General features: G+C 43.1%; 1 protein-coding gene and 1 long non-coding RNA gene across 2 annotated transcripts; both read right to left on the bottom strand.

Annotated features, from left to right (window-relative positions):
- Positions 1 to 13,435: 13,435 nt before the first annotated feature.
- LOC124096533 (uncharacterized) lies at positions 13,436 to 47,207 on the bottom strand. The gene is made up of 4 exons (XR_006852883.2): positions 27,573 to 47,207; positions 23,870 to 25,447; positions 18,572 to 18,693; positions 13,436 to 17,686 (listed from the first exon to the last, which is right to left on the bottom strand). It is a non-coding gene; the product is annotated as an uncharacterized LOC124096533 (long non-coding RNA).
- A 7,090-nt stretch (positions 47,208 to 54,297) lies between these two features.
- On the bottom strand, positions 54,298 to 56,135 carry Adrb1 (adrenoceptor beta 1). The gene has a single exon (XM_046450480.2). The coding sequence runs from the start codon at positions 55,855 to 55,857 to the stop codon at positions 54,442 to 54,444; it is 1,416 nt and encodes a 471-aa protein (XP_046306436.1). The 5' UTR covers positions 55,858 to 56,135; the 3' UTR covers positions 54,298 to 54,441.
- Positions 56,136 to 72,088: the final 15,953 nt, after the last annotated feature.

The following is a 72,088-nucleotide window of genomic DNA, read 5'->3' as shown; positions in this document are numbered from 1 at the left end:
TGCACTCAGAGGCTCATGTGGATCAGGATTTCAGTGGTATTGATCATGGCCCTGAAAAAAGGAAATTTTCTAAAAATCAGAAAGTATGAAAACCCTAGCAAACAATCACCCCCACAGCCCACCACTGACAGAGGACCATGAGCGATTCCATACTTACCTGTCTTCTTTAATGACTGACAAGGGCAGAGGTCATGCCCCTTGCTCAGCTGTGTTAACCCACAGCAATAAAAATGGCAGGTGCCGACTGTAAGTTGGGCACTATTTTAGATGACTCGTGTTAACTCACTTGATTCTTGCAAACAAAAATTCATTTTAGAGATGAACACTCTAAGCAAGTCACCCAGCAGTCACCCAGCTAATAAACAGCTAGTTTACTAGTTGAAGTTTTAGAATTTGAACCTAGGCCACCTGACTCTAGGGCTTAAACTCTGAGCCACATCACCAAATTCTTAGTCGCCAGGAACTTCAATCCCAACCCTGTGCCAGGCATAACTAAGAGAATGGACTGTCATCATTTATTAAGTTATAAACTATTCAGTGTTCTCTAAGCAGTTGTCTAAGTGTCTAAGCAGTTTCGAGACCAAATTACACAGTGCCAAAAAAAAATTTAATACATGCATATAGGCAGTGTCACAATAGATTGTATTGATCACATTTTCCCTGGGTAGTTCAGATTAATTTTGCAGCCCAAGATACAATGTACTCTACAGGTCACTGAAAAAAAATTCCATGTTTGGATTATTGTAATGTACAAAAATGTCGTGTGTTTCTTGCCAGTGTGTTCCTCTCTGGAAAAGCTTTCTGTTCTTCGCCAGCTTTTTAACAAGCAGAATAAGGGAGTAGACATTGGCCTCAGCTTCAGCAAAACAAAGACTCTCCTGGCAGTGGGCTGCCCTTTGATATTGGGCCACATTTTAACTGAAAGGAAGCAGAGCTTAAACATTGCACTGACTGCTTCGAATTATATATTTAAATGTATTTACAAACATATTTTTATATTTTTAGAAATTTTGTGGCCTGAACTAACAAGTTCCCTTGGCAGAAATTTTGTTTAAAATCCAATGACATGTAAGAGATTTTTGTAGTTAACAACTGATGAGCCGAGAGCCAGTGGAATAGCTCCCCCAGCCTCAGTGTCTACTGGGGGGAAAGGATTATAGTTTATCATTTTAAAATCCCATTACACATTATAAAATAAAGGAAATTTTCTAAAAATCAGAAAGTATGAAAGATATTGCCCATATAGATCCAAGATTTCAAGGCCAAGTACAATTGATTTATTGACATTTCTTATTCTAATCCGATTAATTGACCTGGATCAAATGCCTATGAAAGAGGCATATATACATAAGATACAAAGAGATATTCAAGTAGGGATCTGTAGAATTAATCATTATGAGTTTAACCAAAAACCGCCTTTTATGTAACCATTAAAAACAAATTGAGGGCTGGGGTTGTGGCTCAGTGGTACGGCACTTGCCTCTCAGTGCGAGGCACTGGTTCAATTCTCAGCACCACATATAAATAAATGAATAAAATAAGGCCCATCAACAACTAAAAAACAAAAACAAATTGAACGGCTGGGGTTGTAGGTTAGTGGCGGAGCTAGAACGTGTGAGGCCCTGGGTTCGGTTCTCAGCACCACAGATAAATAAATAAAAATAAAGGTCCATTGACAACCAAAAAATATTTTAAAAAACAAATTAAAAAAAAAACAACTTTAAACAACCTCAAGTGACATAAGATTTACTGGAGCATGATCCCCTTAGCGCTATTGATTTTGACCCTTTTCATGGTCCATTTCTTAGCAGAGTGTATTTTTTTTCTAAATGCAAACTAATGTCAAATGATTTAAGGAGCACCCTGGGATGACAGATGACAGAATATGTTAGCAACACCTACCATAAAAACCTCAAATATCTTAAAAAAAAAAAACCGAAGCCACAAAACTGCGTTCGTGTTAAGTCATTTAAAGACCATTCTTTGCTCCCTTGGAAATGTGTAAATAGGAGCATTCTTTCTGTGCTGTCACACTTTGCTTAAGATTTTTAAGTTTTCATGTCTAATTTCTATTTGGGAGGGGTTGTCAAAAAATATTTTTCAATTGTTTACTAATTGGTTTGATTGCCTACAAGGGGCTCAGCGCCGGACTCCGGACCTGGGCTCATTTCCACTTGTTACGCCATCTACCGCTGACAAGTTCTTTTTCTGGCACAGTTCTGGGAAATCTTAACCAGGATTTTGCTAGTTGAAATGTGCTGCAGGTCCCAGGTGGCACTCACTTCCAGGCCTCTGCTTTTTTGCTGAGAAGTCCTTGACACTGTGTAACAATGCAGCCTGCAAAGGACAGCCACCCCCACTTCCTGGAATAAGGCCAGGTGGGCTTTGTCTGTTCACTTATGAGTTCTATGCTGGGAGACCTGACGAATTTTTATGTGTGGTGAACAGCTTAAACTGTTAATCAAGCAATTTGATCACCTGAAAAATTAGAGAGGAGATGTTTCAGATCATCAAAAATTCCACTGGTGAGGGTACCATAGCAACCTGAAGGAAGCTGGGGCAAAATGGTTACGAGTGATATTCTGGAAGCAGAATGCCTGAATTTGAGCCCTGGCACCATAGTCACTTGATCAAATTGCTTGACCTCATTTTCCTCATATGCTAAATAGTAGGTGATAGTAGGTACCTTCCTCATAGTATTGTGAAGTTCAAGTGAGAGAATGAACATAAAGCACCATATACGCCCCCATCACATAGTGGGAGCCCTCAGTGTTAGGTACTGCAATAGCAGAGCAAGGCTTAAAAACAGCTCAAGGTCACAGGCACTAGACAGAGACCAGTGGTGCAAAATGCATGATGTAATTAAAGACCTGGCCTCTTCCTTATAAAAAAGAAATTTCAAAAACAGCATAATAGTAAACACACAGGCATAGCGTTATTGTGGAACTCTTTGTCTCCAGTACTGTAAATGGTAAGGATGTTTTCTACTTGTTTGTGTGTGTGTGTGTGTTTTGTGCTGTGGATCACATTTGTATGAAGGAGCAAATTGTCACCTGCCACAAACCATCAGGCAACGTGTCCTAGATAAAGCAGCTTCCTATCATTGCCCAACATGGCAGTGACTCGAAGTCAGTTCTCATTGAAATGCTTCTTTCTGATAAGACTCATGATGTATTTAAAAAAAAATGTTTGAATGAAAAAGATAATTTCTAAATCTTGGAGATTGATCCTCCCCTACAAAGGAGCTCCTAGAAATTTCTGTGGGATTTAAGTTCAGTTTCTAATTGCCACTAGATGGCAGAGGAATGTTATTAAACCAACTAGTCATCTCAGCCGAGCACTGGGAAATGGCCCTTTTCATTGTTACCATCCTGCCTACTGGCAGGCAGGATCCTGAGAGATTTTCCTGTGACTAGAGCTTGTGCCCTTATCTTTCCAGTGCCAGGTGAAAGGCACACACTCTGTTCCCAGAAGAGTCTGACCCTGGCTACAAGAACTAACAAAAAACAGCATGTCACAATGTGATTTCCCTGTCGCCCAAATCCTTAACCCAGAAAACATCAAGAGCTTCCCAGCCTTTGAAGTGCTTCAGAGTGAAACTGACCAAATTATATTGTTATATTGTGTATATGTGTGAATATATAACAACAAATCTCATCATTATGTACATCTACAATGCAATGATTTTAAAAAGTGGATTATTATTATTTTATTTTATTTTATTTTTGGTACCAGGGGTTGAACCCAGGGGTGCTTAACCACTGAGCAATACTCCCAACTCCTATTTTATATTTTATCTAGAGATAGTGTCTCACTATGTTGCTAAGTGCCTTGCTAAATTGCTGAGGCTGGCTTTGAACTTGTAATCCTCCTGCTTCCGAATCCCGAGTGGCTGAGATTACAGGTGTGCGCCACGGCACCCAGTGTGAAAAATTGTTTTAAAAAAACGAAATTTAATCAGTCATGGTAGAGGTAAGACTAGATCATCTTTCCATTCTGTCTATAGAATAAATTCCTCAAACATTATCATATGAAGAAGTAATTGAAGAGTTTGCTTCTAAAAGCAAATGTAGGGGAAAATTTATCAAAAAATCCTGAAAATAACTTATTAATGAAAATCTTAGGTTCCTTTAGGAGATGTTGTGATGTTTTGAGGTGTTTGTCATTAAATATTTGACATTTCTTTCGGAAAAAAATCATTTTTTGACATTTAGTATATTTGCTGGCACTCCAAAATTTGGGATGCTAGTTTGCATTGATCTTGAGTGATCTTCTCAAAGCTGCTTATTGTTCTTTTTTTTTTAAAGGCAAGGTTCTGAGTCTGAACTGGAAGCTGCTGTTTTCATTTCTGAGCTGTTTCCTATGTGGAGAGAATTCAGGATAGGATTGATCAAGCAGTATAGTAAACAGATAGGAAGTGTCTGTCCCCCTGGAAAAAGAGCTGCTTTGATGTCATGTTACCACCACATGAAGGTTTGCTTTAGGATTCGGAATTTTATCATATTTAACATGTGTCTAAGTATGACAAAACTCTTCCTCTCTTCCCCATAATTTATAACCATCCAATTAATAGTTCTGATTTCTCCAGAAAAAAACAAGGTAGACCCTTAGCGGAGGAACTAAATCCCCTCTATCCCCGTGAGTGACAGATGCTGACTGAAGATTGCAGCAGGGCCAACTGTGACCACAGGACTTGTGACCTTGAAAACAGTCCAGGAGCCAGGATAAGGACAGCACACCTATGGATAACCTAGGGAGGTATTGTCCTGTCTGGGATTCCCTCCTCCCATCTGGGCCCTAAGCCACTGTCAATTAACAGCCCTCCAGGTCAGGGAGCTGTTCAGGGTCTCCATCTGACAAGGGTGTGATTTTTTTCCATGATGAACCACCGGCCTTGGATGTCAGCAGCCAGCCCCTCTGCAAGTGATGGGCACGGGCCATCGGCCGCACCTGGAGGGAAGTTTCCCACTAAGGATGGTTCCTTGGCTTTGGGAACCAAGTGAGAGAGAGAATCCAGCTTTCTCCTGGTTCCACCGCTTCTGAATTAAGTCAAATTGACTTAATTAAGTTGACTTAAACCTTAATGAAGAAATCTGACTTTCTCGCAAGCCCGGCTGGGCCTTTAGTTCCTTCTGCTTCCTCGAAAGGGTCATCCATGAATGAACCGACCGCGGTCAGCGAGCGCGGTTGCCCGCGGTCGGGGGCGCGGCCGGGAGCCTCGGCTTCACGGACCTCAAAAGCGGGGGAGGAGCCGCACCCTGGTCGCGGGGCCTCTCATCCCTTTATCCCAGGGTCTAGGCATGGCTTTGAAAGGTGCCATCGAAGTGGAGAGCCAGCTGGGAGCAGGTCCCCTTGGGGCTTCCAGCCACATCTCTCTGCCCCCGCGGCACGCCCTCCCCTCCCCCGCCAACTCTTGATTCCCAGGGTGAGCCGCGGGGCTGCCCCCGTTTCCTTCCAGAGCCCACACTTCACCTGCTTCGAGGACTTTCCGAGGGACTCTCCGTGGGCGCTCCTGCCTCCCCGCGCCTCGCCCGGTGGGCCCGGGGCTTCCTGGCAGCCTGCACGGAGGATGGGCTAGGCTTGTCCCTTCTCCAAGCTTGTCCCTCCAGGAAGGAAAACCGCCCCCAGTTTTCGTCCTCTCCCCCTCCTGATGGGTTTCTGGCTTGATATTCAGGGAATTTTTCTCACGGAGCCATGTCATTTGTTGTAGCAGATATTTGGTTTGGTACGGGGTACATTTCTGGAGCTTTGATAAATAATAATACCAGGCTGGGGGACTGGGGGTGAGCCCAGTGGCGGGGAGCATGCTTAGCATGCCTGATGCTTTGGGTTCAGTCAGCAGCAGCAGCAGCAGCAGCAGCAGCAGCAGCAGCAGCATGGGCTCTGTATAGATATTTGCAGGCTTGCTTTTAGTGTTGAATAAAAAATCCAGTTTCTCCTATGAAGGGTTCTGTTATGGTACAGTGAGGACCAGAACTGAGTTGGCTTTGGGGGCTGTTAAGAAGAGGGGCAGTCACCCACCACCCCACCCCTGTGCCTCATTTTATGATGCTTGCCTCCGGATCAGCAGATTTAAATTTGCCTTACTCTGAAGGTCACTAGCAGAGAGTCACTGCAGCCTGACATATCTAAGATTCACACACCTCCTGAGCCACCATGCCACAGTCTGGGCCGGGTGCCAACCCCTCCACTTGGCACGAAGATCACAGATTGGAAGTTGGCCTTCATTGACACCATTGGATCTCTTGCCAATTGTGCGCAATTGTGCGGGTATTCGCAAGGACCTAATGATCATCCTGAAAACTACAAAGATGGCAATAATGAAGACACAAGGCTCACTTTGAATGAGTGCAATCCCTTATCTAAAGGAAGGAGCAGGACCCTGAATTCTCAGAACGTGTAGTTTGGGTCCAGGAGCAGGGCAGGGTGCAAAAATCGTCTTCCAGAGCCATCCTTAGGGGGAGCCTGGCTCCAGAACCGAGAATGTGATCACCCCGGTGGCTGCACGTTTGGATTGTGTCACTGTCACTTTCAGCAGTTACTATTTTAACCGGACAGTGCTGCGATGTCTGCCTGCTGGGAAAGTCAGCCACGACCTCCTGTCCCCGCCCCACTTCCAGCGGGAACAAATGTATTTCCAGCCCTATCAGCAGGGGGAGTGACCTGCCCAGAATAAAGGGTGGCTCCTTGGCCATTGTCGTGACTAAGAGGGACTTCTGTTCTCTTTGATTTGAGAACTTCCCCCAGAGGTCAAGCTCCGTTTGGACTGCCTGAGCCTTGCTTCCCGAGGCTAGCAGGGAAAGGGGAAATGGGTTCGAAATGGGTTCGCAATGCAAAACCTCGCTCACGCCCAAGTTTCAGTTCCGCATCCGAATGCGAAGCCAAACTGCCCCGCGCCAAACACCGAAGCTGGAGCGCCAGTGAGCAGCAGGGAAAGGAGAGCACAGGGCAAGGAGTGGCCTCCCCAGCGCTGGGCAGCTTCCGGCCGCAGTGCACTGCAGTTATCCCAAGGAAATCAGTCCCGGTCAGAGGACTGTTTTAATTGGAATTAAATCTACCTAACAAAGTCGAATTTTTCTCAGAATGGTTGTCATTCTCTACGTTGTTGCTCAAATAGGGAGCATAGATATTAGACAAATAAGGGCAGATAGAGGGAGGTTTTGGCTTTCCTGTGCAGGGAACGTGAAATAGGAACAAGGAACTCTGCATTATTTTCCAGTGCTGCTTAGGAACATTTTGCTATAAATACTAATCGAATCAGAGTCATCTGAAATCAAAGGAACATTATAATTGGTATTTGTGTATGTGTTACCCCTCCGGCAATTAAACAATGCAGAAGTAAGTCGATCAGAGACCAACTATGCATTAGCAGCTACAAGAAAACCTTGTTTTCCTCCTATGAAAATTGTTTTGTTTGACAAAAGATTTTCAAACTGGGGCATGTGCCTGTCACTGTAGCCCTCACTGGATGTGAGACCTCAGGTAAGTTGCGGATCTCTTTGAGCTTATGTTAGTTTGCTAGGGCCGCCATAACAAAATACCACACGGACTGGGTGGTGTAAACAACAATTAATTTTCAGAGTATTGGAGGCCAGAAGTCTGAGATCAAGTTGTCAGCAGGGTTGGTTTCTCTAGGGCCTCACTCCTGTCTTGCAGGTATTCAGAGGTTTTCCTTCTGTATTTGTGTCTGCATCCTAATCCTTTTGTCTAGGGACACTATCAGATTGGATTAGAATTCACCCTAATGACCCCATTTTAATTTAATTACTTCTTTAAAGTCCCTATCTTGACTACAGCCACGTTCTGAGGTACAGTGCAGGAAGTTATTGTCTTCCGTGTATGAATTTGGGGAGGACACAATTCAGCCCATAACTGAGCCCCAATTTCCTCATTTGTAAACTGGAATAAAACTTTCCTTCTAGCCAGGAGCAGGGGTCCACCCCTATAACCTCAGCCACTCAAGAGGATGAGGAAGGAGGACTGCAAGTTAGAGGCTGGCTTGGGCAACTTAGGGAGACCCTGTCTCAAAATAAAGAAAGCTAGAGATGGCTCAGTGGTAAAACACCCTGGGTTTAATCCCAGTACCACAAAACAAAACCCCACAACCTCCCCCCCCCCCCCCCCCCCCCCCCCCGCTTTTCTTGTTTTGAGACCCAAATGAGATAAAGTCAGAAAAAAAGACTTGGCAGGGGGTCAAGTGCTATGAAAAGCAAGTTGTTGCCCTATAGAGGTGGGATAGGGAATGCATCTTATTTGCTCTACACTCAAAATTTGGAGACCAAGTCCCCTGGGAAAAGAGAAACTTGCAAAGATGCTACCAAATGTCATGCCTTCATAGGTCTTTGAGCTTAGAGTGATACTGCAAATAATTTGTGCACTTTTCTATCACCATCAATTGTACACACACTCTGCTGGGCATTGCAGCAGCCATTACAGATGATGCAAATGACAAGCAGCTGCATAAATTCAGTAGGAAGTTGAACAGGGAGAGGAGCCCTGGTTTGTCTCCTCATGCAACTAACAGAGAACCTCACTGAAAATATCTCCTGCCTTCAGCAGCTTTCCCCTGACCCTTCGTCAGTCACAGAGGCTGCTCAGGACTTGGACGTTTAGAAGGACTTGGAGGTCACCCTGGATCTGGGACTGGGGCCACATGGGCCAAACTCAGACTGAAACAAAATTCAGGTTCTGTCACTTTCAGAGACTGGATACCAGAGACTGGATATCTGATACAGTGAGATCATCCTGGGTTCTATGAAAAACAAGGGCTAGCAACACACACACACACACACACACACACACACACGATCAGAGGCCATAGGAGTATGCACATGACCTCAGGAAGAGAAAGTAGCATTAGTAGTTTCTGCTGTTAGGATTTTGTTGTTGTTTGCTGAGAGCTGAACCCTGGGCCTTGTGCGTGCTAGGCAAGTGCTTCACCACTGAGCCACATGCCAAGCCCACGGATTTCTGACCCATGCTGAAGAGTTAATGCTCATAGAAGGCAAAATACAGTCATTCCTCAGGATTCTGTGGGGATTGGTACAGGGTCCTCTCAGATGCCCAAATCCAAGGATCCTTGAGCCCTTTATGTAACGGCATTGTATTTGCATATAACCTACACAAATTCTTCATATCCTTTAAATAATCTCTAGATTGATTTTAATACCTACTGCAATGAAATGCTATGTAAATAGATGTTGTACTGTATTGTTTGGGGAATAATGAGAAGGAAAAAAATGTAGGTGTTCAGATGATTATGTACAGATGATGGTTTTTTGTTGGTAATGGCCCTGGGGAGCAAACCCAGGGCCTCACTCATGCGGGGCAGGCACTCTAGCACTGAGCTACATCCCCAGACACCAGATGAATTTTTTTTTTAATTTTGTTATATGCAGTTGGTTGAATCTGCAGATGAAGAACCCACAGATATGGACGGACCACTGAAGTATCTTCAGGTTACTTTGACCTCTCTATTGCATTTTGAAATTTCAAAGTTGAATGAAAGTCATGATAACTAGCTTTCCTCCTCCCTTGGCTATGGAAACCCCTTCTCTGTTGGGCTCTGTTTCGTATGACAAGGTATGTCCTCCTCCTTGGACATCCAAAAGCAGAGGTAGCACCTTGATTTTTTTTTTTCCTGGTGCCAGGTCCTGAGTATTAAGTTTCAGTGTACAATGGGAGGGTCAAGAAGAAATAAGAAGTCTATAGCAAATATTGTGATAAATTGAGGCAGAAATTAGCCTATAGTAATAAATCAGGAAAGGAGAGAAAAAAAGAGTAGTGGAAGAGGACAGCTTGCTACATACATGAAAAATACAGAAAAGAGCAAAAGAAAAAAATGAGAAGAGGGACCTTGGAAATTGAGCATTTTACCTTGAACCACCAGGCTGTTTTGTAGCTTAGAAACTCTTTTTTTTCTTTGGATTTCAATCTTGCTTTATTTCCAAATCAGGACTGGAAATGGGAATTACGAAGCCAAAAATATCAAACAGCCTTAGATCGCTGGTTAAAAACATCAGCAGCAGCACACGACAGAGCTTACCTCCCCCATTCTTGACATTTCATCATGAGAGGAAAACCACAAGCCAAACCCAGCAAAAGCTTTTATAATTAACTCACAAGCCCTTGGGTGCTTACTAGTGGTTTCTAGGTCTCGGGGGTTCAGAATAATGTAAGATGGGGTTATTCAATATGTGCTGTGGAAGGAGGAAACAAAAACACATTTTTGTGCTCTTGTGCTAAACAGCAGCCTGGTCCCATTACATCCATTTAATTTAGTGCTTCCAGGGCTCAAGGGCATCATTTCCACATGGCATTTATCTACATAAATTTGGAATAAAAAGAGTTCATGTGTATTAATTGGGGTTCTTAATGACAAGTAACAGAGATGAAGTCTGATCTCCTGGAGCAGAAAAGAAAAGTACTGAAGTATGGAGGGTGACACTCCCGGGAGGTCTGGGGGGAGCCTAGAGGCAAAGCAATCAGTGACCGTCCCTCAAGTCAATTCCAGAGACGGTTTGGTGGATACCTCACTCTGGGCAAAGGAGCGGCAGCTTGCCTGGAAACCACACCTCCGACTGTACAAGCTGCCTGACCCTCAATAAACTGGCCATAGTGGCCACTCCCCCTCCTGCCAGTGTGTCTCAAAATCCTAACCAGGATCCCCTTGTCCTCTCAGATTAGAGCCTCCCTTTCTCATGTTCTTCCTTCTCCAAAGATCTTTATGCAAATCTCTCCCTACCTGCTTTGGCTATCATATACAATGGAAGGGGGCCCATGCTCTGGAAGTACACACACACACACACACACACACACTTGCCAATTGCTTTTGCCTAGGTTGAAGTTGTTCCGTCTTGAAGGTAGCTGAGACTTCAGCTTGATGATCAGGGATGTTCAGAGAGTTTGTGCAGACCCCCCAGGTACTAAGTCCTCCGGCTGTGACTCCTCATTCCCAGTTTCCACCAGGCCGTGGAAGGCACTCCTGATTCTTTAGCTGCTTGGCCTCTTAGAGCAAGCTCACACTTGTCTCCAAAGGAGGAACACGCCTTGAGCCTCAGGCACTCATCCTAGCAAAGAAGATTCTCCTGTGTACTGCAAGGCTCTCGTCCAGCAGGGTCTGTGAATCTTTTTTTTTTTTTAATGCCAAATATCCACCATGGACTCCTCCAGGATGGTAAACGACTACACTCTTCTCTGTTGGCTGCTTCTGTGGGCATGCCTGGTCAGGGCTCCTGACTGACCCTATATGAGAAGACTCTTTCATCCCTTCCTTCCTCCCTGTCTTCTTTTGGGCTGGTGATAATTTTTTCATGGTACCATGAACACGTGACTTTCCACAGGGCCATATAGTGGATGTTTAATGTGGTGGATGACTAGCTGAGAAGTCACCTTGTCTATTTTTTCTCATCAGGATAAAATGAGCAGTCAGGAGCCAGGTTCTATGTCCTAGGTTTCTGGACTTCTCTTAGAGGCCTTTGTTCTAGACAGTTCCTGTAAGAGACAGGACTCAGCCCACTGGAGGGGCTCTGCAGACTGGATGAGAGCAGGAAGAAGTAGAGCCCCAAGGCTGGCTAGTTGGAAGGAGGTAAGATTCTGGAATGGTGAAGACCTGGCCCAGCTTGCAGGCAGGCACCACCTCATGGAAGGTGATACCTTGGATGAGGAATGGTTACCTGGAAGTCAGTCAATGATAGGGTATGCAGTGGCCATCCTCCTCCAAGTGTGCCCCCAGATCCTAACCAAGATCCCCCAGTCCTCTCAGATTCCTCATGTTCCTCCTTCTCCTAAGATCCTTGTGAAAGTCTCCCCCACCTCCTGGTTATCTTATCCAATGCATAGGAGTATCTCTGAGACCCACACAAGGGGTGGCACCATCAGCATTACCTGCTGGCTGGCACCAGGACCAGGTTGGCCTGGGCTCAAGGAACAAATGAGGCTTGCTTCCAACAGAACCACAGTACTGGGAAAATGCGGAGGGTCCCACCCACAAAAACAAGTCACAGGAGGCATACCAGCTGGGCCACAACCCTAGACTTAGAGAATCGTTCAGGGTATCGCTAAGTTCCATCCCCAAGAGTGGAGGAGGCAGCTCCAGAGAGCAAAATGGATTTTGGACTTCTCCTTGACCCTTTAAAAAAATATTTGGGAATGATCTTAGACTTACAGAAACTCCCTTCTCAGCTTGCACTGTTGTTAATCTTGGTGCATTCCTATGTGCATCTGTCGAAACCCGCATGCCATCCTGGGTATAGTGCACCTAAACTCCAAACTTTCTTTGGATGTTAACAGTTTCTCCTTTAACTGTCACCTGTTCCAGGACCCAATCCAGAGTACCATATCACATCCGTTGTCACGTCTCCCTGGTTTCCTCTGATCTCTAACAGTTTCTCAGTCTTCCCTAGTTTTCCATGACCAGTACGGGCCAGACATCTCATAGAATGTTCCCAAAGCTGGGCTTGTCAATATTTTCTCACGGTTGGGTTTATGGGATTTGCAGAAGAGTAACACAGGGTGAAGGGCCCCTCTCATCAGAAGGCATGCAATTCCCACGAGACATCGCCTTGCATGGCACCCTCCTCTCTTGGTTGGGCGGGGGAGATCTGCCAGGTTTCTCCAGAGTAAAGGATTATTTTCAATTTCCCTATTCTACTTTTTATAAGCCACACTAATCCTTTTAAATTTGCATTAGAGAAAAAAGGAAATGTGATGCTCCCAGCAGCTCCGTGCCATGGAACCCTCCTGCCTGTCATAGTCATACTCAAACAGGGTTTTCGTGAAGCCCTCTTCCTCACCCAAATGTAGTAACTCTAATGGTAGGAATTTCAGGCTCTGTGACAGTTGGGCGTGGGTGTGTGGGCTTGGGTGACAAACGTAAGCAGCGCTCTCCATCCTGCCACTCAGGCAGTGCCCTGCTCTGCCTAAATATAGGGACAGATCATGGGGTGCCCTGTTTATAAAATCTTGGTACAGACTTGAAAACACTCCTACACACATGTGAGGGACCCTCCTACCCACTTGTTTTCTAATGCAGGATTTGAGCGCAGATTTAGAAGGGGCGTTGATTATTTTTTACCTAGGACAAATCAACCATCTTTGGTAGGCGGCACAATCAAAGACAAATACAGTCCCTTTCTATTCAGGTGCAATGGGATGGTCATTAGACTTCAAGAGCAAGACCTTTCCCATGCCTTTGACATTGGAGGCTACATAAGGGTAGTGGATGAGAAACCATACCTCAGTATTTATTGTCACTGCATAGAAAGGTGCTGCTTCCACGGTCCATCGCTGCTGGTTTCCACTTCCCCAACTGTTTCCAATGACCCTGAGAATCACAGATTTTCAGATTTAATGCTTTAGACGAATGGTACTTTTGTGATTGGAATCAGCAAAAAGACTCTATGAATCATTCAGAATATGTGAAATGACAGAGTAGTTATTGGAACATTATAGTTGTTTATTGGGCTTCTGACTCATGGAGAAGCAATGAATTTAGCAACAGATTTAGAGCAATAAAGCATGGTAATGTTTATTCACACTCTGCTGTCAAAATTAGAATTCAGTTCTGCAAATCTTCAACTTGGGTCCTTGACAGAAGTCAGCTCATAATGTCCCCTTAGCGTGAGTTGGGTTACAATGGTTCTGCAGAAGGTTGGGGGAGGCAGATTGGGCGGAAGCCTTTTTGAGGGACTGGAGATTCGGACAGGGCCTTGGGGAGCTCTGAGTTCTGGAGGTCCAGCCAAACTAAGCTCCCTGAGGCCAAGGCTGCCTGAAGGTGGAGGCTGCGGTTGGCCTGGCACACCTGCCCCCACCGGGCCCCTCTACCATCTTTCCTCTTCTTCAGCACCTTTGGTGTATGTCAGGCTGCTTGGCAGAGGATGAGGAAATGCTGCCTGTGCTCCTGAGAGGCCCATGGCTTAGAGGGAGTAAAGTCACGGGGAGGGTGACGTGGAATAGACAGTGAACAACTAGGCAATTATAACTGTGACTGGGGCTGGGCCTGGTGGCATTCACCTGTAATGTGACTTGGGAGATTGGGGCAGGAAGATTGCAAGTTCAAAGCCAGCCTCAGCAACTTAGAGACACCTCTACCTCAAAATACAAATAAAAAGGGCCAGGGAAGTGGCTCGGTGGTAGAGATCTTGCCTAGGATGTCTGAGGTCCTGGGTTCTACCCCCAGCACTACAAACAAAGCCAGACGTTGGAGTTACTCAGGTGACAAGGTAGGGGAGGGAGGACACTCAAGAGCCCCTGGAAGGCTTGTGGAACTGCAACGCAACCACCCTCCATCAATGGGATTTTTCTTCTCTTAAAAGCCATGGCACAATTTTAAATTTCATTTGGAACATTGAACAGGACAGCAGAGCTAAGGAAGGTTCAGAAAAGGGTAATGGGGGGAGGAGGGACTCTAAATATCCAAGGAGATTGGAAAGCTACTGAAAATATCATGCCATGGGCATAAGCATTGATAAATGGATAAGTAGAATAGTTAACCTAGAAGACACCCAAGAACGTTTAAGTACTTAATAGATCATAATGGAACCAATGGAGGAAGATTTGAATAATTCAAAAAGCTATGGAACAAAATTGGGTATTTGTAAAAGATAGAAATTACAGCTACATCTGAAAAATTAAAATATATCACAGATGGATTAGCATAAATGTAAAGCACATAGCTTTTGAAAAGCAGAGGAAAATCTCAAAATTAAACACTTTCTAAGTACCACATCAATTGCATAAGTTATTATGAGAAAGAACAAGATTTGTGTATCTAAAAAAACACTAAATGATAAAAATGCAAATGGTGAGCTGGCAGAAACATTTCAACACTATGACAAAGCATCATTATCCTTATTTTATCAGAAAATCCTACAAAATATTAAGAAAAAGGGCAACACAAAAATAGAAAAGGGTCGTGAACAGAAATGCAGACATCCAACAAGCTTGAAAGAATGTTCTGTTTAGAGATAAAGAATGCACAATGGGACATTAAGATGCCATATTTCTACCCGTAGGAGTGGCAAAGGTCTTAAAAGCAGGAACTTTGGCAAAATGTATCATAAGCCCTGCAAAAAGTTCATCACCTTTGGTTTCAAATATCACCTTTAGAATTCTCTCTGAAGGCTAAATTTTAGAAAATGAGGGTCATTTATAAAAGCACACTTCTTCCATAAATGTGTGCTAACAGTGACCAGAAACTACAAAAATTGTAGCAGATACTTCCCCTTTTATGTTATTTTGTAGTATTGAGAAGAGAAAAAGGTTTTGTGGTCAGATCATTGAGCCACTAACACTGGGACAATTGGCAAGTTACTTCTCTAAACCTCAGTTTCTTAGTCTTCAAAAATGGGATTATGTTAGATTGATTCCTTAAGGTATGGAAGGTAGGCAATAGTTGCTCAGTGAATGGCGGAATCATGATCTTCCTCTCCTCATCGTTCTATTCTTGCCTCTCAACATGGAGCTGCTGATTTGATTCTCATCTCTTTAAACCATGATGAGTTTAGGAGTCTGGTAGAGAATAGGACTCCAGCAGAAGAGAACAAGGCTGTGATTTTGGAACATTCTAAGATCTCTGTGCTTGCTGAAGAAAAAGTGGGTACTATGTGGACTGAACTACGCTTCGTATTCAAGTGGGAGAAGGGAGCAGAGGCGAGTGGGACACAAACTTGGATCCTTGGATGCCTAAGAGTTCAGCATTGACCGTCCTCAGCCAAAACACAGACAGAAGCAAATCCAGAAGCTGGCCCCAGACGTTTTCAGGATACATCTCTCTTGACAGAAGCCACCAAAACTCTTAGGCTTCCTGAACCTGGAATGAAATGTCCTGAGGTCGTACTCTGCACCTGCCTCCCTGCCTGAGATGCTCATCATGTGCCAACATCAATGGCTGCTGTGTCCCTGCCTCCAGGAGGACACTCCAAGGTGGTGTGGAGACATTGGTTCATGGAGCCTCCTGAGTGGGGAGCTAGAGCTCCCTCCCAGATTCCCACTTAAAAAAATAGGAACAGTCTGACTTAGAGCCGGACACGAGGGAAGACAGACAGCCAAGTGCCAGGAGCACAGAGGAATTCCTATTTTGCATAGCACAGACCTGGCCAGATTAAAGGAAAGGATGGGCTGATCCAGGTCTGGCTCTGTGATGTAGACCTCAGGCAAACTCCCTGCCCTGAGGGATCTCAGCCTGAGAGACTTCAAAGCCCTGCTCACCATTTCTGCAAATTCCCGGGGTTTATATTCTCACGATCCCTTCTGACTCCAGCCTCTTTGTCCCTCAGGCTGCCTCTGCTTGGCCCCACATCAGCCTGGCCAGAAATGCAAACCCTTCAACGCTTTTCACAAAGAATTCGTTCATCCCGGGCTCTTGATGGGTTTAGTTGTCTTAACTTGATGGTTCTCCACTGTGGTAATTTTACCCCTCTGGAGGACATTTGGCAATATCTGGAGATGTTTTTAGCTGTCAGAACTAGAGCAGGAATGCTATTGCATCAGGTGGGTGGAGAGAGGAGGGATGCTATAGTACAGAGGGAAACCTCCCCCCCACCCCCCCGCCTAAGAATTATCCAACCTCAATGTCAATAGAATTGACACTGAGAAGCTGAAGACATGAAGGTCACAAGCAGCTGGCCACACGGTGTAGTGCATGGCTTTCTGCCATCTCAATGACTTTTCTTTCTGCTTTTTCTCTCTCGGTCTTGCTCTTTTACCTCTCAGGATTAAAGCAAGCTCCTCTTCCTGTGTCTTGGCCTAAAGTTAAGCAGTCACCCTTAGTCATCAGATATGGCTTTGAAGGTTGATCCACTCTACCAAGTACCTTGTTAAAATGATCTCTTCCAAATATCTTGCATTCCCTGAGAGGAATTCTGGTAAATACAGTTATTAGACACACACATAAAGGAATCCCTTATCTTAAAAAAAAAATTGAAGTGACTTAAGTCCTATCTTAGTTTGTTTTCTGTTGCTATAATATAATAGCTGATGCTGGATAATATATAAATAGAAGAGGTTTAATTAGTTCACAGTTCTGCAGGTTCAAGAGGATGCACCAGTATCTGCTTGGCTCTGGTGAGGGCTTTCTAGCTGTATCACAACATGGCAAATGGCATCATGGTGGGAGTGCACGTAGGAAGGGGAGATTACACAGTGGGACATGAAGCTAGAGGCATTCTCGGAGGTCAGGCTTACTCTTTTATAACAACTTGGTCTTGTTGCACTGAAGTCTCAAGAGAACTACACTAATCTTGTCTGAGGGCAGCACCCCAGTGACCTAATTACCTTCCACTAGGCTCCGCCTCTTAAAGTGCTACCATTTCCAACATCACCACCTTGGAGGCCAAGCTCCACTCATGAACCTTTGGGGGAGACACTCAAACTATATCCAGACCATAGACCCTTACCAACATCCGCAAAATTACAGGATCAGAGCTAGACAGGTGAGTGCATGCAGAGTGGAGAGGGGCAGGTAAGGGAGGGCAAAGAGCCAGCACTCTGGCATCTGTGGGGAGCAATTATTTCTAGCTTCAGCACTCGAGGTGGACAGCTGTACCAGACAGAGTCAGGGGGACAGTTGCATCGGCAAAGTGTGCTTGCTGCCTTCTTCTTTTTTCTTCCTCCAACTCCCCGTCACCTTGCTCTCTGTGGAGGCCCTGACTTCTAACCCAACAGAGTTGGGGAGTGAATCTCTTTACTGCAAAAAAAAAAAAAAAAAAAAAAAATCAGACAGGTAGTCCTTCATTTTGATGGGACGACATCTTCTAACAGCAGAGGAAAAACACCCATCCATCTCTCTCTGGAAGGCTCAGCTCGGGCAGAATGCATCATCCGTGAGAGGCATCCCAGTTCTAAAGGGGGCCACATTGGTCAAAGGATTCGAAATTATGGTTAGAGAGGAGGAATCGTTTAAGAGCTCTGTTGCAGGGCACGGTGACGATGGTTAATGATGATATATATTGTATGCCGTGGGAGGCGAGGTACATGTTAACTAGCCAGATTGAACCACTCCTCTGAGCACGTGTACTTCAAAACACCACACTGTACACAATAGACATGGGCAACTTTATCAGTCAACCTAAAAAATGAATTTGAAAAAATCATACAAACCTAAAATTAAGAAAAAAAAAAAAACCTCTCCAAGGAATGAAGCAAATAGCTGCCCAGGAAGTAGACTCGGGGCAAAGTTCTAATTTGTGTTCTCAGTAAGATCCCAGAGGAAGCGGCAGCCAGGGAAGCAGACACATCCAAGAGCAGGAAAGACAGCGAGGAGAGGAAACTGAGATGGCCAAGCTGCAGACCCCAGTGGGGGCTCAAGACACTGCTGAAACGTCAATCAATCAGCAAAGCAGGAGGGAGTTCCAGAAATTCTCCCAGAACCCAGAGGAAAATATACAAATATAAAAACTTAACAACAAAAAATATAATTTCAAAAAGAAATTGAGGAATAGAGGGTAAAATGGGAGCAAAAAGGTTGGGAAAAGATGTTCTGAACTACTATAGATTTTTTGTTTGTTTGTTTGTTTGTTTTTTTAAGGAGGCAGGATGAGAACCTTCCTAGAAAGGGTAAATTCATACTTACCAGAAAGTAAATGCACTTTGTCCCAAGAACACAAGGAAATAAGCCTCATTCCGGAAAAACTGAACAGAGGGCAGCTGTCACACCTGTCCTCCATTGATGGTACAGGGTTCTCCAACCTGGGACTTTAGGAAGACAGTGAGAAGATCTGCTAAGAATTACTGAAACCATTTTTCTAATGTGACAATTGTAGTTTACTGCCATTTGTTGAAGAATTATTTATATTGTGCATATGCATTTCATCTGCTGTCAATGATTACGATATTAACCCTCTGAGCACAGGGAAGTTGGTGAAAACCCACTGAATAGCTGGCTGAGAAAATGGCATTGGTTTTGCTCTGGCCTGGGTTTCTGCACCGTGTTCCTCTATTGCAGGTTCCATGCTGGTCTTCCCAGTCTCTGCTGATGCCCTTGTTCCCAGTCTGCTTTAAGTACTGTCCCCACACCAAGGCTGGTATGGCGTGCTGGCCTGTTCCTGATCCGGGCACTCTGCCCCATGTCTGCTAGCTCTTTGGAATGGATATGGATATAGACATGTCAATGGAATGGGTTGATTTTGCCTTCTATGGTGAGGAAAATAATTCCTAATTGAACTGTGAGATGAAAACATATCCCCAGGTAGCAGACACTTGGGCTCCATGACACTCCCCACATAACACCTTAAATGCCCTGCTGGCCTCTGCAGCTCCAGAGTCACCCACTGAGTAGCTTCATGCCAGTATTCACGTAGGCACAAGCCTGGCTCAGTTTTGCAGCCACCAGGTCCTCAGCTCCAGAGAAGCAGCTCATGTGTGGAGGTGACCCTGTCAAGAGGGCTAAAGAGAACAGAGACCGACTCACAGGCTCCCAGGGCGGGTGAAGCAGGAGACTGCAGAACATTACAGAGGCTGGTCACCCACTCCGTCCCTGCTGCTTATGCAGACCCAAAGAATTCTTGTAGCTTTGAAGTCCCCTGTGGGATACGGGAAGGACTTGAGACCTCAGATAACGCTGGAACATCTTCAGAAGAAACCACTAGAAGAGTGGATTATGAAGATGCCATTGCAGAACTTTTATTTTTGATTATTCATTCTACATAGTATTTATATCTTTTACTGGGTATTTGTTTTATTTTACTGTATTTTAAGTTATTTAGAAAAAATAAAATAAAATGGACAAATGAAGATTACTGACCAAAAACAAATGGGGTGTGAGGCTCAGGGTATAGGAGAGGAGGTCTCAGCATCTCAAGGATGCCCGAGTTGACTGAAGCTTGGTGTGAACAGCACATCAACCCAGGAGTGGCACTAGACTGGTGAGGACAGAGAGGACATCGGGCGGGACAGAGTCCTGGCCTTGAGCCTTGAGAAGGCTGAGCAAGTCTTGTGCTCTGGTTTTGATTTTAGCACATGTGTTTCTCTTTACCAGAATTTGGGTGGTAGATTATCACAGTGGTCCCCAGGGAATTCCATCTCCACCATGGCAACAGCCCCCCATGATGACTCTGGGTTTGGCCAGTGGGATGCCAGAAAACATAACATAAGAAGCAGCTTGGAAAGTGCTTGTGTACTGGGGCTCACCCTTTTAGAATGTGGCCTCCACGGGTGAAGAAACATGACAGCACCAACCTCTGGATGTGTGTGAGGCTGTTGGGACCCCAGTCCCCACTGAACTGTCAGTGAGGTGACTTAAGCTGCATGAGTTGCTCCAGGCACAATCTGGAGAGGAACCACTAGCAGCTTGCTGACCCTCAGAGTCCTGAGCAGATCCGTGACTTAAATCATTTTAAATCACTACATCTCTGTACGGTTTATTATATGGCGATATATAACTGATATACCATGTCAAATGCTTCTTGATGCATTTGCTGCACATTATATGTGATCAATAAATGAGTCCTCTATGGCCCTTATATAAGGAGGTGCAGAACCGGAGAATTAAGAAAAGTACGGAATAGTTGGATCTGGACCTTATGCTGTTTGGAGATAGGCATTTAATCTCCCTGGGACTCTATCTGTGGATTGGAAGTCTAGACTACCTAGACTACCAGGTTTAGGTGACCATGGATGATACTGATGAGATCCATTGTTCTGGAATTGCATCAGGAGGTCAACAAGGTATTTCTCAACAAAGGAGAGGAGTTCACCAGTTCCCCACCTGCAGTTCCTTCCCCAGTGAGATGGTTTGAGGGCTCAGGGAGGAACGTGTATCAGCTGCTCTATCAGAGTGTTCACTTCTCAGAAGTCCCTGTTCCTCCCCAGCAGGAAAAGCCACCAGATAGATCTCGCACAAGGCATTGGCAGAGTACATTCCGAGATGCCACCAATGAACATGCAACGTTTTCTTCTCTTCCCATGGAGAGGAAAGGAGGAAAGCCATGCTAAACACATGGAACTCTATCTGAATTTCTAGGGAAAAACAAAACTTTGTAATTTCGAGGTACTGTCTTTTGTTAATGCTCAAAAAAAAAAAGTAGTTTGTATTTTGGCCTGGGGTTTGCAAGTTATAGCCAATTATGTAAATAATTTGTTAATGATTATTATGACTGATAAATATAATTAAGAAGTGAAGCAAATAGACTGTGTATTAACCAGAGCCCTTTTTCTTAGAATGATTTGTTTAATGACGCATATCTTTCTTATCTCTCCGCCATGGAGAGGCCACCCTGGCTGCATTTCAGTTGAGAGGTTTCACAGAAATAGTTGCCCTGTCTGTACCTCAGAAGTGCCCTGTGTGCACAGAGTTGTCTAGACCTCTAAGGAAGGTGAGTCTTTTCTTCCTTCCTGCAGTCTTTCTCAGAGAGGAAGGAGCAGCAATTACCTGAGATAGTTTATTTTGCCGGGGCTGTTTCTAAAAATTCAACTATTGCTACTACACCAAGGCTTCTCATTCAGGGTGCTGCTGATGGACACCCACATGGAGTCCCTGTCCTTTGGGGCATCCTAGAGCTGCCACCTGGGTTTATGCCTTTGGATGGCTTGAGGCTTTGGGGACATATCAGATTTGTCATGAATGGGTATCAGAGGCATGACCTTGTAGGACCTTGATGTAAAATAAATCCCCTGGGTAATCTCTGTTAAACTCACTTCCCAGCTATCCTTGATAATTAGTCAGTCAAAAACAAACAAACAAAAAAAACGACTACTGCCTTTGATAGGCTAGCAAAGAGGCACAAAATAAAGTCTCTGGCCAAGCACATGAGTGTACTAAGAATTTGGGGAAATAAAGTTAAGTCAAGAACAAACGGTAAGGAGAAGGAACTCGCTCTGAATACAAACAGAAACACGGGGATCCAACAGCATTTCAAAGGAATGACAACCATGATGAATAGAGTTGGGGGGGGGGAGGGAGGGAGGGAGGGAGGAAGGAGGGTGCAGTCAAGCCTTGACCTCCTTCTGGTAAGTTTGTTTCGTGCAACACGAAGGTGGCAATAGCCATCCCAGAACTGCGCATGAGTCAATGGGATCACATTTCGGAAGCTGGAGCCTCCTCAGCTGGGAAGGAGGGATGTACATGTGCAGGAGGGAGGGCAGCAGGGAGGACCTGGTGAGACTGGGTTGCAATCCGAGGTGTCAGGGAAACGCCCGATTTCTGCCTTAATCCCTCTGAAGTTTTATCGTCTGGTGTCTGGCCTCTGGATCTCTATCCATCCTGTTCCAGCCCGGGAGAAGTTCCTCTCTTTTTATTAAATCCTGCCTCTTCTCCAGGAGGCCTCTCTCTTCTCTTTCCTGGGATCTAAGCAGTGTCTTTTTCTCTGGACTTCCATAGAACTGTTCCTGATAGTCGTTAAAAGCACGTTAATGTCTCTACTGGCATCAAAGTCTGGATGGAAGACACCTATTATTAAAACTTTCTGATCAAAGACCAGGGTCTGACTTTTCTTTGTTTCTTGTTGGGCTCTGAGGATTTCAATAATGACTTGTTGAATAAAAAACATTAAGAAATTATTTTAATAAATAGAAAAAACGCAACTTTCTGCAGAAATATGAAAACCTAACTGCACATTAAGCCAAAGAGGGAATATATAGCCTGACGATAACAATCTCATCTTTGATTCTCAGTGTCATATGGCCTCCAGAAAGCTAGGGAGGTGGAGGAAACATCAGTAAAGGTGTACTACTAGAGAAAAGGAGGTGGTTAGGCCTCCCTGTTCATTCTTCTTCAGACTATTGTCCGATGTTCAGGGTTTTGGTACTGTGTTCAAATATTTTGGGACATAATTTAAGGGCATCATATGTAGATGCTAAAAACGTATCATGGGCAGAGTGGGATGAATGGGATTATTTGGACTGGAAGAAAGACCCCTGAAAAATGGAAGGAGCTAAGAGAAGGGAGGATGCACACAACTTATCTTAAAAATCTGAAAAGACGCTATGGGAAGAAGGATTTGATTTATTCTGCATCAGCCAGGGGAATAAAAACAGGGCCCATTTGGGTGGAGATTGGTGGGAAGAATATTTTTGTTTCCATCTAAGGGAGGGCTATCTGACGGTGCCGCTGTTTAACTAGAAATGGGCAGTTTGGGGCCCTGTATTAATTTTCTCCTTTTGGGTGGTGTCCTGGGAGAGCAAGGCAGCTCTGTGGTACAAGACAATCACGGGAACGTCAGGGTGGATCTGGACGACTGCTACATACCTTCTAACTCATTTCCCATGAACGTGTGATGCTAATCAAGAAGAAGACACTCAAGAAACAAGGAACCCAAAGGTGTGCCAAAGCACGGAGCACAGGCAGTGAGTGCACAGGCACCTGGAGACGAGCTCTGGAGACCTTGGGCTGGGCTTCGTGGAGTAGTGGTGGATCAGGCCTGGGGAGGTCTGGGGAAGGTGAGGCACAGGAGGGAGCCCAATTGGGAACTGGCATGGAGAAAAGATGGTCTGTAGCAATGGGGTATGCTCAAAAGAGGGTTAGATAGTTTAGGAAGGTTAACTTAAAATGCAGGGTGGATGGAAGTCAGAAGAGAGCGAAGGGGAAAGAATGGTCGAGAGGCAATTCTAGTAACTCTTTCTCAGAATGATGTCATTCAACTTTAATATTATTTACTCAGAGTTTTATGTTGAAGTGTCAGAAACCGCAAAGTTTGGTGCCTCTACAGGGCAACCTCGTTTCTGGGGCAAACTCATTTCCTGTCTTCTTGAAGGAATTGTTTTTTTTTTTTTTAAATACGGTGCTAATTACAGTCACTGAAAACACTATATCAGGGACCTAAGTCTGGCGAATATTTTTTCTTTGTGTTCTTTTATGAGAACAGTTGAAATAACTACTCACTTAGCAGAGAATTTCTGTTTTCAAGTCCTGCAAAAAATATTCAACACCACTTACAAATGTTGAGATCTGCAGAGGAACTTCCACATGTCATTTTTTATTTTCTCAGCAAGTCAGGCGGGCCGTAAAGATGAGAATACTGACCCCTTTCTCCTGTTTTCTTTCAGCGGGCACTCTGTCCTGTGATAAAGTTTCAAACTCTGTCTTAGATGAGTTCTTACCAGGGCAGTTTGCTGTTTCTTAAAATAAAATGCTTTCCACAGAGAGCTTCATGCCCAGGGTGTGGTGGTGAGTGCTCTCTAGGTCATTGGTTTGCAGTTGGCTACAAACAGAGCAAGAGAAAGAACATCACATCTGGCTACCTTATGGGGCTGCTAGGAGCCAAGGCCAAGAGGGAGGGGAGGGGAGGAGCCTTTGATCACCAGAAACCGAATGCTTCAGTGAGCTAGAAACACTAATTAGAGAACCATTAGGCTGGAGGTCACTGGAATCTCTCCTGAATGGCCTGACTGTGATGCTATATGACAGGTACCACCCAGTGACTAACAAGGGAGGCGTGAGAACCTGAGGCCTAAACATCTCAGCTCACGGAGGTGTGAGCAGAGCAAGGTGGCCTGAACCAAGGGGAGAGGGGGTGGGGAGGCGGGGCCTTTGTCAGTTCAGTGGATCTTGGCCACCCCCCTTCCTCACCTGCCTCTTTTCTTTCTGCTTTCCTCCTTTACTGCCACCCACGCCTCCATGCCCCGCCCTCACCCCAAGGGCTGAATAGAAACCAAGCTTGGGAGGAAGAAGACTGGGGAGGCAGAGTCACATCTGGTTGGGGTTTGAGGACAGGGAGTCAGATTGTTTTGGTTTCTAAATTGCATCCACCCCGAGGCTTAGTGGGTGGACTGGGTGAACTGTGGGTTTACACATCCTTGATCACTTGAGGCACACAGTGCCCTCTTCCTCCTCATTGCCCAAGTGTGGTCTGTGACCTGCCTGTGGGGTATTTTATTATTAGTCAACAATGACAAAACCACAGAAATTGAGAGAAAGCATGTAAAAACTTGCGTAACAATTTGGCATTCTTGTGACATCCAAGAACATTTCTATTGTGTTTTACTGGGGAGTTAGTCTCCAGTGGATTAGGGGTTTTGAAAAAGGTCCTTCATCACAGAGAGTCTGAGAAGCACTGTTTATATTCTGTAGGTTCATCAACAAAATATTTACTCAGGGCCTACTAAGTGCACTTGTCAGCTGGAAACACATGATCCTGCAAGGGGTTGGCTGATAATCCAGCCTTGGTAAATTGTCAGTTAACAGTCGGATGCTTTGAGGATGATTATCTAATCCTTCCTCCTTTCACTCCAGAAGGAAAGGTGCCATCTCCTAATCTTGGGTGTCTATCACTGCCTCTTGCACAGTGCTAGAAAGGGAGTAGACTTTCGGTAAGGAGTCACTGAATATAGATCCTACTTTGCATTAATGGTAAGAAAAATGAGGAAAAAATTTCAGAGCAGTATTTGGTCCTAGCAAGTAGGTGGTCCTCCGTCTTTCTGCCTCCCGACTCTTTCTACATCTCTTCTGAAGATCAGCTTCTGGGGTCATACACATGGTCTGGAGATGGCTTCACTTCTGAACTCATGCAAACACCTATATTGAAAAATGGAACTTATAAGAAGTCTTCAAAGAAAGCCAAATTCCTCCTAGGTAAATCTTGTGGTCTTGTTTGTCTGTTAATTGTTTATTAAAACTTTTTTTTCTGGGAGTTTGGAGGCAAGGGTTCCCAAATAAATATATACATTTGGTGCCAACCAGTGACTCATGAATGACTTCACTGTGTCGTTGGACAGCAGCGTGGCACCCAGGGGTCTCTGTGGGAAGCAGAGTCCCTGAGATCCCCAGTAGCTTCAGCCATCAGTGTCACTGGCTTCATCTCCTATTTCACAGTCAAGGACTGAGATGCAGAGAGGGTAAGAGAGTTGCCTCTTGGGTAACAAATTATAAACAATGTCAAGGATTTATGAGGCAAACATAATTTACTTTGGGCTACAGTTTGATAACACAAATGCTCATCATTAAAATGACCTCAGTTGCAAAGGAAAACCTCAGTGAATTGACATTTATTCATGCAAGTGGAGGGCCAAAAACCTATGTTAGCAATTGCATGGATCTAAACCTGAGACAGCTTATCTTGGCAAGTGACAAGCCGGGGGCTATGAATCTATGAACCTGCGTGCACACTGAAGGTCAAAACTAGATTTAACAGCAACTGGGGAAATTGCTTTCTAGGTCTGTTTTTATTTAGAATAAATGTGGTATAGCAGAGCTCCCATAATCTTCAGGGTGGCCCGTACCTTGAATTTTTCTAGCAGCCTTTCAGCCCTGACAGCATTGACATTTTGGCATGGAATCTGTTGTGGGGCTAACTCATGCACTGTAGGATGGTCAGCAGTACCCCCGGCCTCTGCTCACTAGATGCTGGTGCCCCACCCTGTCCCCTGCAATTGTGACTCTGGAAAAGGGTCTCCAGAGCTCACTGTATGTTCTCCTGGGTGTGAAATTATTTCAGGTGGAAAACCAGCGCTGCCGTGGGACAGTTTCTTGTAGTTGTGGTAGAGTTAAAAACCCATCGGTTTGATGAAAATATGTTCAACGTCATGCAAACTAAAACGCAGACGGAAGTAATAAGGAGGTATCACCCCACACCTATTAAAATAGCTAAAACATTCTTAAATGGCAATGTCAAGTTCTGGCAAGTGTGCAAAGAAACTGGAAATCTTATATATACTGCTGGTAGGATTGCAAGTGAGCAGGATCAGTTTGGAAAATAGCCTGGTGGCTTTTTTATAAAACCAAACTCCCACTGATTATGTGACGCAGCAGTCATATAACTAAGAGTGAGGCTCACTCCTAAGTATGTACACAGTGAAATGAAAACCTAGATCCACACCAGAACCCGAAAGAGGAGCCTTACAGCAGCTTTATTAATAGTGAAAAAGGTAGACACAATCCACATGTAGTTAACCTGGGTATGGAAAAACACACTTTAGTATGTCTATATGGTGGAATACCACTCAGCAACCGAAAGCAATCACCTGCTGATACTTGTGACAAGGATGACTCAAGTGCACTGTGCTAAGTGGGAGAAAGTCTAAAAAAAACTACATTTAAAAAATCTCATTTATATGATATTCTGGAAAAGACAAAATTGTAGGGATCAAAAAAAAATAGATCTGAGGTTGCCAAAGATAAGGAGGGAAGGGTTGCCTACAAAGATCAAGGGGAGATTTTTAAGTGATGAAATGTCAAGATTTCGACTGTAGTTATGGTTAAATGACTGTATGCTTTTGCTAGAATTCATATGATGGGGGATGAAGATGTGGTAAAGCACTTGCCCAGCATGCATGAGGCCCTGGGTTCCATCCCCACTACTGCAAAGCAAAACAAAACACACATCCGCAAAACAAACAAACAAAACATAGTGTCGTAAAAGAGTAAGTTATTTTGTGTGTACCACAAGCATACTATTGCATCAATTTTAAAACATGACAAAAGCTTAGCAATGTTACCAGAATAAATAAAAACATGTCACCTAAAATTGACACAGTTCTGTCTTTTCCAAACTAAAAACACACTGCTCTTAGTAACCTGGAGAGAAGACAAAATGTAAATTTTGTTTCCTTGCCAGAGCCCCAGACATTGTTATTTAGTATTCCCATGTGTACCGAATGGCCTGACCTTAATCTGGGCCCCCCTTTAGATGTTCCACCCCTACCTTACGCCTACAGAGAAGAGGTAGTCTTCACCCTGCAGGTAAAACTCATCTTCAGCATCTGCCCTTTTGTCCTCGTTCACACAGTATTTCTTGGAAGAATGACCGCTCTTCCCTCTCTTAATCTTAGTTGGGCCCTTCTCCAAGTGCCACCTCTTTAATGAGGTCATTTTGTCTCACCCGGATTGCAATCATCTCTGCCCCCTGTTTCTGGGCTCCTGCAGTATTTATTGCTCATGTCATTCCCCTGAAAGCTATTTATGTTTCCATTTTATGCAAATATATGCATGTTCTGTGGTCACATGCCATTCAAGATGCCTTTGGGGGAGGGATTGCATCTTATACTTCTGCGTATAATCTGGGCGCCCAAAGATCAGGTGCTTGATGAATTGTGATGATGGCAATGGTGGGAAGGAGGTACCAGATTTTCTAGTCCTTATCTATTTAAGAATGTACTTTTGTTTACATGGAATTTTTAAAAGACCAGATTAGAGGGCTGGAAGGAGTCCGCCCAGCACTCCTCTCCATCACCTCAGTGTGAGAAAGTTATGCATATGAGAAACCAAGAATTTTAATTGGTAAGCTTACTCATCTGGAGATAAGAGCGCATTACTGGCCTCACTAAGCCATCTTTGGGGCTGGAGTTACAGTTCCCAAGAGGGAATATTTTAGCCTGTATGTCCACTGAGCTGCCAACATTAATGATTTTAGGTGTGAGACTAAAAAAACTTCTCCCAGAGGGCTTTCTCTAAGGTCAAACAGACCATCTGGAACCGAAATGAGAGATTACTGACAGGCAAGGCAGGACTGAAGGAGGCAGAGCTCGCCAGGGGACAAATGGCATCTGGCAGCCCTTGTTTGAAATTCCTCCCCTTGATCTTACTCTTCTCTATTTAATTTCTAAAAGATGAAAAGGAAGGGAAAATATTAGTGCAACAATTTGCATAAGAGAAGTGATAATAAAAAGTAACATCCAAAAAGAAATTGCAATATAGTAAAAAAAAATAAAAATAAAAATTCCACCAAAGGTCAAGAGAAAATCCTTCTTGAACTGGAAAACCTAAAAGACACCAGCGAATGACCCAGGCTACTGAAGCAAAAAATCCAAAAAGGATTCTTCTTGGGAGAAGCCTAAAGTGTCCCCCCAAGGGCCTAGCAGAGGGCTTGCTCAAATGTCTCCGAGTGTCCTTGTTCTTTGGATTCAGCTGCAGCTGGGCATCTAGAGATACCCAGATAGGTTTCCTTTAGATGTTCCAACCCTACCTTAAAATTCAGCCAAAATTAAGCAAAATCCAATTGGTTGGCAACTCTTTCCTTCCCTCTCTAAGCTCCTTAGTCCTAAGCAAGGGTAGATCGAGCCCACTGGAAACTGCTCAAATATTAAAAATCCTCTAATTTTCAACCACCTATGTGCTGTCTTTGTTGACTTCCACTTCAATACCCAGGGTCTTGGTCAGGAAGTTAAGGGGCCAAACCAAAAGTGCATCCTAGAAGGAGCTGTAAATGCTACTTAGAAGGGCAAGTTTAAAGTCAGTGCACCAAAACCTTCATTGCACTTCCTCTTCTCTCTGGTCTAACTCCATAGAGGTCAGTTTATCAAAACCCAGGAGTCTTCTTCCCCTCCAGGTGGAGGTCATGCTTAGGCTGCTTTCTTTAAAGCAACACAGGCAAGTCCATGTTCTGAGTTCCAGCTCTTACAAGATTTGAAAGTGACAGAGTGACATGTTGGAATTCAAGACGGCAGATCCACATTTGTGTGTGACTCGTTACTAACAGATAGGAAATTGGGAGGACCGTGGCTTCAAAGTACATGTTTTGGAAATTATGTAAATATGTATATTTACACAGTGGATTATGAAAATCTTTTAAAAACAAACTGGGGTATTCACATCACAGACCTTGAGACTCCAAAAAAGTTGTTATGCCCCATTAGGTCAACTTGTATTTGCCAGCATGAGGTCTTTTAGAAAATATTGCCTTGCAATGAAATAATAAAATAATGAGAGGAAACCACAAGAAAAATAAGGTCAGTGAGCCGTCCCTCCAGACCACTTCTCTACCCGACCGAAGGAGTGGGGACAGCAAATGTCTCAGTGCAGGGAAACTGCAAACTGACAAGAAATAAGGACAGAGAATTGAAGCAAGCCCCAATATAAGTAAGCTGAAACACCATGAAAGGGGAAAAGCACAACTAATTACTTTTTTTAAAAAATACATGAATAAACTTTGTGAGATGATGGACACAATGATTTAATTCTGTGAGGGAAAAACTGTGTGTGCCATTTGAATAAAATAGCTCCATGAAGCAAAAACAAAAGTACCCTTGCTAATTAGTTCTCGCTGCGATTTTTAAAAATATGCCTTTTAATTTCATAAATCAAAGATCCTTATGATATTCTAAGTCCTTTTAATGTCTTCCTTTTATCCAGAATAATATTCACCTCCCTAATCTCTGATTATCTAATAGGATTATTTGTCCTATGAGAATCATCTCTCTCTCTCTCTCTCTCTTCTTGAAATTAGTGGTCATGGAGACTAAGGTCTCCAAACAGATGGCTGAAAAAATAGCTACTTGTAGATTCACACCTACAATATTATATAAAGATGAGTTGATACCTACAACAAAATAAAATTAGCAATTGAAAAAGTAACAAGAGAATATTCTATGGCATATCTGGGTGTTTAAATATATGACACAGGTATAACAACTTGGTAAAGGATACCTACTGAATTCATGATAGAGGTTAGCTCTGGGGAGGAAGAGGGGAGAATGACCCTGGGTAGGTGACCAAGGGGCTTCAACTTTATCATTTTAAATATATGTAGAATTTTACATCTTATCTAAAATATCATAATATTTAAAAGATGGAAGTGCATGTGAACAAATGTTAAGATTAATCAATTCTAGTAGGTGGTAGACAGCTGTCTGTTTCTAATCATGGTTACTTTTCTATTCTCTTTATCCTTCTGTTTAATAAAATATAAAATGTTAAAGGAGAGGAAACCCAGTACAGCTCAATGGAACGGAAGGATAAATGTGCCAACTATGAACAAAGTAGCTGTCATTGGAGGGAGACAAAGTTCCACTACAGAAAATAAAATCTGATCCTTGTATAAGATCTTCTGTTTAGTTTTGGGATCAACAAACATATGAAAAAATATTCAACATCTCTAGCAATTAGAGAAATGCAAATCAAAACTACACCAAGATTTCATCTCACTCCTGTCAGAATAGCAATCATCAAGAATACAGCAACAATAAATGTTGGCGAGGATGTGGGGAAAAAGATACACTCATACATTGCTGGTGGGATGAAAATTGGTGCAACCACTATGGAAAGCAGTATGGATATTCCTCAGAAAACTTGGAATGGAACCACCATTTGAACCAGCTATCCCACTCCTTGGTTTATACCCAAAAGACTTAAAATCAGCATACTGCAGTGATGCAGCCACATCAATGTTTATAGCAGCTCAATTCACAATAGATAAACTATGGAACCAACCTAGGTGTCCCTCAATAGATGGATGGATGAAGAAAATGTGGTATATATATTCAATGGAATATTACTCAACTTTAAAGAAGAATGAAACTATGGCATTTGCCAGTAAATGAATGAAGTTGGAGAATATCATGCTAAGTGAAATAAGCCAATCCCGAAAAACCAAAGGCTGAGTGTTTTCTCTAATATGTGGATGGTAATTCACAATAAGGCAGGGGGCACTAGAGAAGAATTTGGGTTCCCTTAGATTAGGTAGAGGGAAGTGAAGGGAGCGGATGAGAGGGGAGAGGATATGGGGATAGGAAAGATGGTGGAATGAAACAGACATTATTACTTTATGTATAGGTTTGATTTCATGGCCAATATGATTCTACAACATGTACACTCAGAAAAATGAGAAATTATACCCCATCTATGTATGATATATCAAAGTGCATAAATTCATTCTACTGTCAGGTATAACTAATTAAAATAAATTTAAAAAAAAAAAGAATCAGACAGCCCCAACCTAAAACCTGGTGTTGCAGTTAACTTCTGATCGTCACTACCCATGAATCTTGTTCTTCTTGCTCTTTTCTGGGTTTTCTTCTTCTATGTGTTTTCTGTAAGATCAACATTATGATTCATAGTAAAATAAAATTTAAAAATATATATCTCAGCTTGCTGATCAGGCCTTTGTTCTGACGTCAGATTTTGCTCCCCTACTTCCGTTTGCAGCCTTGACCAGGTATCTCTTAACTCTTAACTCTCCTGGTCACTGGGCACTGGGCAGCTGGGAGCTTGCTCTCCAGACAGACCTGACATTAAGCGTCAGTGGACAGCCCTTGTCTCTTGCAGCAGCTCTCTTGACTTAGAGTCTCCCATTTCCTGAGCACCTGCCTGCCAGGACACATCCTCCCAGCCTCTGAGCTGCTGCTCCTGGTTTTTGAGTCTTTGTGTCCTGCTACGCTGCTGGCTGGAGCCTTCATTCTGCTCTGGTCAGTTTTTCAGCCCTGTGATTTGAAACTGCTCCTTCTGTTTCATGGGTGGATGGCAGAGGGACTTTTCAATCCTCCATATTTTTGGAAAGATTTTAAAACTACAAACACATTAGGATTTTTCAGTACAGACTTTTTTACAAAGAAAATTATAGAAATAGGAATAGATATACGTGTAGCTACTGGGTGACAAAACAATCAGTTTCTATTTCTCCATATTAACTATGTTTTAATTTCTTTTTTTTAATGTCAAGAGCAATTTATTATACCTTTTTTATTTTATTTTATTTTAATTTTTATGTGGTGCCAAGGATTGAACCCAGTGCCTCACTCATGCTAGGCAAGCGCTCTACCACTGAGCAAAACCCTGGCCCATGTTTTAATTTCTTTTTAAGTTATCCCTCACTCTTTCTTGGATTTGTTAAAATATTCTAGCAGTATGATATAGCAGAAAGAGCATCCAAGGAGTATAGGTTTAGAAAAATGACTTGGGTTCAAATTCTGCTTAGTATCTCTGGGTCTCATTTTCCTCAGGTGAAAATAAAATGAATGATACTGGCATCTTTCTTTAAATATAGAACTTTTTCAAAATAATCTCTACTTGTCCTGTGGCTCAGAATCTGGCCACACTACCCAGCAAGAAAGAGTCACTAAAGAGATGATGTTCATGCTGAGCTGTCCAAATGGGGCAAGGACACGTAAGGTGTCCGACTCTGGGAACTCAGAGCAGCTGCTCTGGAAAACAGACTTCTTTAGAAATGAGCAACTCAAGCAGAAGAACTGTGTTTGGACTGGATGACTGTTAAGGCCCTTATAACTCTGGGATTCCATGATTCTATGAATATAAATTGTTTTCTAGAAAGAAATTAACGTGTCAAGTTAAATTTGTGCCCATTTATACAGAGACACCAGACTTGACAGAAGTTCCAGTTAGTTTACTGACTTGTTTAAAAAAAAAAAAAACAGGTCTTGCAGCAGACAGGGATTGGACTGCTCCATGGAAAAACTTATCTGCCGCTCTGCAAACTGAAAAAGGAATTTAGAAGGCCTCTGTGCAGTCCCTGACACTGGACTTGTCTTCCCTTCCTCAAAATGTGATGTTGGCTATAAAGTTTATGAAGCATTCTCTGTAGACCTCAAGAATTCTTTAATAGTGGGACCAGGGCTCCCAGTAGATGCATTTTGGGGGAAGAGAGGGTTCCAAAAGCAAAACCCTCACAATCTCTAGGTGTCATCTGAGAGAATGCATTTTTGAAATAACATCTAAGATGAGATAGGTAATGGAAAAATAATTTTTATTTGCAACAAAAAGTACTATCTGTGGCTGTACTAACTGCATTTCTTATGAAATATTTTAAAGATGTCAAAAAGGAAAACACAAGTTCCAGAAAGAAACCCCTGACCGATAGCTTTAGCAAGATGTTAGAGCTTCCCATAGAAAATTATGGGCTTTTTTTTTGAATTGTCGTGGAGAAAATAGCTCACTTAATATTGTAGGTGTGTGTCTGAAACATGATTACATCACAGACTTTCATCAATTGAACCACATTTTGCACATTTGAACTCTTGATTGCATATAATACATATTTTCTTCTATTCTTTTGAGTGCAATCAGACAGAAAGTTCATCGGGAATGTTTTTATACTTTAAGTATTCAGCACAGGCATATGGATAGGATTCAATAAACACGTAACAATTAGCATTTCAGAGATGCTTGCTAGTCATTTCTGTGTGATTGTCAATTAGCAGGACTCTGTTCCCCTCCCCCAGGCTGTTGCTGAGGTGGAATCTGACATACCAGAAGATGCTATTTAAAGGTCTTCTGCTCCATTGAATTTAATGTCTATCATATCCTAGGGTTTGGTGGATGTGGAAGTTTCAATTTCCCTAAGTCAGGGTATAGTAGTCAGAGTTCTCCAAAGAAACACACACACACACACACACATCTTAGCCTCCCCCCAACCCTGCTGCTGGGCTTTCTAATTCAACCACACTTGGTCAGGTGGGTGGTGGCATCTTGAGTTTCATTCAAGAGGGACACTGTCCATATCACCTCACACGGGGAAGTGAAGGTTGTATTTTGTTCCATGGTCTCATTCTCCAGAGTTCAATCTTCTGCCATGATGGCCTGGGAAGTGTAGATTCTCTGGATATAAAGAATGCAAGATCTGAGGATACATCAGTGCAGGCCGATTAGAGATCACCTTTTTAACATAAAGCGCTTCCTTGGCCCTCCATGACAGATTATGTGCTTGCCTTTTGGAGCAGTCTTTTTTGAAAAAAATTTTTTTAGTTATAGATGAACACACAGTACATTGACTTATTTTTAGGTGGTGCTGAGTCTCGAACCCAGCGCCTCACACATGCAAGGCAAACACTTTGCCGCTGAGCTACGGCCCTAGGCCTTTTGGAGCAGTCTTAACCCTAGGGTATTTTCGTTGTCTAATATTGATTGTCAACTTGGGTGAACTGAGAGATGCCTAGGAAAGTCGTATGTGTGTGTGTGTGCGCGCGCGTGTGTGTGTGAGCGTGTGTGTATACGTGTCTGTGAGCATGTTTCTAGAGATGATTGGCATGTGGGACAGCAAACTGAGGGTGGAGTCCTGGATGTGGGTGGCATTGCCCACTGGACTGGGGACCCAGATGGGACAAAAGCAGAAGGAGGAGAAAACCTATCAGCCGGTGCAAGCTTGACTCTTCTTGAGTGGGCACATCTATTGCCCCTGCCATTCCCTTGGGCATCAGACTCCAGCTTCTTCAGTTTTCCAACATAGACTTGCACCACCGACTCTCCAGGGAAATTCCATCCTTCAGACTAGACCGGGGCTGTATGATGGGTCCGTCTTGTTCTGAGGCTCCAGTTTCTTGGACTGAGCAGCTCCTAGTTTCAGGGCTTTCCAGCCTGCAGTTGGCTGTTGTGGAACTACCAGCCTCTGGTTATGTGAGCCAATCCAATAAATCAATTTTTATAATTACATATTAGAAAATATAAATTAAATCTATCATGCATGAGAAGAAAAAGAGTTATGGGCCTGAAAATGAAATTAGAGGAAAACAAAAGAAGCTATTCATGTTAAAAATGTCATCTTTAATCGACCCGTGCAGATATATCCTCAGATCCTGCATCTTTCACATTCTGAGAATCAATAGTTATCCAACGCATCATGGCAGAAGGTTGAGTCAGGAGAGTGGGGCCATGGAACAAATCACAACCTTCACTCCCCCATGCCAGGAGATTCTTGACTGAAACCCAAGGTGTATCCACCTCATCAGACTCCAAGCTTGAATCAGAAAGCCCAGCCACAGGATGGGAGCAGGTGCTCCTCTTTTAGTTCCATAGAAGGGAACTGTAGGATGGAGACTGTGGTAAGCATCCCAGGAGAGGGGTTTGGAAGGTGGGTTCCCGAGGAAGTAGCTTTAGGTTCCTAAAGTCCTATACATCCATTTTCCAGCTTTTCATTCTTGGGCAAGTTACTTGACCTCCCAAAGCCTCAGTTTCCTCATCAGCAACATGTGGCAACAAAGTACTTATCTCCTCTGTTCTCTCTATCAAGAGATCTGATGCACACAAGCAGTCAGTGTCCTGCTGAGTAAAACAAGAAAGACTGAGGGAGCATTAATCACTGTTTCAAAGCATTCTCCATTTGACTTACGCATCACTCTTGAGATATTATCTTATTTTCCATTTCTTACAGGTCTGGAAAAAAAGAAAAAGCATTGCTCTCCTCTATGACATGAACAATGTTCACAGGGTTGTAATTTCATGAAGGTCAGTACCACTGTTTCTGTGAAGGACAATGGACTTCCATTTCATGATTGGCCACCGACTGTAGCCCCTCCTAAGCTGAGATTCAGTGATGAGTTCAGTCGTAATTAACATCTCCCACTCTTGCTTGCTTTTCCTATTGTTTGCGGCTTTCTGTGGTCTAATGACAACATGTCTGGGACTCCTATTTTTAACATTTAAAACCTGACAGATGACAGCTCTTAGGTTGTAATTGTTGGTTAAAAATAGGATTCTCAACAGGTAGCTGTTAAAAAGAGAAGGGAGAGTGACTTATTAGGGAAGGTCGCCTGATAAACAGTGATTAATATGACGTGGCTGGAAAAACGGTATGACAGAGGGGAACAGAAAATGTCGGGTCAACACAGTGCTCTCCATCAAGGGAACCAAGGGCCGTAAGTTATGCAACAGGCAGACATGACCGTGCCAGTGCCAAGAATCTGCTTCAATCTGCCTGCACCCTGTTCTGAAACTGAATGACCTTCTTGGAAGTGGGTGATTTTGCCCTGCTATTTCTGGCAGCAGTTCCGGTTCTCAGGCCCTTTATTCTACCAGTTGCACTTTTAAAGTAAGAAATATGTTGTCTGCCTGATACCAGCTCCCCTGTGCCAAACACATTCTTTCAATGATGGAGGGGAAAGTCCTGCATAAATTGGGCAAATGAGGACAACAAACTGAAATTCTGAAGGAGAACATAACTTTCCAGAGCTGTTCTCGGGCAACGCACCTGGCATGGACCCGATGCCCCATTTTTTTCCTAGAACAAGGGAAGAAATGTGCACAGACATATGCATGCATTTGCATATATATATTTAATAACACTAGAACTTATCATTTTTCTCATCTGCTTTCTAATGTCTGAATTGGCTATAAAGAAGAGATACGTATCCTCAAAAATATAATAAATACTGTCAGCAGTGGCGCACGCCTGTGATCCCAGTGGCTGGGGAGGCTGAGGCAGGAGGATCTTGAGTTCAAAGCCAGCCTCAGCAATGGCGAGGCCCTAAGCAACTCAGTGAGATCCTGTCTCTAAATAAAATACAAAATAGGGCTGGGGATGTGGCTCAGTGGTCAAATGCCCCTGAGTTCAATCCCAGGTACCAAATAATTAAATAAATAAATGAAATATTCTGAGTTTGGAAAACAGACTTAAGAAAACTGGTAGAAATGACAGTCCCTTTCCTATCATCTGCCTCCTCCCTGTTGGTATTTTCTGACTTATTTTGTGGTGCTTTTGTTAGTGGATTAGGAAGTTTCACTGTTTACTTCCCCTTAGAGGCGAGCCAGCGAGACCTGTATTTGTGTCTGTACCCGCCCCACCCCAGCCACAAATTTATTTTCCTAGCTGCTTGGTTGACTTTTCTTCCAGCATGTCCACAGCAGACCCAGGAGCCTCAAACCGCACATCGAACTGTGGATTTTCCCCAAGGAATCCCACGCCTAGGCCAGTCTCTCTTTTCATAATTTATGGCCTTCTTGCCTCATCTGGAATCTCTTAGTGGATTTTTCTCTATTTCTTTTTCCACCAGTCTGTCCTCATTCTGATTGTGGAGAGTGTGTGAGATAAAACTCAAAGATGCCTTGGTTGTTCTTTACCTTAAAACCTTTAGGGACTCTCTTCTTTATGGAACGAAATCCCAGATTCTTGTTAGGAGGTGTGAACGCCTTCGTAACTTGGCCAGGAATTTTTCCCCATTATGGTAGTCCCGTCAGTCTTTTGCTTCAGTCATGTAACTATTCCTGCCGTCCTTGGAATACAATCTGCTCTTTCTAGCTTCCTTCTGAAAGCTTCTCCCCTCTGCTTGGAATGCCCTTTCCAAGTTGGCAAAAACTACTGGTCATGAGTGACACCTTGTGAGTGATTCCCTTCCTGATTGTCCTGGCTGGTTTGACAATCTGCCCCCTCTTTGGTGTTGGGCAGTAAACCCCGCATAATTGAGTTAGAGACTTCCATTGGTCACTTCCTTTAGCAGGCATCCAGGTTTCCTGCCCGCCCCCGCCCGGCCCAGCCCTGGGCAGAATTGGTAACCTTGGGTTTCCATTACCTAACTTAGTTCCTCACATCTAGTTGGAGCTCCATAAATGTTTCTTGATAGAAAAATATAAATGAACTGAGTAACCTGATTCTCGTAAAAGTTTCTCTTAAAAAAAAAAAATTAGGAGGTGATTGAATTTGCCTTTCAGGGTAAATTGGACTTTCAAGAACACATCAATGGTGGAAAAAAGTCAGGTAGTTCCAGTTAATCAGAACTAGGAAAAGACCTTAGCAGTGACCTGATTCAAGCAGTGGCCTTTACACATTCCACTTTGCCATTAGCAGATATAAAATTACTCCACTCAACTTACCGGGGACAGAAGGCGTTGGAACCCATGTAGGTCCCAATCTCTCTCCAGGGGCCTTTTCTTATGCCTCCATTTGAGTGATAGGAATTATTCATGATGCTCTCATGCCATGGATGTAACCTGTCCAGTGGATCTGGGTAATACTGCAAGTCAGAAAACTGCTAATATCTACAGCTAAATACGGAAACTGAAACAAAAACTGTGGTACACATGTCCCCTAGACCAGCAAATTCGTTTGAAGGGAGTGACAGCACGTTTCAACAGTGCTGCATAGGGGGTACTAGGGGTCAGAGCAAAGGAGAAGAAGAGAGTAGTCAATAACAAGAATTTAGGCCTGATCACATCCAGATCATCAGATTAAACTTCCTATCCAAACTATGCAAATCCGTCCCCAGGTCCCTTGTGGCCAGCCTGTCCTGTGCCACTGCACATTCCTCCTTGAGCAAGTCAGTCTCAGGATTTCACAGGAAAGACCCCTCTCTCAGTGTCTCATATGAGTGTCTCTCCAGGTCCTACTGGAAGGCCAGGGACAAGTAAAAACAAATGGGAATAAGATAAGAATCTCCATCTTTGCCCAAGTTTAGGAAGAAACTTTAACTAGACTTTAGAAGTAAGAATTTTTTTTTTTTTTTTTACTTAATTTAAAAAATTGGCTGAGTATGTACTACATGATAAGGACTGGTTGAGAACCCTTTTCTGATGAGGAAATGAGACTTGAAATGGCAATTAATTGGCCCAGGGTCACAGATCAAGTGACCCAAGTCTGAGGGCAGGATAAGGCCTCTCTTCTCCTGTGGCTTCCTTCATTGTGGTGAAAAGACTTAGGACTTTTTAACTGTAGCTGAATTAATTTGCTGATGCCAGAAAAAGGAGAGGTGAATGGTGATCTGCTGCACAGAAGCCTTGGTCCTATTTCTGGTTGAGATCCGCACTAAGTGTTTAGCAGGAGTGATGGTGGGAGGCCAGGAAGGAGGTATTGATGCCTGGGTCTTGTGCTCAACGTAGGACCTCAGCATCTCTGGGAACTCCAAGCTCCTGCATCAAACCTGGCAGAACTGGGACCTGGAAGAGAGACCTTTCACATTGATGTGACTTCCATGAACTCTTGCCTTTGGAGCCATAAGACTGAAAACCAATAAACAACTGCCCAGTATGCTTCAGGAAACTCCTGCAGAGTATTTATTCGAGACGACAGGCAAACAGTTTGCTAGTCCAGATTTGCTCCGGACTTTGTGCTGCTCCGCCCACCGACCCTACACTATTGTGTTCCAAAGACTGCCCAGTCTCATTAGTTCCACCTTGAAAAACCTGCCAGGAATCACTTGCGTGCACGCCCCAAAGCCCTCTAAATAGCCATTTGAACTTCCCCTTTCTGAGACACTGCTCTGACTCCTTCATGGTGGGGTTCCTTGCAGTAATGGGCTTTGTTGTATTCCCGGCACTTTGAGGAGTCCATACGATGTATTTCAGTCCCACTTAATTGATGTGGAAACTAAGGCTCAGAGAGACTAAGTCATATAGGCAGTAGACCTGACAGGTGTGGATTCTGCTCCTGCAGAGCCCTTCAGTGCCTGGTCTGCACAAGGAGGGATTCATGTTGCCTCGTGAAGACTTAATATTCTGCCTTGTTTGCTTGAAACTCTGAGAAAACCAGTTTAACCATCATCGAAGTCACAGTATTCTTCTTCTCTCTTTTCTGTTTTGTTAAAATATCTCTTTTGTTTTATGTGATTTTATCTAAATAAATCACAAGTGTAGCAGAAAAGGACCCAATCTGATTTTTCTTTTATTACTGCAGTCAAGACTCGTGATATAACTCAGCACTTTCACCATTCTGAAGTGCACAGTTTGGTGATATTTAGTACGTTCAGAGGTTGTACTGCTATCACCACAACCTGCTTCCACAACATTTCATCACCCCAAAAGGAAACCCCATACCCATTCAGTAGTTATTCTCCATCTCACTCTTCTAAACCACAGGTGATCACTAGCCTTCTTTTGTCTGTGAATTTCTCTATTCTGGATGCATTCATGTGCCACATAATGAGGTTTGGATCAATGACAGACAGCATAGCTGACAGCAGTCCCCTAAGATTATGGCACCTAATGACATGGCCACCTTGGTTTGTGTAATTCACTCAATGATGTTCACATGGCCGTGAAATTGTGTGAGGACGCATTTCTCACAATGTCTTCAGATGGTCTAGCAGTGCACGGCTGCTGTTCCTATAAATGGAGGGGTGCAATATGTGGGCTTTGGGGTCCGGCTTCTTTAACTTGGCACCCTGTTTTCCAGGTCGCATCGGATTTTGTGTTCTGTAATGTTTTGTGTTACACTTCAGACATTGACTGGCAGTGAAAGAGCAAGCCAAGGACATTAATTATTAGGACTGAGAGTTTTTCTCCTCCTGACAGGGGAGAAGTGGTCTCAAAGTTAACAATGGGAGGGGAAGCCCTCCACATCCCTTGGCCACTTGACCTGAAGAGGGGCTCTCCAACACTGTCCCCTGGCTCTGGGCTGAGGCCAGTCGCAGCCGGGTGCACTGCCTGATAAGGAATATTGATTGCATGATGGACGAGGAGTGGTCACCTGGGCTTCTTGTCAGCCTTCCGGGCCTTCTCCTTGTCCTGCACTCATATGTATGCCAAGACAAGGTGGCAAGCTGTTGGATGAGGCCAAGTGACAGGATGAGGCTTCAGGTGGGACCTGCTTGCACTTTGCATAGTTTATACCTTGGATTTGGCCAGACTGGAGGGAAGGAAACTGCTGGGAAGGTTTCCTGCCCACGCCTGGAGGGAGCCATTGTTCACTTACTTTCTCCAGCAAATGGAAGTCAGTCTTTTCAATGTGACCTTGAGCTCAGGCCTGCCTCCTGTGGGTCTGCCCAGTCTCAGCAGGTGGGTAGCCTCTTTCAGATACTAAGCCTGAAAAAAGATGCTCTTTGTAGATAGTTTGGATAAGAGCGCAGAAGGTACTGTATCCTGCAACTACCCAGAATCCTCTCCTACCAGACTCCTAAAAATGTCAAAGAAAAGAAATTGTGTGCCTAATACTGTCAAATCTAAATCATGATTTGATGCCAGGAAGTAATATAAATCTTTCTTCTAGTGACAGCTCAACACTTAGAAAATTTACTTCATCATTTCCTTTCCCAGTTAGTGTCAAATTGAAAATTGAAGTATGATACATTTACCAGTAGGAAATTTTATGCCTTTTACTTAGAGGATTTCTTTTTTTTCCCATCCCTCTGAGTTTTGCATGACGTGGTTGTAAAACTACAAAAAGAAAAACTAAAAGAAAAAAAAAGTCTTTACTATTCCTCTTTCTAACCTTTAAGATGAAGAAAGAGGATCATGATGAGTTAAAAAATGTTTATTTTATAAATATTGCATAGAAAATCATAAGTTGAGATAAATATCATGGAAGTTACTGAGGCATAAAACCACAGTCACTTTATGAAGCAGCTTAAAATAAAGGAGCAATACTAAAACTGCTATAAATTTTTAACATACTTTCGTTGTTATCCAATATGGTAAACATCTGAGATGGGAGTTCTTAGTGGACCCCTTGAAAATGATCATGACACTTCACACATAGATGTATGTGAATCATTCTGGGGTAAAGACCATGACTTTTTTACTTTTGTAATCTTACACACATTGTTGACTTTAGGATAAGAAGAGTCTTCACTCTCAGAGGTGGCTGGACTACTACAATGATTTCCCCCCAAGTATTGGGGGTTGAGTAAGCACTCTACCACTGAGCTACATCTCCAGCCCTTTCTATTTTATCTTGAGATAGAATCTCTCCAAGTGGCCCAGGCTGTTCTGGAACATGTGATCCTCTTTCCTCAGTCTCCTGAGTAGTTGGGATTACAGGTGTGCACCCCGTGCCCGCTCATTACAGTGCTTTTTAAAGGTTTCTACCATTCTGAGATTCTCTGCAATCAGTTTTGTAGTAACAAAGGATATTTTCTTAGCTAATAGATGATCTCTGGCACATGGAAGATTGCCTAAATAACATACTGGATTCTGTTGATGGTGGGCAATCACCATCATGCTTTTGCTAAGAGGTTGCAGCCTTAGTTTTTCCAAAAATCTTCTCTGTTCAAATTAATCGTGTATAGCCTTCATTTTAAGTATTTATTGAATAACGTTACTTATAAATTACTCGATGTAACATTATTTGGTAGGTTTAAGTACGTTTAACTGCCATCCCTAATCAGTAGATGATGTTCTATAAAGGGACATTCCATTACACATGTCTGTGATTTCATATTCCAAGTTCCCAAATCCAGAAGCACTGAAGAGATAAAGTTTTTCCATAACTCATTCAGCAGTTAATATGACCTTACTTGAACTCATTTGGCAGCAAAATCTGACCTGAACTGCTGTGAGGCTATTTATAGGCATTTTTTAAATCTTCTTAGTAGAAATAATCACACATTTCATGGTAGAGACATTAATGTTTGATTATAGAATGCTGACTTGGACCCTGTTCAGGGTGTCATGTAACATAGTAGTACTGCATAAACTTCCTAAAATAAAAAACATTCCAAATTCCAAAATACATCTGGATGCATGCAGGTAAGATCTTGTAGATCTCCTCCAAGTATTCTGCCTAAAAATATATTTAAATAAGTCTATTTAAATATATATACTATTGATATATTATATAAAATATAAATGTAATATGTTAATATATAATATTAATTTTGAAACTTTGATATTTTCAATTTAAATATTTTTTGAGTTCATATAGTCACTCTAAAAAGGAACAAAATATTTTCTCATCTTTCCAAACTGGACCAACACACAGCAAGTTACTTCTTGATCTTTGATACATGACTTCTTCAAGTACTTGTGTACTTTGTCTCTATTGATGTGTCAAAAGTACAGGTGGAGGAAAGATAAGCAAAAATATCTGTCTATGGAAACAAACATCACTTACATGTGGAATCTAAACCTTACTCTGTGTGTGTGTGTGTGTGTGTGTGTGTGTTTTACTGGGGATTGAAACCAGTTCCCTGTGTATGCTAGGCAAGTGCTCTACCATTGAGCCACATCTCCAAACCTATATGCAGAATATAAAAAAAAATCAAACTCATAGAAGTAGAAACTAGAATGGTGGTTACCAAGGCCTGGGTGGTGCAGAGGGTCTGACAGGGAAAGGGGAGATTTTGGTCAAGGTATGAAGTTTCAAGATAAGCAGGAAGAATACATTCTGATGAACTATTGCATAGCATGGTGACTATGCTTGATAATAATATATTGGACATTTCCAAATTGTTTTTTAAAAAATTTGGTTTCAAATATTCTCACTATAAAGAAAGGACAAGTGTGTGGAGCGATGGATGTTCGCCTGATGTAATCACTGCATAATGTAACATGCGTTCCGCATAAGCATTATTATTATTTTTTCATTAAGTAATAAAAATTTAGTTAAAATTGATTAAAAAAAATAACAACAGAAAAGGGTACCTGCCTGATTCTGAAGGCTGACTCTCCTTTTCTATATCCTATAAGGCATAGCATGTAGTAGGTAAAATAAATAAATAAATTATTCTACATTGATCAGTAATCCATCCAATGACAATATATTGTTACATTGGTTGGAAACAAAAAGTCCAAGACTGAGATCATCTTTCAAGCCACAAATGTCAAACTTTGTTCTATAATTGTATCCTAGAATGCATCAGGTTGAACCTGACTCCTCAGTGCCATCACAAAGAACATCCTTTTTCATCCCTGGATAAACAAGATCTACTCAGAGACATCTGGCCACAGCTCCAACCTAGGAGGGCCCTTTATGAGTGTGGCATTTCCAGAGGCACAGTTCACCGAGATGTTTCTGCAGTGTGGATCAGAAAAATGCACTCAAAGAGTTCACAGTCATCTGGTAGTCAAATCAGAGAAAGAAATATTTGAATGCTGCCTAGACATACATTCAATGTTTCAGGAACAAGACTGTCTCATTAAATGAAATGGAAATAATGCCATTTCCATTAGAAAAATTGGCAGAATCAGATACCTGGTTCCCATAAAGTAGAAACAGAGCCAAGAACATTCCTACGGGAAGTGTTTTTAGACCTCAGTGTTGCAGAGGAGGTAGCAAAACCTCCTCCTCTCTCTTGAGTCTCCATTAAGAGGCTTCCAGAAATAGTGGAAGTGAGCAGAGATATGTGGTCCTCATAAGAGATAGGCAGGTCAACAAGTCTTGACTGTGACTGCAGAGGTGTCTTGACTTCCATAAGGGAAGAATGTTTCTGTTGGGCAGTGGGGCAGGGTGGGAGGCATGGAACTACTGGTGATGGAAGAGAGGCACAGAGTCAAATGCTGGCATTGCTCATCTCTCCTATTTAGGGGAGAAAGGAGGGTTGGTCTCCAAAGCCAGAAGACTTCCAACACTCCAGGCCATGGCAGACAGGGCTGTACTGATAAATCTTTGCAAACAGCTCTTTGCTCTGACCTCATGCTTGCTAAGAACCTTTTTGTTATAATTATCTTTCCTGGGTATAGGAGAGAAAACATCTGATCATGCTCAAGGGTATAAAATAGGCATCTTGACAGCTACACTGTGAGTTATTGAAGTGGTTTTCTGATTTCATTTGTCAGTCTCAGGAACTGATCCAGGAAAATGCATTCGTGCCAAATAGATTTGAATGTTTAAGGCAGAGAACTTATGAATGTCCAGAAGTCCTGTCCCCGATGGAGATCTCCTCTGTCAGCCCTGCTCTGCTTCTGCCTTCCTGGTCTGAAGCTTCATGACAAGGGCATGGCAAACAAAAGCCCCAGGAAGGCAATGAAATTCAATGCTACTTAAAATTAATTCTGCAATACACACATACATACAGTGTCCAGAAGACAACAGGTGAGGTCTTAATGCTTCATCAAAAGCCATTTCGACAAACATAATTTCCCTTGGAACAACTCAAGATGGCACATGAATTCTCTCTTTTGTTGAGAAGGGAAGATTAGGAATCTGTTTCAAGTGGACAAGCCCTGAGTAGAATGTAGAAGCGCTGTGATATCTACTCTGAATACATTTTAGAATGGACATGTAGAAATAAGAGTTAAAACTGTTATCTGTACATTCGTGAATAGGAATCTGACTCTCTCAGCCATGTTGACTGGGTTAAGGGAGAACACCTAGGCTAGGCTGAGGGCTTTCCCCCAGTAGAATACACAGAGAAAATAGATCTAGACCTCTCCGTTGGAAAGGAGAGAATCCCATTTGGGATACAATACAATGTGACAAATAAGTCATATATTTTATTTATTAACAACTGACCTAGAACCCAGAATATGTAGTTTTCATTTAATATCAGTGAAATGCTTGTTTTTCAAGAATAAAGATGTACAGTTTCCTACTCAGCTAAATTTATGTTGCTCAGGTGCAGAATTCCAGCAACCCATGTGCCATTTCTAGAAATAAATTCATTTCCTAGAAATATCTGGAAAACCACCACCTCGTTTCCTATGACACCAGCAGTGTGCCCCGGGTGCGCTGCAGTTTGAGACCTAACACCTTTCTGGGAGAAACTGTTCTTGAGGCCAGGTGGTGAGTACTTGGAATTTCAAAGACAACAGAAGGTTATGCCACATCTTCTTGTAGTGCACAGGTCTAATTAGGCCTTGCTGTAAGTTTGGATCTGGAAAAAAGGTTCATGAAATAAAAGGCTGGGTTTCCAGCTCGGCACTGCTGGGAAGTGGTGGAAACTTCAAGAGATGGCGCCCAGTGGAAGGTCTTCAGATCATGGTGCCCGAGGGGACTGTGGGACCCTGGGCTCGCCCTTTCATTTCCAGGCACTGATGCTCCCTCCATGATGTGCTGGCTCCTCCCAAGCTCAAAACCATCAGGTCCAGTGGATCATGGACTGAAATCTCTAAAACTGAGCCAAAACTCTCTTTATGAGTTGATTGTCTCAGGCATTTTTTTGTAGTGATAGCCAACGATCAGGCTTGCTTCAGCTATGTATCTGAGTTGCTGCAGAAGGCAAAGAACTTATTTCTCCAACTCTAGAATTCAACTAATCAACACCCAGAGCATACACGACATGCCTAGCAATGTGCTGGAGGGACAGGGCAAAAGGACAAGGCTTTGTCCTAAAGGAACTCCTAGTCAGCTTGGTGACATGAATAAAAGACTAACTTAGGGGTGGGGTACCTAGACTTGATCCCTGTTTACCTGTTGTCTGGAATGAGCTGCCTGAACTCAGGTCTTGCCCACATGGGAGGGATGACCTTCAGGCACCTACCGGGCCTTAGCCTTAGGCACTCTGAAACCTGCTTGGCTTCTCTGGGTCAGCTCTGAAACTGATACATAAACATCAAAGAAACAATTTAATAATGAGCTCATATATGCCTCATGAGATTACATAACTATGTTTTCTGATTTGTACAATAAGATTATTGAATTTACTTACTCAGAATTATTTTGAAGATTAAGTGAGTTGTTATATGCACCTATCATGCCTTCCCGTGGCTGATTCATCTACCTAAAACACTGTTTTAATACTGACACTCTTGCTTAAGTCTCTATGCTTTCAGAAAGCTCAGAGTTCAGCACTTTTACACAAACCTTCTGATCTGTTCTCATCCCCAGTTACTCCATAGACATCAACTCTCTGCAGTTGGATTTTCACTGACTATTGGTCTCGAAGACCTACATGTCTCTGTTTTTGTTCATACAGTTTTCTTCTTCCTATAACTTTCCATGGAATGGCCTTTCATGCCACTGTATCTCCTTATCCAAGATCCACATGGTCATCAGGCCCCCAGTTTACATCACCTTCCCATCCACTATCCCCTCTTCTGATGAACATTTGCAATGTGGCCCATTGCATTTGAGATGAGCTGTGAGCGGAAGATACATACCAGATTTCCAAAATTTAGTGTATGTGTCTATTATATTTAGACCTATATATATGCATACATAGAGTCAATCATCTCATGAATAATGTTTTACATCTATTATAGGTTGAAACTCTAATTTCATCTGTTTATTTTTAATCTATTTTTAAAGCCTACTAGAAAGTGTAAAATGCAATGCATAGCTTACCTTCTGTTTCTGTTGGATAGTGCTGGCTTAGAGTCCTTACCGCTAGCCCATACGTCTGGCATTCCATCACACCTGCCTGTCACATCTCACAGGTGGATGTCTCAGAGCGTCAGGCTGGGTGTGTCTCCTACAGCACTCAGCACAGAGCGCCATCAATGAAGAAAAGAAGAACCTGTGAATCACAGGAGGCTAATCACAGTACACCTCTAGAGGATCAGCTCTCTGTCTTCTGAGCTCATCTAGTGTGAAAAATGTATTTGTCTTAGGTCTAGGAACAATCAAAAGATCTGAAGAGAGTTGTATACTGGAAGGGGGGTGCAATCAGCTGTCTGAGAAAAAATTGATATTACCTGTTTCGTCCTGTGCATGCAGGATGCTTTTTGTGGTATTGCAAAACTTTGTTATTTTTTATGTTACATCCTTTCACTTAGTACAGTGTTTTTTTTTTCCTTGACTTCCAGTGTTTTGTGGCCCTGGTGATACTAAAAAAAATTACCAGCACAATTCTGGGAACGGTGACCTGCTGATGCCACCGGACTCCAGGTGTTGAACTTGACCTTTTGTTGTGTTTGTTTTAGTCTCTAGCTAGGAGGAATCCCTGTAACTGAAGATGATTTTGAACTGAACAATAGAAAGAATTCAAGGATTGGAAGTTACTTATAAGAGCAAATGGAATGACTTAGTGCATAGAAACTGAAGAAGGAGTGTCACTGTTTCTCCTATGTATGACGTCAAGGATTTTGAAGCAGAATAGTGGCTCAGTCATCAGTTTTCAGATGCCACTGGGATCCACCATGAGTCAACACTCCAGGAGAAATTTGGTTTTGCTCTACGAGAAATATTTGCTGATAGGATCAGCTGCTAAATGGTAGGCCAGGTTTTTATATCTCAAAGTGCATCTCATCAGTCTTGTGGGGTCTGCATGGATCTAGGTATGACCCTGCATGGGGATAGGGTACTGTTACTAGGAATATTAATAGCCTTCACATGACAGACTGGAATTTTTCTGAGTGACTCAGTTTTACTTAGGTATGCCTATTTAAAGGGGAAAAAAGCATTATCTCAGGATTGATGGCAGAATCATTTAAGCACAATGAGTTCTTTAAAAAGAGCCTCTTACTAAAATGTTACCTATAATGGCTTTAAAAATTCCCTATAGAGCAAAAAAAAAATGTTATTGGAACATCTATTAATGTTTGCTCTTTAAATGCAGTTTTAACAAGGACCTAAATATTACAGGTGAGTTCCTGTAGTTAACATAACAGATATTTTAAGTCAGTAAAGTTCCTGTAGACTTGTCACTGTTCATTAAATTGGGAACAAAGAAACCCGATAGCCTGCAAACCTCAAAAGAAAGGTAAGCAAAAACACAAACACACAAACTCCATGACTCTCAGCACTTTTCATCTCTGAATTGCTATTCCAAGAAAAAGAGAACAATCTAGATGGTTGTTATTACCTTTTACAACTCAGTGCAAAATAGTAGAGTTGAGTAACTATCCAAATTGACTGATTTCTCTCAAAGGGGCTTGGGTTAAGAATCATTAAACAACTCCTTTTGCACAGCACAGAGCAAACAGGTTTTTTAATCTGATATTTGGGAAGATTACTTTATTCAGTTGTGGTTTCTGTGGAATTTAAAGTGCAATAAAAAGTGAAGGACTATTTGTTTGGATGCATGGGGTATTATATATATATTTGCTATTCTTAGTTGTTCTCTTTCACCTAAAAAAAAACAACAGATTTTTGTGGGTTCAGTTGCTAGGAAAGGGAAAAGAAGGTTAGGAGGAGGTATCAGAAGTGATCAACTTTGCCAAGCATAGAACACCTCTCAGGGATTTAGAATCAAAACTACTGATCAGGCTTTAGAGGCCTTGAACCTGAATCAAAAGGAAAGGAAGTTGGGACTGTCTTTCCCAAGGTCACGGGGCATTGTGAGAACTAGTTAGAGAAGGAACCAGGGTGGCCAAAGTGGACCATCCGCCTGAACAAGTTTTCTGTCCTTCCACAAGTACCCACAATCCCTACAAATCAGCTAGCCTCATAATGACTGGTGAGACTACTTCATTTTACAAACAGATGAAGGTGGAACCACGACTCTCACCCTCCGAAACCAGGATACTGACAGACTGACAAGGCCATGTGGTTAAGAAGTGACAGTGGCAGAAAAATAAAGCCTGTTAAGGTGGCCCCACACCCCCAATATCAAACCCATCATGAAGAACTTTTACAGGTGCAAACAACAACTTAATTTTTTTTTCCCTGCATGGAGCCATACCAAAATTCTCAGGAAGAAGTCCAAACTTAACATCTAAAATGCAGCACAGGTAATTTCTGTGTCATAAATGGGAAGAAAACAGTGTGCTCTCACCACTATGATTAACAGCCGTGAGCCAGGGAATGTGGAAAAGAGAGAGGGAAAAAATGGAATTGAATGTTCTGAAAGATGCTGAAAATCAGAGCTTTAAGAAACCATTCATGAGAAATTAATGCTGCTATGAAGAGAATTATCTAGAACTAGATGTTGCACAGATTTCAAGCATATTCAAGAAAAACTGAAGAAGTGCTCAGAAAAAGGGCTTGTGAGGATGGTGGTGCCAAGAACAGGCTTCAGGTGCAGAAGGTAGAAATGTGATCTTTGCCCAACATCCAAGGGAAGAGAAAGGCCGTTCGTTCCTAACCGTTGCTAACATCACTGCAAAGATCACAGTCTGGTGATCGGCCCAGGGTGAGCTTCTCTGGGCTGCTGTTTTTGCCGTCTGTCATTAGAGCAATTGGATTTGGAAGCTTCTTTTCCACTCCATGACCAAATGACCAAATCTGATTCAGAAATACTCTCTCTTCTCCCACAAAAGGTTAAAAAACTATTGATGAAATATATTAATCCAGATATAAATATATTTATTTATGGTAATAATACCTCTATGCTTACATTAGTAGTGCTCTCTGGTAGAGACTCTTCCAAAGAGAATAGAGTAAATGTGGGTGTTTCAGGGGGGTATCCCCTGGAAAGTGGTTCAATAGAGTTTTAGTGTAGCAATGCTCTTTGGGACACACTGAATCAAAAATTATGAGATTCAGGAGCAATATTCTAGATGGAAATTTAAATAATGTGAAGGGTGTGTATGAAGGGGAGGAAAGAGAAATTAATTTAATTCCATTTGCTGATGTGACTGTAGCACAACTATTTTTAGGTATAATCCAAACAGTGCATATCTTCTCCATTTTGATTAGTAGAAAATTGGCGGGGAGTCAAAAGAATTAGTATTTCTCAGCACATTATGCCAGAAACGTACAAATAAAACTACATTATCTGTGCCAATGTGTTTAATTTGAATTACTGCTAAGGTTTTATTTTATTTTTCCCCCCTTCAAAAGAATGACCGGGTCCAGTTTTGTTAGACACTGAAAGGAAAATAAGTCTTTCACAACTGGCAGCAAAAGTTTATCGCATAATTTTCCTTTAAACCCTTCCTCAGAAGATCTTGCTAAAAACTTAAATGTTAATATTACCCAGATACTGTGGGTGCAGAGTTTCCGCCTGGCAATTTTACATATTGTCAGAGGAAGTCAGCATGTTCAACAAAATGTGATTTTAAAATAAGCTAGGAGAATGTGCTTAACAAGGAGAGGTTTCACAATAGCCACTTAGAAGTTATTAATAATTCCAATTCCAAAGAAATCATAGGTTAAAAAAATAGACTCTATTTGCAAAAGTTTTATATTGGCAAGCTCACCAAAGGACCCAGCTAGAGGCATACCAATTATATATTTCTACAACTGGGAGAAGAAACTGTGTTTGTTACATGTTAGAGAACTTTACAGTGCTCAATCTAAATAAAATTTCCAATGTAGCAAATCAATGAATCTTGATTACATGTTAGTTCATTGCTTTGATTTTAAGTCTTATGCCTTTGGTACTCTGATGTACACAAACCAGAGGGGGAAGGTGACTTTCTGCATCCTTGCGGCCCTCTCTTGCCATTTCCGCAGTGAACTATCTCATGGATTACGCAGAATGGGCAGCTTTCCCCTCCCACTGCCATGGCTTTTGAGACTGGCAGGCCAGCTTTCATGTTTCCTAGTGTAAAGCAATGGTTTTCTCCCTCAAAAACAACAAAAAGTAGTTTTCATGAGTGTTTGGAATCACTGTCATGGTCTGTCTCTGAATCCTTGTAATTCCCAGTTGGAGAACCCAGGGAATAATATAAAAATCTTTTAAAATTTCCTATTAAAACATATAAACCAGTCCTAGCTTATATATTATATATGTAATTATATATTATATCCTCTAATCCACCAAAGACAGTAAACCTATCTACTAAGTAGTTAGATTTTGCATATTTGTTCCTGAAGTTGAGGAGACGTTCATGATTTTAAGACCTGAGGTTTGATGGACCTGTATACACATTTCAGGCTGGGAGTATTTATTTAAATGTGAAGACGTATCTAGAATAAGTCAATAATTGGGAAACGCAGGAAAGTGAAGCGTTAACCTGGAACTTCAGTGTTCTTCAGATGAAACTAAAGATGTGAAGTCTATTAATTTAAAAGGAAGAGGGGCAAAATCCCTGAGAAAATGCACTTCACGTACTTAAGACGGGCAAGAGAGACTAGGAATGGACTGGCTCTTAGGGAAATTACAGTGATAGTCCATCCTGATGGATTTTACATTTTCCAAAATAAGTTTTGGTATGTATGTATTTATTTACTTATTTATTTAAAGCTTTGCCATCTTTGTCCACCCCCCCCATTCATCTTTTTTTCTCTTGTTGCTGGAGAAAGGGGTTAAATTTGGGGGCTGCTTTCATTGAAGCTGCTGTTTTTTTTGTGCAACCTTCTGCTGGGCTCTGAAACACCGGCGTCATTAACCTTTCTCAGAAGACTGTCTCCTGGCTGGGGATCAGGAGAGGCCCTGAGTTCAAGCCCTAGCACTGAGAAAATGAAAAAAAAAAAAAAAAAGACAGACTCCTGATTTTGCCTAGATGAGAAAAGTCTGTTCATGTTAAAGTACAGCCCGAATTAAAACTTTATACTCTTCACTTTGGTTTCTATACTGTACACTCACGAAATGAAGATCTTGTTTAAAAATATAAACCTATTAAATCAGTTTATTTTGGAGAATGAACAATTAATTTCCAGATGGAATTTCACTGTACCCTCCTTAGGAACTAGTTTTATGAAAAATAACTCATTCACCGGGTGTTGTAAATTTGTTAGGAAGTTAAGTGATTTCACATTTGTTTTTACCTTGACCTGCCCACTCAGCACTTCTGCTGAAATGATCTCTTTAATTACACAAGAAAAATAACATTTACTTCAGAAGCCCTTTTATACATTTTTGCTTAAGCATGGAAATATTTTCTCATTCTAAACAGCCACTGGAGAAATCTTCACACTGATCATCTGTAGGCTCTGATTTTTTGACTGGAAAACAAAAATAAGCTGTGAAAGCCACTTACCGAATTTCAAGTAGGCAACTGGTAGGCAACTGGTAGTTAGTCTTCTTTCCTGCGTTTCTGTGTGGCAGCTGCAGCTAAGTTACCTGGATCCACTGGGTTTTCTGATTGTTTGCAGAAGACACACCATCACAAAAGTCACTTCTTAAGTCAAGTGCAGCAGATGGGATCTTGAGAGCACCTACAGATAGTCTGCAATACCTTGAATCTGGCTGTGAAGATTGAGGGCAAATCTGCAGCGCTCAGTAGGTGAACGCCTTATTTGGTACAGGCATTTTGCTGTTATTGAGTCATGAAAAGCTATTAAAAGAGCTCTATGAGAAATCCAGTCTACCCTTTAAAACAAAACAAACTGTCTTTTTCATTATCACTGACCGGGTACAGACTCACAGTACATGATCTTGATTGTGCTTCATTGGTATTTATTGCACATGGACCAATTCTTCACACAGTAGTTAGTTGCACCAGAGTATAAATACTTGGAAAAAACACAGAGGAAATAGAATTTATACACAAGTGCTAAATTTTACCAGCAGATTCACGTGGGCACTTGGACATAAAAAAATAATAAAAAATTCATAAGATAATTATATTTATAATATGGATACAGTTACAGTACCATGATAAAAGAGTATAAAAAGGCATTTTCCCAATAATTCATTAGCTCAATAACATAACAGATAACAGAAGTTGAATTTGAATGTTATTTTAGTTTTTAAGATCTGCCCCCTCCCCACCCCATTAAAAATATTTATTTTTTTGTGCAAGTAACATCTGTGAACAATTCCTAACACTGTGCAAAAATGGCATTTTGAACCACTCCTTTTTTTTATTTTTTGTTTTTACCCACATGTGCAGTAAGTAATCTGAACTGTTTCCTTTTTTTTTTTTTCCTGTCCTGTCTTCAATTGACAGAGTCACATGTTATGGAGAGAGGCTCAGCGCCTGGTCCTTCCAACTAATATTGATACATAAATAAGCTGTTTAATATAAACAAGTCTTTCTATCTTGCTGTGCAATATGCACAGTGTGAGGTAGAAAACCCTCAGCTGGACCTCCGAGGCGCGCAGGGGACAAGAGTTTGTCCTACAGAAGGAAAGCAAGGTGAAGCTTGTTCCAAGAATAGCTTAACATTTCATAAAATGAGATTTTTTTTTTTTTGCATCCATCCTTTCTCTTTGCTTTGAGAACAGGAGAAATCATTACACAGGAATTAAAATGCAATTTCTCTGAAAAGCAAAAGGAAACGTCCTGACAAACTGTCACCCCCACCCCCACCCCCGGCTGACTGCTCCCATTCTCAGGAACAGGATGGAAGCCAAGTTGATAGACTTTTATATCTCTTCCCCTACCCACCCAGTTTCCACTCGGGTCCTCGCAGAAAGCGTCAAAACCCACCTGAAAAAAAAAATATATATATCTAAAGATGCATCGCACTCACACACAAAAGAAGGCTGAACCACAAACAGAAAAGAACCCAAGAAAAATCAGCAAGCCACTCTCCCAACCCTCCTAAACTTTCCTTTTTGTGCCGAAGTCCATGGCTTTTCGGTTTGCCTTCAGACGAGGTTTGTGGGCTTCGAGTTCACCTGCTTTCTTTCGGTCTTGAGTAAACACAGATATCCTCTTTGGCCCGGGAAGCCATTCAGGGGCTCCACAGCGGGCTCTCCTCCCACCCGGGCGCACATCCCGCGTCCGGGCTGGGGCGGCGAGGACCCGCGCGCCAGGCGTCAGCGCCCCGAGCCCTACACCTTGGATTCCGAGGCGAAGTCCGGGCGGCACGGCTCGTCCAGGCTCGAGTCGCTGTCCGCCGTCGCCGCCCCGCCGTTGCAGCCCGCCCAGGGCTCCAGAAGGCGCGCGGGCGGCGTGGTCCCGACGTCGTCGTCGTCGTCGTCCGAGGGAGCCCCAGGAGACGGCGGCGGCCGGTTGCCGGTCAGGCAGCCCGAGGCGCGCGGTCGGTCGCTGTGCCCCGCGTGGCGCCTGCGACCAGCCCGGCGCGCGCAGCAGAGCAGGCGCTGGAAGGCCTTGCGGAAGTCGGGGCTGCGGCAGTAGATGATGGGGTTGAAGGCCGAGTTGGCGTAGCCCAGCCAGTTGAAGAAGACGAAGAGGCGGTCGGGCACCAGGTCGCGGTGGAAGGCCTTCACCACGTTGGCCAGGAAGAAGGGCAGCCAGCACAGCGTGAACACGCCCATGATGATGCCCAGCGTCTTGAGCGCCTTCTGCTCGCGCAGCGCCACAAGGCGCGAGGGCCGCCGCTTGCTGACGCGCCCGTTTACCATGGGGTCCGCCGCGGGACGCGGGGACCCGGGCGCAGGAGAGGACGAGGGCGCTGGCGCCGGCGAAGGCGGCCGTGCTGGGCCGCTGAGGAAGCGGCGCTCGCAGCTGTCGATCTTCTTTACCTGCTTCTGGGCCTCGCGGAACACCCGCAGGTATACGAAGGCCATGATGCACAGGGGCACATAAAAGGAGACGACGGATGAGGCTATGGCATAGGCCCGGTTGGTGACAAAATCGCAGCACTTGGGGTCATTGTAGCAGCGGCGCGCCTCATCGCCCTCGTCCCGCCACCAGTGCATGAGGATGGGCAGGAAGGACACCAAGGCCGAGATAGCCCACACGGTGCACACGAGGGCCCGCGCCCGCGCGCGTGTCAGCAGGCTCTGGTAGCGGAAGGGCGACGTGATGGCGAGGTAGCGGTCCAGGGCGATGACACACAGGGTCTCGATGCTGGCCGTCACACACAGCACGTCCACCGAGGTCCAGAGCTCGCAGAAGAAGGAGCCGTACTCCCAACGTCCCCATACCACGATGGTGGCCCCGAATGGAACCACAAGCAATCCCATAACCAGGTCCGCGCTGGCCAGGGACATGATGAAAAGGTTGGTGAGCGTTTGCAGCCTCGGTGTCTTGGCTATAGCCACGATCACCAGCACGTTGCCTGCCACGATGAGTAGCACGATAAGCGCCATCAGCAGGCCCATGCCCGCTGTCCATTGCTGCGAGAGCGGCGCCGGGCCCTCGCTGGCCGGAGGCAGCAGCGAGGCCGGAGGCGAAGCGGGCACCAACAGCCGCGCCGCTGTGGCTGCGCCGTCGGGGAGCGGCGCAGCTGACGACAGGTTGCAGGGCTCGGAGGCGCCCAGGGCGAGCGCCCCCGCGCCCATGCCGAGCTGCGGAGGCCGGGGGCGGGGGGTGTGACGGGGCTGGGCCGTGGTTGGGGAACACCCCAGAAGCCGGGGCGGCGGGGCGCGCGCAGGAGGTCGCGGCCAGGTCAGGGCAGCCGCGGCACGGGGCTGGAGGCATGGGCGCCGGGCGCCTTCCCCGCCGGAGCCGAGCGCTGTCGCCGCCGCCGCCGCCGCCGCCGCTGTTGGAGCTGCTGCAGCTGCTGGAAGAACCGCCGGGACCTCAGCATGTTTCTGAGCGCGCCGGTCCCGCAGCTCTGGCACCCAACACCCACCCCACCCGGCTCCCACACCCCCAAGCCAACCCCCGGGGCCGCGCGTCAGGCTCCTGCAGCCAATCGCTGCAAAGGCACGCCCCCGACTTTGGGCTCCCCCACAGCTGCCCGCACCCCCTCCCACCCACAATTGAGCGGCTCAGGAGAGTCCGATGCAGATCGCGCAGCCGGCGCCTCCCCAGCACCCGCGGGTTGCTGCGGGCGCGCCCCTCCCAGTACCGGCTAGTTCCAATGCCCTGCTACCCGCACCCCCTACTGTGATCTGTTCCCACCCGCGCACCAACTCCTCCTGCAGCCCCCCACTCGCTCCTACACTCCACTCCCTTTTGCCTCTCGCGCTGGGCTCTCTCCTGCTCCCCTCGGTCCCCCCTTGCCCCCGCAGTCTTCTACCTCCAGTGGCCGGTTTCCTGCAGCTCTGAAGAGCGTGCTCCCTTTAGTAAGGAGGGGACCTTGATGTTCTTGAAGCACCAGAGCGCCTTGGACAGTTTGTCCGCTGAGGTTGGAGGAGTTTGGCTGCGACACAGGTTCTCAAATCAGGCAGCCTAGCAGGGTGTGTGTAAAACCCTCTTCCGGTCAAGAGGGCACCCAGCCAGCCTGTGTCCTGACAGCTTGGGGAATCCGAGGTGGGAGTTGGTGGTTAGAGGAAACTCCAGCAGAGCTGGTTTTCAGGAGCAAACCGCGTATCTGTCAGGGACATTCTCTGGGCGCTGTTCTTGCAAGGAGCTTATTGTACCGCAAATGCAGTAGATGTAGAAAGCAAGCAAGGTTTGCGCACGCTGAGAACATACAAACTCCCCCGCCCCAGCTAATGAATATGTATGATGCAATAGTATATTCTCAGTATAAAGGGAGAAAGTTTAGGGAAACAGTGTTGATGTCTAGAGGAAACCTCTGGGGCACATAGAATGCCTTTAATGACATTTTAAACTTTTCACATGGGTAATAGCATCTGCATTTTGGGTCTTATTATTCATATGATTTTATAATTTGAGCTGGGGCAATATAAACAAAAAGTAATATAACTTTTGAATGACGTAATGAACTCAGATTTCAGATTTCTTGGTCTGCGTGGTTGTTTTCTCCTTTGCCCAAGTTCCCAGATTCTACTCTGGGATTAGTTTTGGAGGGATGAGAGAAGAAAATATATAAATACTCAGGGGATTAAATTAAAAAAATTTAAAGTTATATCAGTGATTTTTTAAGTTGGCCAATGAATGGGTCTGGAACTTATGAGTGGTTAGCCTAGCTTTAGGAGGATTCTATGGAGGGCAGACTGGATAGCCCTCAGGACTGCAAGCCCCTTCCATAATTTGGTCCTATTGGTAATGTTCTTGAATCTGGCCTGAAAACAAAATTCTGTGATTAAGTCCTTGAGAAGTAAACAGCTTCTAATTGTCAGTGTAGAAATGCATGATGGTGTTATATAATATTATATAATATACATCTTTCTTGCATTTGAATAAGAATAGGATCTGGTAGGACATTAACCTGTGGATCAAATTCAAATTCTCACCTTGTGGAGAGACAGGCTTCCACAGATGTCCAGGTCAAGAGCAGAAAGTAATACTGATTAAGTTTGCAAAGTTGAGCAGTTTTAACCACCTTCTCTTACGTAATTCCAAACATATGAATTTGCTTTAGGCCGAAACTTGACCATTTGAGTGTTACAACTGGGGAGTGATTTATTTGTTTATTCACCCCTGCCCTGGACTTATCAGCCTAGTTCTGCCAACTTGGAGAGGTTGAAGAGGGGGAGCCAGGAAACAGGAGCTACAAAGGGGGAGAAAGGAGACTGCACCCTTAGTCACCCCAGTCTTTGCAAGCCTGCATCTCCTCTTGCTTTTCCTTTCTCTCTTCAGGCTTCCTTGCCAGATGGGGAATCAGGGGTAATCTTAAAATAGCCAAGGGACTGAAATTGTGGCTGTCCAGGAAAGGGGTTCTCAGTGCTGGGGGTTGCAGGGAATGTGGGGAAGAGGTGTGCTATCCGGCGCCATCTTTCTGTCAAGTGATGTTACTGGAATGGAGTGTGCCAACCTCAAGTGCCCCTGAAGCCATTGCATTTCTGTGAGTGATAAGGTCAGAACTTGGTTGTAGAGGTTCAGGGCAGAAGCTGGATGCCCTAACTACTGTATTGTATATGTATGAACACACTATTGAATTGTTGAAAAGCCTTCCAAAACGTTTTTCCCTCTTCATTCAGAATTTCTGTGGAATAAACACATTAAGTTAGAAACATTCAAAACCAGGAGGATTTTTATAACAAGAGCTTCAACACAGGGCTGCAGGCAGAAAGGGATTCTATTTCTAGAATATCTTGGGGTTTTCTTTCATTTGTCCTGACAAAAAAGTTTGGGATAGTCCATATTTAACTAAAGTTAGCTTTCTGGTAAAATAAAATATTCTAAGATATCCTTTAGTTTCTACATTTCAGGGAGCCCCCTCCCACTTTTCTTTCTTTCTTAACACTTTTTAGCTAGCACTTTTCTTGCTTCCATAAGGATACAAGGTCAAAAATAAAAGATTTAAGATATCAACGGCCTTAGTCTGTTTTCTGTTGCTATAACAGAATACCTGAAACTGGGTGATGTATGAAGAGGTTTATTTTGGCTCACAATTCTGAAGGTTGGGAAGTTCAAGATCAGGTGGTGAAAAACTCATGATGAGTCACAACATAGCAGATGGCATCACATGGCTGAAGCATGTGCAGAAGAGAGTGAACATGAAGAGTAACCTTGCTTTGTAGCAAATACACGCTCCAGATAACTAAACGACTGGCATGGTCACTACATGAATCCCTTCATGAGGGCAGAGCCCCATGACCCTGAATACCTCATAAAGGCCCCACTGCCTCTCTATACTGCTATTTTGGCAATTAAATCTCAACATGAGTTTTGGTGTGTACAAACCAAACCATAGCATCAACTTATATGGGTCTTAGCTGTTGCAAGTTCCAAGTGAATAACTCTCCTATTTCCTCATTCCCCACTTGGAGGTCCTAAAGTGAATCAGTTCTTAGGAACCCATAGGCTTGACCTGACTTTAGAAAACAACAGAAGCTCTGACAATAAATGCTGATCAGCACACTTGAGAGGTGGGATGTTCCTTCCTCAGACTGGCTGCCCTGCCTCTTCCTCTCCTGCCCCTTGACCCTTCTTACACCTGGACTTGCCGTCAGTCATATTTGATCATCCTGCCACTACTCCTCTTTACTCCACTTACTCTAACATACTGAAGCCAATTAACCTTCTAAAATGTTGCTATGGCCAAGTGGCTTTGGGTTCAGAGTCCCCTCTCCTCAACTGGCATTCAGATCCCTCTCAGTCCAGGTACAAATGGTCTTTACGACACTATCTCCTACTGGAACCCTCCACATCACTGTAACCTGGAGTTCTGTATTCTTTTTCCACCTTTGGATCCTTTTCTTTCCTTTGTAGAATGTGTAGTCTCCTGTCCCTGGGTTCCTTCCACCAAGAGTCTCCCCCTCCTCTTCTGCCTCGGAGTTCTGGCTGAACTCCCATTTCTCTTAGTCTTCTCTGCCCACTGCTTCTGGAAAACATCTTCCCTTCCTCTGACCTAGTGAGCAGTTGTGTACTAATTGCATTTCTCTGTTCTTCCCTTGTAGATTGTAAGCCCACTGGGAGCCAGGAATGGCTCATCCACTTTCTTGATTTTTGTTTTTGAAATGAGGTTGCACTATCCTGCCTAGACTGAGTTCAGATTCCCAATCCTCCAGCCTCAGCCTCCCAGGTAGCTGGGATCACAGGGCGTGTGTCACCGTGCTCAAGCTCTGTTTATCAATTTTTATATTTCTGTTAGTTAGCCGTCAATGCAAGGTAGAGCAACTCTGCTAATTTCTTGAAGGCCAGGAAACAAAGAGACTGAAAAGGTCTAGGGTGTCAATAGCCCCTTTAAGGGTGTGTCCCCAGTGATTTCTTTCCACTAGGCCCACCTCTTAAAGATTTCACCATGTCCCAACAGCACCACAGGCTGGTGACTGAACCTTTATAGTACGTGGCCTTTGAGGGACACTTAAGATTCATATGATAACAACCTCCCATGTTTACTAATATTTATTTAATAGTTATTAGCATTTCATTTTGATTCATAAATATGTGATAGTTAATGGCTTTTTCTCATTTTTACACATTTGGTAAATGAGAGTTTTGGGCATTACAACCTTCACTCGTGCTTATTATTCACATAATAATTCATATTCCTATAGCCTCGTTAATATTTTCACATAGCATTTCAACACACTTTATGGATAGAAGGCAGACTCATGAGATACATAAATTTATATCATACCTCAGCCAATCAATCAATCAATAAACTTCAATAATAAATAAATGGGACATGGGTACGAGGCTTTCCAAGGGGCCATATGAGTCCTACCTACTCTTCATACATGACCAAGGTCAACGACTTCTTTTCTTAGCCTTCATTTGTGATACTACATATCCAGCTCTTGTTGCCCTGGGAGAATTGCTCATGACTTGAATCTGGTTTCAAGTTCTAGAGGAAATGAAAGGTTGGCAGAGCAGTAGGTAATAGGCATCTAACCCATCCACGGTTGTAGGCCATGAACCCTACCAAGACATTCCATTCTTGAGTTGACTTTGCTAGAAAATGAGTTAAAAATAAAGGTGAGTGGCCTAACCAGACAACGGCTGGAAGGTAGGCCAGAGGAGATCTGAGAGGAATTTCCAAATAAAACTCCAAGAATTTTTTTAGCAAAATTTGTCTTGAGCCTAATAATAGCCTCAAACTATTTGAAATCAAGCTATCACAAATCAAAGCATCTGTTAATCTGAGCTCAAATGGCTGTTCTGGAGGAAAAATACACAACTTTTCACATAAAGCAATGAATTTAGTACAAGGATCACTGAGTGCTAACTAACCAAGGAACAGCCCGCACTGGTACTGGCACCAAAGGTCATATACTGGTTTTGTAGCCACAATTTACACCAAGCCAAGCAGCTCCAGCTGTGATGATCACAACAAGCACAGAGGAGGTACACAGTAATCATAGCAGCGTGGATCATTCGAAACCCCCCTTCCCCCAGGCTTCTCTTGCGGCCGCCTTCTCTGTGTGTCTAACAGGTACATTGAACAGTGCTGGAGCCAATAATAATATTTTCCAAAATTTGGATGATTGGAAAGTGTTCAGACCCAGGAGGCAGAAGATCCAGGTGTGTGTCCTGGCTTTATTGTTTTCCTGTTTGACCTTTGGTAGTGGCTTCACCTTTAAAATGGCTTCACTTTTTTCTCCCTCACGGGATTGTGTGTGAATTAAATCGATAATGTGTGCAAAAGCTTCTATAATCCCTTTATATATTTGGAAAGCATCGAATGCTTCTTCTTATGCAACCATCACAACTTTTTTTTTTTTTTTGTACTAGGGATTGGACTCAGGGGCACTTAACCACTGAGGCACATCCCCAGCCCTTTTTATTTTTTATTTTGAGACAGGATCTCGCTAAGTTGCTTAGGCCCTCACTAAGTTGATAATGCTGGTCTTGAACTTGTGATGATCCTGCCTCGGCTTCCTGAGTCAAACCATGAGTGGTTTCAGGACAGGCTTTATGAGAAGGGGCAATTCGCTTGGATAAGCTTCACTTGCTCCATTGGACCCCTCTCTTTCTCACACTAGGTATTAATTATGACTCAGAGGCTAGATAACAGTGAATTGTTTTTAAATGTTCATATCATTGGCAAGGCATTTTTTTAAAAGAAAATTTTCATTCTATTTTACACCCTTTCTTAATATGCACCCTATCCTTTTAGAGAAGTATTTGTTAATGTGATTCTCTGAAATAAATTCCATTTCAGTAGTGAGATATCAGCAGCAAAGAAAGGATTCTTTTCCCTTAAATTCTATTGAATGCCATGATTGTAACTTAAAGGGGGAGGGGAAAGGAAGGCAATACAAAACCAAATTTAAACCAACTTTCAAAAATTCTGTCCTCATTCAGTTGTGTAATGAATAAAAATTGATGCAGCAGCTGAAATCTTACCTTGAAGTAATCTTCCTATTACAGTATTCCTATTGCCACTTTTGGCTTAGAGTTGATGAGCATTTTGGCTAAGAGTTGTCCTGCAGTTTGCCCAAGTCCACAGCTTGCCGTGACAGCAAGCTGTGCTAATTATTGAAAACTCGAGCTTTAACTTTAACAGCCTTAGTGTGTTCCAGATAAAACAATCATGTTGTCAGAAGCTGAGGGGTTTATAGCAACAAGAATTCCCAAGGCTTTTGCTTTAAATTTCAGAAGATTAGGAATGATCCCTTTTAAACATCTTGTCTCTCCCTCGTCTTGGCTAAGTATTTACTAAATTCCTGTGGACTAGAGGAACTACTTAAAAGGTCATGTCCAGTAGGTTCTCTACGATGAAAGAAGACATTGTGTTTTCCGTTCGGCCATAGTAGATGGCACCTGGGCCATCCAACTGGATGGGCCAGCCAGTGGGAGAGGCTGGGTTTTTGCTTTGCCTCTGGGTGACAGAATGAATCATTTACATTTCTTTCTTTTCAATCACTACTTTGAGTCAATCAAACCAGTATCTTCTTTCATAAAGTTTTCCACTCATTTGTATCGTGTAGATATTTTTGTGGTTAACTTACTCATTGTTTACATACTGTAACCATGCCCATCAGTCCTCAGTAAATTGAGGCATGCCACATCCCTCATCACCTCTGAAGGGTAGAGTCTGAAGATGACTTTGATTTTGATAACCACGACAGTAGGCTTCTTACTTTGAAAATAAATTTCAAACCTTTGACATGACATTTATTTTCCATAATGTCTCAGCCCTGCCTTTCCTTGAATAAAACCTGTGGGAGACATTTATCCAGTGATAGCTTTTTATTTCCAAAGCATTGTCCCTTAATTAAATGTTAAGGGGCAGTGACCTTCTTCGAAGACATCTAAATATAAATTACTTTTCACACTAGTGAAGAAATGTATTTTTTTTCTCACTTGAATATGGAGAAACTGAAGCATAAGGAGACAAGTGTAAAATTTCAAGGAAAGAGGAAGAGTTCTTGACTTTTTTTTTTTTAACTTTTGAGCTATTCTTTAATCATCAGAACCTGCATCCTTAACAGATATTGGCCCACCTACTATTACTTATCAGCATAGTTTAATTGTATGATATATGTTGGGGCTTGAAGCAAATCTTGGAGTAATTTTTTAAAAATAAAATTGTGCCAAGTGACTGAAGAGTTTCCACCGGGCAATGTTTATTTTTCAGTTGCTTTAAATGCAATAAATCTGGAACAACAATCATATTTATCTGCACAAATGAAATTCTCATTGTTGATACGTGCGAGTGCAAATTTCCAGAAGTACCACATGAATACAAACTCTGAAGACAAAAGAATGCCAAAGAAAAGCCAAGCAATTAAGTAATTGAGTTTTTTTGTTTCGTGTTTTAGTCCTTAACTGGAAAGAGACTTCATAGAAAACTCTTACTGAGAATCACAGGCTCGAACATGGTGACAACCTTGGGGGGTTCATTGAAGAGCTGAAATAGAGCTGTTGGGAGCTTGGAACAGAACATTAAAAAGCAAACTCTACTTGCTTTGTCATTTCTGCATCCTAATAAGTATTGCCCCAAACCAGGTAATTAGGTGCCATGAGCACTGAGCTCTGAGGCTCTTGAAAAGCCCTCAAGCCCTAAAAAGGCCTAGCATGCTCTCAGCATTGGTGTGCCCACTGATGATACCAACTGGGGTTGGCATGTCCTGGTCCTTTTTTCTTACCCCCAACTTGTCACCATTTCCTCTGCCCACCTTCCCTCGCTCCTGCTGCCAGTCAATCACTCTGCAGCTGAGGGCTCTGACGTTTCCCCCATCACCAATTAACAGAGAGGATTCACAGTTTTTTCTCTTAAGGAGAATGATAATGGCTTTAAAAAAAAAAAAGTGCCCACGCATCTATACTCCCATGTATTGTTTTCACCCATGCTCGTCTGGGAGACAACTTAGAATAAAAGTTACTTATTAAGCAAATTAAAAACCCACAATTAGCCCTGCAAGAAAATCATCAGTATGTTAGAGCATATTCAGTCTTGATGGGACATTCTGAAAACATTCTGGGCCCACACATTCTCATTTTAGATTTCTTTTATTGCATAGTTTCAAATAATGGCAGTTTAGCAAGATGATACTAATTTTAGTAATTAGTTTTGACATTTACCTCTCTGTATATACCTTAATGATTAAGAACATAGGCTCCGGAGTCAGATTGCCATTTTGTAGCTGGAGGACTTGGAACAAAATATCTGAAAACCTTGGGCCTCTGTTTTGTCATCTGTTAAATGGGAATGATACCTATCTTGGTACATTTGGTAAGACATGGCATATAAGGCATTTGGCATAATTCTTGACTCATCAAACGTACTTTACAAATGCTTGCTTTTATCTCGCTGTTTTCAACAACAACAAAATTGTGACGTAAAGTAGGAAAATCTTCATTCTATACAAAATCAGTGGTGACAAAGCATTCAAGCAGCAGAAATTGAAGAACCAAATAAATGTGATCTTTTTAAAAGTGAGAGGATGTAATAAAGAATGTAATTTGGTAAGTAGTTTTTTGATTTCAAAGGCAAGTTGATTCCTTGGTGGTCATTTCATCTGATTGTTGTTTCCGTTTGGGGAATTAGAATTTCCCAAATTAATTTTTCATCATGGAAAGCTCATTCCAAAGAGTTCCACCCTATGGTATAACCATATTTCAAATAAATGAAATAATAACAAGGACAAAACAAGCCACCACCGGGCACTTAGTGGGGAAGCGTCTCTCCCCAACTCTAATTGATCCAAGCTGCTTCTCCTTAAGATATAAATGTGTAAGATGTCAAGGAGGCAGAACTCTTGTGACCTGTTTGCTGAGTGTTAGCACAACATACCAGGGATCTGACACCCTGAGAACAGGAAGACAATCCCCAAAAAAGAAGTTTCTCCAACTCCATGTGGTTTAACCCCTATGAAAGTCTTTCAGACTCTAACTTGGAGCTATTCGTGTTATACCAGAAAAACTTTTAATGTCTTGTTTGTCCGGTTTCTGTTCTTTCACAACAGATTTAGGAGAAGCAAATTGGGGTGAAGGAATGAGGATGATGCTGGAGGCAGAGAGGCCATCTGGGAACTTCACATCAGAGCAGAAAACAGGGAACCAGAGCTGCCATTCACCCAGAAACAAAGGGCGTTCTGTGTCCCAGCAGCCCCGACAAACCCGTGTCTCTTAAAGAAGTTTAGATTCAGTTCCACAGCCTGAGGTTTGAGAATGTGGTCCGTGCATTAAAAAAAAAAAAGTTTTATTTAAAAAAAAAAAACAAAAACAAAAAAACCCTAGAGTGAAAGTTTTAGACTTATTTCCCAGAATACTTCTGTGTCTAGAAAGTGAAGGTACACCATCTCTTCATTCTTGGATGGTGCGGGATCAAGGAGGAATGCAGTATTTTGCTGGAATTCCACACTCCAGGGGTCCGCAGACTTGGTTCCTCCGGGCTGTGAGAAGGATCTGTTCCAACCTCTTTCCTTGGGTTGCTCAGGGCCAGCTCTCCCTCTATGTTTATCTGTCTCTGTGCCCAAGTTTCTCTTTTTTATAAGGACACCTGTCATACCGAATCAGGATCCACCCTATTGACCTCATTTGAACTTGACCACCTCTGTAAAGACCCTATCTGAACTACGAGGGGGTCAAGACTCCAACATGTCTTTTTTGAGGGGACACATTTCAACCCATAACAAGGTGTTACTCTATTTAAAAAAGCTTATTCGCATCCATGTCTCATACATGCCATATTTTTTATGTCTCCTGGGATAGAAGGGGCACTTGATGTCTTCTGTGTCACCCTAAGGGTAGATCCCCAAATCCTGGTGAAAACCATCTATTAGAGGTTCGATTCTGCTACGAAGTCGTGAATACCACAGCTGACTGCTCTCTCTTCAGGTTCCCAGGCGAGCTGTGGGTAAGGAGCCAGAGACTTCGCAATGGGGAAAGGGGGCGTAACCCTCCTAGGCACGTGGGGACAAATACACTACTGTTTTCTAACTTTCAAGACACACCTTGACACTCAACTGTTTTCTTGCAAATGGAGTAGAAAACTTCAGTTTCACTTTAGTAATTCAGACTTGCAGGGTAAAAATAAGTCAAACCCAGTTGAGAGTGTAGACCACTTTGCAACAGGGTTATTTTGACATGGCATAGACATTGTCAGAACCCCCTCCGCCCCCACCCCCAACTGCCACATGACTGTTATTTTTCCCAAGTAAGAATTAGTATAACAGACAGCAAATAACTACGTGGGAAAGATATAACAAACCTTTATAAGCAAAGAACAAAGCTGGCCTTTGAGGCAGGAGAAAACCAGGTTCTCTCATAGAATCCATTGAAAAACAGGATTTTTATGACCTTGAAATTCCGATTTTGACCTAAGATCCTGGCTAGCAGAGGTTTGATCAAGAAAGCACTTCATTCATTATGTTGATTCAGATTTATTGTAGAATGAGGAACTCAATGGACATCATGATCTAATGGGGTCCTAAATTGTATACTTAGCTGCCCTTTGTGTGCGGATGGAGCTGACGATATTTTAACCTGTGCATGGCCACGGACCAAGTCAACCTGACTTTTTATGCCAAAGAACAGAACTCCCCAAACTTCACCTGACTGCAGCTAGAGAAGTCACACTGTTGATTTTTTTCACCACTTGATACTAAGTATGGCTCAAGGTGTCCTGGATCCCTCCTTGGCAGGAGCTGAACGAGCCAGCAGATGCCCGGGTACCAAACAGGAGGAATCCAGGGATCACGCTAATATAGTACGCCATTCTATATGGCCTGATGCCAACTCCTCCTTCCAGATAGATCTGCTATTTCTGCGTTACATAAACAGCACGGGTTTAGATATATATGAATTCTATTTTTAAAGATGTCATATCTAGGTTTATTTTTTTTTTAATGACTGGGCTAGTTCAGTTGAACAATCTTATATAAGATGGCACTTAAAAGCTCAGATCTGTGGATCTGAGAATTATTTAGTCATCTGTTTGTGCCACTGTATTTTTAACTTAATTTATGATGAGCAAATAGTTTTTCTGAACGCTCAAGCTGTGTTTCCATACTTCAGTTTGGTTTATTTTCCTCTCAATTTCCTTCAGAACACATTACAGCGAACTTTCTCTGGAAACTTCCTAATGCTTCCATGAAGGTAGGTAGTAGCATCCGTCAGAAAACAACAACAACAAAAAAAAAAACGACCAAAATGAAGACTCGGATTAGAATCATCGAATACTACTTGTTCTTTCCAATGCTTAACGGAAATAGTTCTGTCACATTCTCCTTTGAAACCAATGGCCAAGCATGGGACACCGTGCTAAGGTTGTCATCTACAGTATGTCATTTAATTCTTGTAATAGTCTCGTCAGATCTTATTTTTACTTTCTAAAGGAGGAAACAGAAGCTTAGAGAAGTTGACTCATCAAAGTTTTACAACTAGTAAATGATGGAGTTGCACTTCTAATCCAGGTCTCTGTGATTCCAGAGCCAAAGCTCTTTGCTAAAGAGAAAGTCTCACTTTATTTTCTCCCAACATTTATTTTCTCCCAGCATGGCCCCGGGTTTAGTCCCCAGCAACACACACACACACCAGAATCTTAAGTGAATATTGTGCCGTGTTACTATATGAATTTTTGTTGATGCTTATCTTTTGTGAGAACTTCATTTGTAAGGACACTGTCTATGAACATTGGAGACCAATTCCCCCAAGAGTTACCAAATTCTGTTTGTCATTTCCTCTCCTCTGCTGTGTTCATGTCACATTCCTCTCCCAACCTCCTGCAAAATCAATTTTGCCCTTTTAATACCTTGAAGGTTTTGTTCCAACGTTCTATAACCCAGAGTGAGAAAATGATCCTTCCCTGGAGGCCCCACTGCCAGAAACAGTGCAGGGGGAGTCCGCTCCTTCCCCTGGGGCCCTGTCCTCTCTCTGCTGCCGGGGAAGCAAGCCAGCCTCTCACCTGCAGCGTTTCTCCAGCATGAGTCAGGTGCCAATGTCTTCCGTCCCCTTAACTCCATAAGACAGAGAACAGAGCTCTAACACCTTCCTTGGGAACGTGTGGGCACCACCCAGGGCTCCTTCTCAGCTTTGGGGTCCCAGCCTGGACAGACATCAGAAAGTCCTATTTTAACATACAGATTTGGTGCCTGAGCATAAGTTGAAATTGGAACTGTTGGGGTGGGAGGATGGAGGGAAGGGACCCTGGAGAAGAGCGTGCCGGGAGAGGAGGCAGCCGCCAGAGATGGGCAATACTGACGTTTACAAGGCACAAAGGGAAGAGGACCCCCACAGACCAAAGAAGAAAAAAACAAAATACAGAGACAAGATCCTGAAAGGTGAACAGAAGCAGGAGAGAGGACATTATAACGAGTAACAAACAGGAGAGAGTTCCAAGAAGCGGGAGACATATCACCTGGCACCAACTCCCTGCTCCTTAGAGGGTTCCTGAAAATCAAGAGCAGAAAAGTCTATGGTGCAGCAGAAGCGAGGTAAGGATCATGAACGGAGAGCTCTCAACAAACGGAAAAGAAATGGCCTTCAACGCTTGAAGCGATGCTCAAGCTCACCCTCCGCAGGGAATTGCAGTTAAGAGCAACTCTGAGATCCATCTGTCAGCTCTCAGATCAGCAAAGGCCTGGACAATCCACTGTTGGCAAGGCTGTGGGGAAATGAGGACATTTGTGCATTGCTGATCACAGCCCAGGGTGGTTCCAGTTCTGTGTTGAGGAACCCTGCAATGTCCACCTGAGCCACACACACTCTGACAGCTGGTCACTCTAGGCTTCTTGAAACTGTTTCTCATTCTGTTTTCTGTCCCTGTGGATTTGCTTATTCTGAGTGTTCCTTATAAATGGAATCATTCACCTCTCATAATATTTTCAAGGTTCATCCACATCATATTTAGCCAGTGCTTCATTCTTCTTTATGGTTGAATAATGTTTCCTTGTATGGACGTACCACAATTTGTTTAGACATCCACCCGTTGATGGACATTTGTATTTGTTTCCACCAAACTATTGTGAATAATGCTTCCCCAAAACATGCAGGTACAATTTTTTGTTTGAAAACCTGTTTTCAATGAGTTCAGGTTGATACTTAGGTGTAGAATTGATAAGCCATGTAGTAATTCTATGTTGCCTTAGTCCACTTAGGCTGCCATAATAAAATACTTTAGGCTGCATCATTTATAATTAATAGAAGTTTATTTTATACAGTTTTATTTTATTATTTTGTATTACACAGTTCTGGAGGCTAGGAAGTCCAATATCAAGGTGCCAGCAGATTCCAGGTCTGGTAAGACTTGTCTGTGCTTCAAGGATGGCACCTGCTGAAGGGCTACATCCTCACTTGGCAGAAGGAAGGGGACAAAGGTTTTCCTCAGGCCTGTTTCATAAATTCTGCTCATGAGAGCTGTTCCTTTATGGTCTAATTACCTCTTAAAGGGGCTATCTGTTAATGCTATCTCATGGGGAGTGAAGTTCCAACATGAGTTTGGGGCTTACCAACATTCAGATCATAGAATGTGTTTGACACCCACTGCTTTTAAAAAACAAAACAAAACAAAACAAAAAAACCAAAAAATAACAAAAACAAAAAAACAAGGTTCTGTTAAGTTTCCCAGCCTGGCCTCGAACATATAGTGCTATTGTCTTAGTTCCTGAGTGGCTGGAGTCACAGGTGTGTGCCATCATGCCCAGCTCCAAGTGCTGGGCATTGAACCCAGGGACACTTAATCACTGAGCCTCAGCCCTTTTTTTAAGTTTTTTTATTTTGAGATAAGGTCTCACTAAGTTGCTGAAGCTAGCTTTGAACTTGCACTCCCCCTGCCTCAGCCTTCTGATTTGCTGAGATCACAGGCACGTACCTCTGCACCCAGCTAATCCAATTGCTTTTTCACATCTGTATGCTGATGACTCTAGAATCTGTATCCCTGGAGGACTTCTCCCAGCTGTTTACTTCAAATCTCCGGGACATCATTGTCCTTGCAGGGTTGACTTGTTGAAGGCTGAACTCGTTACTCCAGACTCACCCCAGGTTCCTTCTCCAGTTTTCCCATCTTAGTAAAGAGCACTACCAGCCACCCAAGGTGCTCGGGAAAAGGCCCTGAGGGATCATCTTGACCCCTCTCTTCACGTTCTCCCCACATCCATCTATAGGTAAGTGCTGTTGACACCACCGTGGCCACAACAGTCTCACCTTCTCCCCTGTCGCCACCTTAATCTAAGGCATTATCATCTCCCATCTAGACTCTGTAGCAGGAGCCAGGGACTCCCGCTCCTGTCCCTAGAGTCCATTCTCCACTCTGTGGCCAAAGGCACCCTTTAGTAATGCATCCGGGACTACTTAACTCTCCTCTCCCATGATTTCACATTACAATTAGAATTAAATCCAAGTTCATTTCCGTGGCTGATGAGGCAGGCGTGGTCTGCTTCAAGTAGCCCCTCTTCTTCCTTTCCCCTGATTTGGATATTTTGCCCCACTGATCATTTTTAATTATTTATTTATACAATTTATTTATTTGTTCTAATGTGTCATACATTACAGCAGAATGTATTTCAATTCATAGTGTGTACTATGTACATATAGAGCACAAATCTTCATGTCTCTGGTTGTACACAAAGTAGAGTCACACCATTCGTGTCTTCATACATATACTTAGGGTAATGATGTCCACCTCATTCCACCATCTTTCCTACTCCTTTGCCCCCTCCCTTCCCCTCCCTCCCCTTTGCCCTATCTAAAGTTCCTCCATTCCTCCCAGGCTCCCCCTGCCCAATCCTTATTATGGGTCAACATCCACATATCAGAGAAAACATTCAGCGTCTGATTTTTGGGGGATTGGCTTACTTCACTTAGCATAATATTCTCCAACTCCATCCATTTACCTGCACATGCCATGATTTTATTCTCTTTTAATGCTGAGTAATATTCCATTGTGTATATATGCCACAGTTTCTTTTCATTCATCTACTGAAGGGCATCTAGGTTGGTTCCATAATTGTGCTGCTATAAACATTGGTGTGGCTGTGTCTATATAGTATGCCATTTTTAAGTCCTTTGGGTATAAACCAAGGAGTGGGATAGCTGGGTCAAATGGTGGTTCCATTCCAAGTTTTCCAAGGAATCTCCATACTGCTTTCCATATTGGTTGTACCAATTTGTAGTCCCACCAGCAATGTATGAGTGTGCCTTTTCCCCCACATCCTCACCAACACTTATTGCTGTTTGTATTCTTAATAGCTGCCATCCTGTTTTTTTTTTTATGGACAGATAATAATTGTACACCTTTATGGGATACAGTGTGATGGTTCAGTGTACTTCTATGTTGTAGACATTGTGCATTGCCTGACTTGGAGTATTTGGATTATCCATCATTTCAAAGGTTGATCATTTCTTTGTGGTGAGAGCATTCATAATCCTCTCTGATAGTTATTTTGATTTTTCTTTTTTCCTTTGGTACTGGGGATTGAACACAGCATGCTCTACCACTAAGCTACATCCTAGTCCTTTTTATTTTTTTTTTTGAGGGGGGGGACAGGGTCTAGCTAAGTTGCTGAAGCTGGACTTGAAGTTGCCATCCTCCTGCCTCAGCCTCCTAAACCCCTGGGATTCAGACATGTGCTACTATGCCTGGATTTTCTAGATATTTTGAACTATACAATGGAATATTATTAACCATAACCACCCTTCCTTACAATAGAACACTAGAACTTGTTTTCACCTATGTAGCTGTGACTTTGTACCTATCTCTCCCCATTGCCTCATATTCCCTATCCTTCCTGGCCTCTGGTAAACCTGATTCTGCTCTCTCTATGAGCTTAACCTTTTTAGATTCTACACGTGAGTGAAGTCATGTGGTATTTGTCTTTCTGTATA

This window comes from Marmota monax, unplaced genomic scaffold, assembly GCF_021218885.2.
Source record: "Marmota monax isolate L192 unplaced genomic scaffold, Marmota_monax_Labrador192_F-V1.1 WCK01_AAM20220418_F8-fsc00004, whole genome shotgun sequence".
In the NCBI taxonomy this organism is placed as follows: domain Eukaryota; kingdom Metazoa; phylum Chordata; class Mammalia; order Rodentia; family Sciuridae; genus Marmota; species Marmota monax.
This window is presented reverse-complemented; position numbering and strand designations above follow the sequence as displayed.

Coding starts and splice junctions, on each gene's coding strand:
- Adrb1 (XM_046450480.2), bottom strand. CDS start 55,857: ATGGGCGCGGGGGCGCTCGCCCTGGGCGCCTCCGAGCCCTGCAACCTG.